We start from the raw sequence: 69,658 nt of genomic DNA on the forward strand, positions 1-69,658 counted from the left end.
ATTGTTTCGGGAATTTCAGCATTAGTTATACTTACATATCTGCAATTTATAAATTAATGAACTGGTAGGGCTCAAGATATTACATATATTATTTGACGGTTAATATTTTATAAAAATGATATATAGTTACAATGTGCGCTAATTATAAGACTTTGTAAATTTAAGTGTGGCTGATGGGCTGATGAACGAAACCTCTTCTTGAATTGTTTGGACTCATCTGTACAGTGAAAAGGAATTGGACATATCTATAAAATAAAACTAATTGGACGTATCTATAAAATAAAACTAATTGGACATATCTATAAAATAAAACTAATTGGACGTATCTATAAAGTGAAGGAAAAATGGTTCCTGAAAAAATAAGAAACGTTGCATTGGACACGATTGCATTCAATATAAAGATATAGCGGATAGTGTGTTCACTTACCCAAAGGCCTACAAGAAGGACACCCGCAGATAAGCCGGAAATGTCTGATCCTACTGTGAACCCAATAATGGCGGTGATAACACAAGCAACACCGAGGATAAGATGCAGGCATCCCGTCACCAACATAGCAACGTAGTGGTAACTAGGAATCATTTTGCGTTGCTAGTATTCTTGTTTTTGTGTTGAAGGAAACAAAATAAGCTGCAAACAGAAAGCAAAAGAGTTTTAAGTAAAGGAGTATTTATTATTGTCTATTATTATGAGCTTTGCCTCAACGTACATTGAGTGCATCATATGTAAAAAAATTTGTTTAAAAACTCAGAGCAGGTGCAGCAAATACTTCTTCGATCACCATAAAAATCACCTCGGGAAATCGACAAATCAAAAGATGAAGTCTATCGTATCATAAAGCGTCTGCACTAGAAATACTACACCCCAAGACTTATCTATGCCTTGAAGACTGTAGAGAAAATTGTAATGTGACTGCAGTCACGGAGGCAGGCTGGTAAGGGTGGCATGTGCGACGCTCAGAAATCGAAACCCGACCGATATGACATGATAAGATTGTACAGAAGTCCAGAAAAATATTGGTACCGTCGGTTTCAAGCCCAACATAAAGGGAACCAGTTAATGGTAACACGTTATGGTAATTAAACCCGGTTCTCCAACTTCCAACGTAGACCCCTACTACCCTGTCTCCTTCTCCAACATCAGGGGTCTACGTTCTAACCTTCCAGAGGTTGAAACCCAATTACAGGAGACTAAACCAGACCTTTTATTTTTAAGTGAAACTGGCATTGGACAGGCTATTTCCCTAGATGAGTTTGCAATTACAGGATACTCTAACTTAACTTCTAAATCTGACCCCCAAGATCGCCATGGGCATGGAATATGTGCCTATATTAAAGATAGCTTTCCATGTGGGAGGGGCATCTCCAGGGAAGATCCTAACTTACCCTATATGTGCTTCCGGGTTGCTTTAGCTCACACTACTGCATTTATATTTACTCTCTATCGCCCCCACAACAGCGGAGTTACTATCTTTCAAAGCATATCTGAGAAAATTGACCAAGTCCTTTCTACTTATCCTTCAGCTAACATTCACGTATGTGGAGACTTCAATGTTCACAACGTCGAATGGTTGACCCACTCTAACAAGACCGATGATGAGGGGAGGTTCTGTCATGATTTCTCCATTGCCTATGACCTCACTCAGATTGTTCAGGAACCTACCCGTGTGCCCGATAATGACGGCCAGTATGCGAGCCTACTAGACCTTTTTCTCACAACTTGCCCTGAACTATGTTCAGTTTCTGTTCTGTCGCCTCTTGGATCTTCCGACCACTCTGTTGTATCAATTAAGATAAAAATGAAATGTAATAAGTCCCCAGACGTACCACTTAATCGTACAGTATATCGATACACTAAGGCTGACTGGGATAGCTTCCGTACATTTATATCTGATCTACCTCTGCATTCCATGTTTAAAAAGGATGTGTCCTCTATAGTATTAGACCTAACTGAATGGTTAATTGTAGGTATTGACCATTTCATACCCTCTAAAAAGTTTCAGCAAAAACCTAACAGCCAGCCATGGTTCTCTCCAGAATGTGCTGCTGCCATTGCGCACAGAAATCACTTTTTCCACTGCTTCAAACGTAACAGATGTATGGAAACTAAAGCCGTTTTCAGGACTGCCAGCAACCATTGTAAGAAAGTAATAAAGAACGCAAGAGAGTTGTATGCTCAATCTGTTAAGTCGAAAGTAGCTGAGCAGCGGCTTGGTTCCCACCAATTTTGGCAAATAGCAAACAGTATCCTGAACAGAAGCGTGTGCTCCATCCCAACTATTATCAATGGACCTGAGGTAATCTCGTCAGCATCAGACAAAGCCAAACTCTTTGTCAAGAACTTTGCAGCTAATTCTACCCTTTGCGACCAAGACCGCCAACCCCCAATATTTCCTCCTGTATCAGAAAACACGCTATGTGATATACGTATATCTGTACGTGATGTTGCCAAGCTAATCAAAAACCTTGATTCCAGTAAAGCAACTGGCCCTGATGGAATTCCAATTATAGTACTCAAAAAACTTCAACCTGAACTAGCGCCCATACTTACAAAACTGTTTAAACGTTGTCTTAAGGAGAATAGTTTCCCATCTCCCTGGAAAATCTCATCAGTATGCCCTGTATTTAAGAATTCAGGTGATCGCTCATCCCCCTCTCAGTACAGGCCAATAAGTCTCCTGTGCGTCATGAGTAAGTTGCTAGAATCTGTGTTAAATACAGAAGTAATCAAACATCTCAACAAAAATAACCTTCTTAGTGACACTCAATATGGTTTCCGTTCTGCTAGATCTACAGCAGATGTCCTTACAGTTATATCGCATAGGATTAGCAAATCTCTCGACGGTGGCAATCTTTCTAGGGCAATTGCTCTTGACATATCTAAAGCCTTTGATAGGGTATGGCATAAAGGTTTACTTCATAAGATCGCTAGCTATGGTATAGCTGGAAAAGTCTTCTCAATTATTAAATCATTTCTTTCTGATAGGTTCATAAGAGTAGTAGTTGAGGGGCAAAAATCAGAAGCTCACAGTATTAATGCCGGTGTCCCTCAGGGATCCATCCTGGGCCCAACTCTTTTCCTGATCTACATTAATGATCTTCCAAATCATATCCTTACATCATTTGTAGACATTTATGCTGACGACACTACCATTTATGGTACCACATCTAATACAGTAAACGAGCAAGTACTCTCCAATTCTCTCTCCTCTGATCTTGAGCATGTAGTACAATGGGGAAAGGAGTGACTGGTTACTTTTAATGCATCTAAAACCAAGCTTCTCTCTTTACATCATCAACATTCTAATCCACATTTGTCATCAATTGAAATGAATGGCTCTCGTCTTCAGGAGGCCTCAAGTTTTGACAAGCTTCTGGGCTTGACCATTACTCCTGATCTTAAATGGAACACGTATATCAAATCTGTTGCCAAGGCCGCTGGAAAAATGGTGGGATCTTTCTATCGATCCAGTAGATATCTCACTGCTGATGCTATTCTCTATCTATATAAGAGCCAGGTACGTCCAAGGATGGAATACTGTTGCCACATCTGGGCAGGAGCTGCTAGAATGGACTTGTCCTGCCTTGATAGAGTTCAAAATAGACTTCGTAGCCTCGTAGGAGATGTCCTTTTCTCCTCCTTACAACCTCTATCTCACAGAAGAGATGTTGCGAATTTGTCTCTGATGTATCGTTATTTTCATGGAAAGTGTTCAACTGAGCTTCAATCTATGGTCCCCCCTCGCCAAACTTTCACAAGAAACACTCGTCTAGCTGTAAGCACTATCAGTAGTTTCCCCCACTCTTTATCTGTGCCTAAACCTAAACATAGATTCCATGAACAAAGCTTCTTTCTTAGAACTGCACGCCTGTGGAATTGTCTTCCGTTTTCCTGCTTTCCGGCTGACTACAATATGGTTGTGTTCAAGTCTAAAGTAAATAAATTCTTGATGAGCCGTTCCATATAAGTTATTAAATTTACCAAATTTTCATTACTAATGATTACTATATTGACCAACTTCTACTGTACACTCTTTAACCCTTATCCTTGAGTGGCCTCTGGGCCTTGATAATGTGGTGATGCCTTTGTAAAAAAAAAAAAAACGTAAAAAATGTTCGGCTCTCGTCAGCAATGTTGTTTCTGTCCGGGGATAATTTTTCCAGGTCCGCATTTATTTTTTATATAATGATGTTCATTTTATTTAACTATAGTTTATTCCTATCTCTGTGTATTTTATTTTATGCTTATATCAATTTTCTAATTTTTTTATTTTTTTTATTTAATGCTTTTTAGTAAATATGTACTCTTCTGTTTTTGTATGGTTTCCGGTCTGCCTCCCGTTAAATTTAGCTGGTGCAAGGGAGATAATTAATTTTTCTTATTAATTTCCCTTCCTTTTACTTGTTAAGGGGAGATAATCCATGTTTCAGTTGGTCCAAGGGAAGTAATTAATCTATCTTATTTTTTTTATTTTTTGTTTTAAGTATTTTAAATATTTTAAATAGTTGAGGGTAGGTGTGCAGGCGATTTAATTTCTAAGTCATTTATATATGTGTTTTGTTCTTTAAGGTAATTATAATATTCATCATTTTATACTTAATTTTCATACGTAATATTTATACTTACAATTTCCTAAATGTCCATTACACTTTACTAATTTATGCGTTAAGTGACTGCATCTAGAGTACTCTTGAAGAAATTCCTATTAGGTGGGGTCTTCGTTTATTGTTTGATCAGATATAGGTTTCTTGGACATGGATCTAATTTTATACATTATTTGAGTCCAAAACAATAAATGTTCATAATAGGGGTCAAAATGAAAAAAATTGACCTTTGAGGTCTCTACAAAATTACTCTGACAATTTCTGGTCTCCACATTTGAAATTTTACATAAAGAGTATTCAGAGATATGGCAAGCTTTTTAATCGTTTTGTGTCGAAAATTTAAGCTACCAATATATAAATGCATGTATGTATGTTTGCATGTCTGCTTAAAACTTTCGACAGAAGCGACGGATTTTCACAAGATTAGTATCGTTTTGAAGCCCGACCCTTCAGGCGAATAATACCGAAAAATTACTAAAAAACACTAATTTCTTCACGTTCAACTGGACACTTTTCTACAGGTAGGGGTCTCTTTTTTCGACGATATTTTCGAAAGTCATCCTCTCTTTTCGATTGGCTAGCCTTAATTTAAACCTACGTAACTTCCGGTTTGGCGGTGGTCGTAACAGCAAAGACGTCATGTTTTCCCCGTTCTTTTCCTCCATCGCGGTACGGGTTCGAGCCTGCCTTCCTACAACCACTTTTTCTTTGCTTAACACACACCTCCAAACACCCGGGAAACGCCGCCATATATATATATATATATATATATATATATATATATTATGTTGAATAGTGGAGTATATATTGGCACAGCAGATATCGGGGACCCATTTATACCGGAATGACATTTATATCGGAGGAGGGAATGCATTATTAATGATTAGGGGGGGGCAGACAATTAACACTTGAATGGTGTTGCACAATTTCATCTACATATGATAGACAAAAACATATTTTCCTTTCGGTTGTAATGACGATGACGAAGACAAGTTTACACATATAAATGATGATGCTTTATTCGACCAGCTGATTCATTGAGGACAGGAAATTTAAGCCATTATGATTAAATAGTCTTATCTTTCCTCGTCGTCATTCTCCGACTTTGACAGTTTAACACACTCAACCCCATCTCAATAAAGATTGATTCCACATATGTATATCCAAACACGCTTTGGCAAACAAAGAAATTCCTAAATGAATTATTCGCTATATAACCTATTTGTTAATCATTATTTCCAATTTGTATTGTCCATTTGTATAACTGAGTGCTGGACTGACCACAGATTGGTCAGGGCTATACTGATACTACACATTGCGCCACCCCAAGGAAACCGACCCAAAACTGTTAGGCCCTCCTACAATGTTGCCAGGCTTAACGACCCTTCCTATCAGGCACGATTCCAGCAAGTGCTAGATGAGAAACTCCAAGATCATGTGACCATTGAATGCAACACGAAGAAATGGGCCTCTTTCAAGAAATCAGTAAATGAGACTGCGAAGAAGTCCTTGGAGCAAAGACCAGAACCCATGAATACTGGTTCGATGAGAACGACAAAGGGATCAGAGAAGCCATACATACCAAAAACAAGGCTCACATAGAGCTAAATGACCCGTCATTCATCTCCAAGCATGAGAAGTTCAAGGCCCTCCAGGCCAAAGTTCAGACCGATCTCCGAGCAATGCAGGATAAGTGGTGGCAGAACAAAGCAGCTGAAGTCCAGCACATCTTTTTCACCTGTATGCTGTCCCATGCTGTCCAGGATTTGAAGGAGTATCTACATTCGTTAACGCTTGGATAGCTCCCTCTTCGCCTTACGGAAACTCACAGCAAAGACAAAAAGCTTGAAAACTCTCACCCAAGAGGTTCTCTTTGCCGATGACGGTGCACTAGTGGCCCATACAGAACAAGACGTGCAGCAGATGCTGGATCGCTTCTCTGGGGCATCCAAGCTCTTCGGCTTGACAATCAGTCTTGGAAAGACGGAGGTGCTCCATCAACCTGCACCATACTCCAACCCTCCTCCTCCTCCAGCCATCACCATTGACGACGCACCAATTGCCAACATTAATCACTTCAAATATCTGGGAAGCACCATATCTTGTGATGGCTCCTTGGACAGAGAGATTGACACCAGAATCAGCAAGGCAAGTCAGGTACTGGGAAGACTTCACAATCGAGTGCTCAATGAACACAACATCAACCTATCTACGAAGCTGAAGGTCTACAATGCTGTGGTCCTTACCTCTCTGCTCTATTGTTGTGATATATATATATATATATATATATATATATATATATATATAGAGAGAGAGAGAGAGAGAGAGATCAGGGACATAAGCTACAAGGGTACTATGTGGGGATGTCGATTCACGTTACACTTGAACTTCTGCATGTCAGTACAGTTGGGGAAGCAGGAACTCGGAAGAGGGAAGAGAATTCCAAAGTTTAGCAGTTCAGGGGAAGAAACTACTGGAGTATAAGGCTCTCTTACATCTAGGGATCTCTACTGTAAAGGGGTGGGATTTAGCTGCTTGTCGGGTGTGTCGGGGGTATTTACGTCGAGGGAGTACAAGTGCTTGCAGTTCGTCAGAGCATTCACCGTAAAAGTACTTGTAGAACAGGCAGAGGGATGCTACATTTCGTCGATAGGAAAGGGGCTGAAGTTTAGATGACAGTTCAGGACTTATTAGGTTGGCGCCTCTCTTGTGAACTGTGTCTAAGAGCGAGAAACTATTAGCAGATGCACCAACCCAAATATGACAACAATACTCCATACATAGGCGAATCGTGGCCTTAAAGATGTACAGGATACTTTGGGGCGTTAGTAACTTTCTAGCACAGTAGAAAGAACTTACCTTCTTCGCAGCGGTCCTGGAAATCCTCTCAATATAATTGTTCCAACTCATGCTTCCTGTGAACGTTAGGCAGACGAGTTTAAAAGATGTACTTTCAGATAAAGAGTCTTTGACCATTGCTATTGGTGAAAGAGAAGGTTTCTTGTAATTATTTAAGGAAACAAGTTTAGTCTTTGCAGTATTAAATGTGACCATCCAGTTTTGTCCCTATTCCACTACAGATTGGAGGTCATCCTCTAGTGTTTCTGCCATTTGTTTAGATATGTGTTCATTTGTTTTCCTGTCGTGTCTGTTATAGAGATTGGTGTCATCAGCATGTATACCCATCTCACATGGAATCTTGTCAGGGAGGTCATTTATGAATATTAGGAATAATAAAGGCCCAAGGATAGACCATTGATGCTCTCCCGCATTTATATGATATTGTTTAGATGTACGACCGTCGAGAACAATCTGGATATTTCTCTTATCTAAGAAGGATTTAAATATGTGGTCTTCCAGTATTACCGTATGATCTGATTTTCCTGAGAAGATCTTCATGCCATACCCTGTCAAAAGACTTAGATATATCTAGAGCTACCGCTCTACTCTCCCCTGCTTTTTCTAGTGAATGGTATATATGTTCAGAGATTACAGTGAGGATGTCTGCAGTGGAACGGGCTTGCCTAATTCCATATTGTTGGTCGGTCAGAAGTTTAGCATTTGTAAGGTTTGGACTAGAGCTTGGTTTATTATGGACTCAAATATTTTGGCAAAAAGTGGGAGGTCAATGAGGCGATAATTTACTGGGTCAGTTCTTTCGCCACAATTCTTGAAAACTGATACCACAGAAGCAGTTTTCCAGCAGGCAGGAAAGCAAAATTAATTAAAGCATTTGTTGCAGAGTTTGGAGAGAACTGGAGCTATATCGGCGGCGCATTTTTTTTAATAGCACAGCCGGGATGAGATGCATTTTAAGTGTCAAGCTTTCTTATGATATTGGATAGTGAGGGAATTGTTGATTGCCCATTATTTACTACACTGTTGTAGATTTTCCAGAAGTCACGGGTTCCTAATTTCTGTGCTTCGATGCATTTTTGGTGGTTTCAGTAAATTCTCTCTTAGCTGTCGCTATTTCTTTCTTATAGTTAATTCTGGCTTCTATATACTTCTCTCTGTTTGAACTGGACTTATGTCGGTTAAATCTGCGGTACGCATGCTGTCTTTGCGCAATGGCAGCTGCACAAGTAGAAGTAAACCATTGGGGAGAGTGGGGCTTGCTATAAAATTTTCGCGTGGGAACATGTGCTTCAATTGCCGTTTTGAACCATTCAGTGGTCTCATTTGCGCACTGTTCAGTAGGAAGTGAAATATATATATATATATATATATATATATATATATATATATATATATATATATATATATATATATATATATATATCAGACGCAAACCCAAACAAAACCAACTTTCCTTCTCCCTTTGAGGCTTGCATTTACGAATATCCCCAGGTTTAGAACTCATTGAGATTACTGTGGCATGGTAATATATTAAATTTTCTTGGAATAAAAAACAACAGTTTACCAAACTATTTCCTTTTTTTTTAAACATATCCTACAATATTTTTTACATTTTTTTGTTCTTTCTTTCTTTATTCTGAATTAACATCGGTCACCCCCTTTCTCTGTTGGTTTATTCTTTAAACAATTTTCTTTCAATTTTTCCATCTGTTTATCTTTGATAAAATACTATACTTACATACAAAAAGAATATCGGTTAAAATTTTTACTTTTCCAGATTTTCCAGTGCGTGTTCATATACATGTCTATAGTAAAATTTAAGCCTCATGTTTTTCCTACTGTCATCCATCCAAATTCCCGAGTTCGACAGACACATCCCCGAGTTCGACAGAAACATTCTCGAGTTCGACAAGATTCCTGAAGAAGGTCGGAGGTTACATCGACTGAAATGTTGTAAAAATCACACTCAAGATTAGAATAAATCCGATGAATAAAAATACAAATAACCAATCCTCATCTCAAAACTTCAGAAACGTCATAATAAAAAAAACACGTTTTAATATTTTGTCATCATTTAATAAAAGTACTTTTAAATAAATAATAGAGTTTCGCCTTGTGTAGTTATATTGTAGATATAAAAATAGGGGATATTTTTAAGAGTCGGCGAACTTCAAATTAATAAAAATCATATAAAAATATTTTATTATACAAATATAAGATTTATTAATTACGATTAATTTTTGGCATTTATAATTTAAATCCAATTTCAGGCCCTCGCAGCTCGTGCGGTGCTGAATTTTCACAAAAGCTACAAATTAAATAAGGTTCTATAACGTTGTAATGTTGTCTTCCAGGTAGTCTATTGTATCTGATTGATCAACGTAGACATGAAACCTTATATACCTTTAACGAAAACAATCTAATGTTATTAAATAGAGCGAGCGAAGTAACTAGTTTCAGGTTCAATGAGAAGTAACTGGTTTTCGGATTCAATGCTTTTCTCAGTAAAATTGATCGTATCATTTTCAATCTGCAGACGCTGCTCGAGTGTCACACACTTTATGGTGAATTGCCAAACAAAGTCTTACTAAATATAACCGATAGTTGCCAAATCTGCAATTAAAATGCGTAGTATAATTATGTATAATTACAACAAAATTTATTGTTTCACAAAGGAGTGCAGATAATCATTAAACTCCTTTCCTTGGCTCACCCTAAAGAAAATGCTATTAGCAAAATAGATATGATAATCACGAAATTTCCATTCATATAATTGCTCTATCTAACATATTGAGCTTTCTTTATCTGTCTGGGATCGTCTTATAAATATTTATACTAATTGTTATTTAGAGTTTATACTTACAGTATTATAGTACCTGTATTCTTACTGTACTTCAAGATTTAACTTACACACATGCATACATATATACATACATACATACATACATATATTTATATATACATGTATGTATTAACATATATATATTTATGTATATAAAGTAAATATATATCTATCTATCTATCTCTCTCGCTCTCTCTCTCTCTCTCTCTCTCTATATATATATATATATATATATATATATATATATACTAGCAAAAGTACCCATCGTTGACTGGATTCAAAAACAGCATACAGAAAATGGACTCTGATTTATTAAAGTATAATAGGTTATGAAAAGGTAGGGTTGTAAAGAGATATCTACGAATTTGGAGGCATCAAAACCAAAGTAAAATATGATGAAAGTAAAAATAAAATAGATAAACCCCATAATTCATTATACCATACCTGTTCACACTGAAACACTTATCACAATATTCTGTGGGTCTATATTAAAAAACCTTGTTAAACTTTGTGACATATTTCCATTCTATGGAGGTCAGGTGCGAACGACCACCCCATAATTTTATTATACCATATTTCTTTAAACTGAAACATAATTATCAAAGTATACTTACGCAGATAGATATGAAAAGTCTTTATTAAAGTCTGTGCCTATTTCCATTCTATGGAGGCCAGGCTCGAATGCAAACCCCACAATTTTACTATACCATCCCTAAGTTAAAACATTCTTATCAAAGTATTCTTATGTACATCTATATCAAAAGCACTTGTAAACGTTTTTTTTTTTTTAATTTTTAAATTTTTTATTTCCATACTTTGTGGACCAGGCGCGAACGCAGATCCCACAATTTTTATGGACCACCGTTCTGCCAGATCAAACATAACGATTACTGTGTCTCGATACATCTTCTATCCTTATATGTAATCAGTTTTTTAAAATATTCAACCATATATGAGCCTATTCGTGACCAGACACACACACGCAGACATTCAGCTTTATATTATATATATATATATATATATATATATATATATATATATATATATATATATATAAAGTAAATATGAATTATAAAAACGCATATTTGTTAAGGCAAATATTCTTATAAAATGGTGAAAATTGTTATGAATAATAAGTTCAATGAAGGTATATTGTAATATTCAGAACATGTATATATTGTAAATTTTATTTCAATTACTATAAAAATTTAATCAACAATCATGAGTTATTCTAATTAATAGGTAACCAGATTTTAAATATATTTTTAGAATATCTATCTATCTATTAATCTTATATATATATATATATATATATATATATATATATATATATATATATATATATATATATATATATAGTCTGGTACGCTTACCTAGATTTAGAGTTGTTCATTTTAGAAATTATAAATATTTAGAGTGGTTTATTTTGGATATTATAATTAAATCTTATATATATATATATATATATATATATATATATGCGTGTGTGTGTGTGTGTGTGTTTTAGAGGCGAAATTTAAATTTACAAATAAATATCCTTTAATTGAAGACTTGGATACTATCGGTGATTTTGAGTTCGGTTTAGTTTTGCAATTATTCAATTATTTGAAAACAAACCCGAGCAGCATTTACAAATTATCCAAATTCATTTTTAATGTCATTTTGATGCATTTCATGAACGAATAATTTCACCAAATAAACCCGATAACCGTCCACCTCGTTTGTGCGATTAAACCCATTTAAATTGTTTTCTCACGCACTATGTTAACTTCTATTTACCCTGGTAAATCAAACAATATACTACATGGAACACAAAATTCGAATTATTATTTCTGAAATAAATTCTTATTTAATGCGTAGCATGTGTGAAAAATTGGACATCTACATAGACTTTAAATTCGATTTAAATTATAAATACAAAGAATTAATCTTAATTAATAAACCACATATTTCCATAACAAATTATTTAATGTGTTTCATTAGAATTAAAATATCGCTGCCTTAAATTTCGAACCTTTTATGTAAGAGAAAATGTTCCAGTAAGGGAGAAAGTTTTACGGGCGGTTCTAAAAACAGGGAAGAAGTTGAACGATGGTTATGGGAGAAAGAACTGGTTAGTGGACGGTCTTAAAAAAGGGGTGGTTAGGAAAAGATTTATAAAGGCAGTAGGTTAAAATTTTGGTAAAGGCATTCAGTTGGGGAAAAAATTATAAAGGCTGTAGGTTCAAATTTTGGTAAAGGCATTCAGTTGTGAAAAAAATTATAAAGGCAGTAGGTTCAAATTTTGGTAAAGGCGTTCAGTTGTGAAAAAAAACTTATAAAGGCAGTAGGTTCAAATTTTGGTAAAGGCGTTCAGTTGTGAAAAAAAACTTATAAAGGCAGTAGGTTCAAATTTTGGTAAAGGCGTTCAGTTGGGAAAAGATTTAAGAAGGCAGTAGAAAACCATTCCGAAAATAAAGGATCAGTAGGGAAATGTCTCCAAAAGTGTTGTAAAAGACTGTACCAAACAGTCTTGCCATGGAGTTAAGTTTTATTATTGAGTCTTTGTTGTCTCGACATGTTGTTGGTAGGCAGGTGGATGGGAAGATACTGCCGCATAACCTGACGTTTCGTATTGCATTGTTCCGTTAACTGGTTGCGGGTATTCTCCTGTGTGGTTGGACATGGATTGGTACGGGATTGTGTTTTGGCCCGATACTGTACTGACGATCTGTTGAAGTGGTGCTTGAAGGATGGTTGTAGCAGCCTGAAAACATAAATGAGGAGGATAACACATTAATATCAAATATTAAAATCTAATATATTAACGGCTATATGTCTGTCTGTCGGCCCCTCTCTAACGGTCTGTTTTATGTCTCTATATTTTCAAACACTATCTCCTCCGGGGGCTCAAATGATTGGATCTTTTACGGGACGTTCTTTTATGGGTCTTTAGATGTTTAAAATAGTTTTAAGGGTTCAAAAATGGGGCAAAATTGAAAATAAAAATCGTTAAACATTTCGTACATTCATCTTAGTTTATTTTTAATTTTTTTAAATTTTTAATTGGCTTAAATTTTTAATTGGTTTAAATTTTAAATTGGTTTAAATTTTTAATTGCTTTAAATGCGTATCATGTTGGTATAGTGGCAACGTCATCAGCTTTTAATTATTTTAGCTTATGTCACATAAATATTTAACTCTATAATAATATATACGAAATACGGGTAAATTAAAATACCATATTTTAGCGGACTTTACGCACTAGCAAAGCCGCCCCCAACTTTATTAAATAACGTATTAATGCATTCGATCGCATTGACGATATCTGCTGTTTTTCTATCAATCTGAAAAGATGATTATTTTTTAGACCTAAAGAAAAATAGAAACACGCATTATGCCACTCAGGATTTCTACAAAGTTATGACGGCTTCGATCGGCAGCTGAAAGAAATAACCAGAAAAGGCCGCGTGTTCCTACACTTTTAAAAAGCTACGAAAAGAATAAACATTTACCCTAGCTGTAATCCTATGCCTTAACCTAACTTTGATCCTTAACCTAACCATACTCTAAGCCCTAACCCTAATCCTAAACCCTAAGCTTGAACGCTAAACTCTAACTTTGACCCTAAACTTAGCCCTTACTATAAACTTTAAACCTAACCCTGGCGCTAAACCTGACCTTAATCTTCTTCTACGCGATTAAAATTAAATTTTTATTTTTTAATTGGATTTTTTGGGGATGAGTAATTTTATATTTATTTATCTGCGGACTGCTATCCTTCATCTTATCCTCTTTTTTATTACATTTTCGCCCCAAACAAGGCACATTGCCATTTTAGTGTAGGGGGCTACTATCAGGAGCAATAACTACTGGGGTACTATGTAGAGATTTGGGCAGCAAGATGTCGGTTATACTGTGTGGGGCCGAGATTTAGCTGCCTGCCGGGTGTGTCGCGGGTGTTTACGTCGTGGGGGGCACACATTAACTGCGACAAGATAGGAATGCTGAGTTTCTCAACTTTAATTATAAGTAAATACTGCCTTCCATAGTTGTTGTCTCACCACGTTTTGGTTAACTAATCCTCTAGCATGCTTTGGGTAGGATTGAAACCACTATCTTTAGATAATGCTCACATGGAACTGAGAGCGTCAACGCCTTTATTTACTCCGCCACTTGCCCGTAGAAGGTCAGCGGATGAGTTTGCAGAAACGTGGTGAAACAACACCTATGAAGATTACGATTACAGTTCACAAATAAATATTTTTTTTATTGTTTCCAATTTATTAAAAAGCCGCCGCTTATTTTCGAATTAACTAAAAAAACCGAGAGTGCGTTCGTTCCACAACGTTGTTACTGGCCTTTTCCAGTTATTGACGTCACCCGATGGCAAACATCTTAGTATTTTTTTTCGAGGCCAGTACTTACAAGCAATCTCATAACGCAATCAATCCGCTGGATTAGACACAATTAACGATTAAGTTAGCTAGTGTTGATTCTGATAAGGGTCACGCGCGTACAGGATATTGAATGAGAAGGGTAAGATGAGGGAGGGGCAAAGGTACATCCTGGTAGACAAAACAGAGCTACGATGAAGAATGACGTCACGTTTTTAAATGAAAAAAAAAACTAATGTTCACAAATCATTCCATCTGGGAAACCGTGCGAACGAGATACCGCCAATAATGTAGAAGACTGATTATCTAAGTGAATATTGCGGATATCTGTCTGTCCGTCGAGCACACCCAAGTAAGTTAGTGGACATCGCGAGTCGTACAATGCATAAACACTGAAAAATAATGTCGCTGCTAAGTTTTTCATAACAAACTCACCGTTTATCATCAAACAGAACAAGACATGCCACTTGACTGAATTATTGTGATGTGCAACATTGATTCGAGTATGCTTGCCACAGCTACGGCTGTAACCGTCTGTATAACAGTCGGTTGTTTTATGTTTTTATCGGGAAAGACATTGTTTTATACGTCATGATTGAATTAGTGGTAGGAATATGGATTTCGTCCTGCAAGATTAATTGCAGATGTGCTCATGTGTTAAGCGCAAAATTCACAACCTTTTGCTATAATTACATTTTTGTGTATTTGCTTTTAATAGTTTCAAATGTAAATGATTGATGAAAAGATAAACATAATGGAAAGTACTAGTTGGGTTGTGGAATAATCGATGGATATATATATATATATATATATATATATATATATATATATATATATATAAAGGAGATTAGAACAATAGTCTAAAGAGTAGAGTGTATTCTAATGTAATAGTAAATTACTAATTTAATTAAAATACAGGAAAAGAAAAAGTGCTCGTTGTAATTTAGATATATAATAAGCTCGATAGATAAATATCCTAGGGCTAATTTAATATTCAGTAATGTGATTGATAATTTAAAAATCAAATTAGAATTAAATTAAAAATCCATTTCACAAGAACGTGCAACAACAAAGTCAATAATTTGTACGATCGTTTCGGAAAACAATGTTTTTATTGTGGTAGATATTAAGCCACGGACAATAATTTTTACATATAGTATTTAAAAAAAACAAAGTTTCCTCATCAGCAAATAGACTACATTATTTTTATTTTACATGAGCCTTGTAGGGGACATTTATTTTTTTCTTCTACAGTTACAGCCTGCTATATTTTGTATATTTGTATTTTGTAGCTTATTAATTTTTTATTGTTAGAACTAATTATTTTTTGATGAAGGTTTGGCATAGTAGAGTAAGACACTTTGATTGTATAAATATATATATATATATGTACATATATGTATATATATATATGCATATATATGTGTGTCTATGAATTTTATTAGAAATATATTACCATAATGTTATATTTAAACCAAATTCAGATTTATAATTTTATTTCATTTTATTTCTATCTTTAACCCATATTAATTAGCTTATCAAGTAAATACATACCTTTTATTTTAATTTTTTTCCAGATACATCTGCCTTACTTTTAATGCTAGGTTTATTTATGGTGTCTTTTACATATATTAAAAACCCTTCCCAATATTTTTGCTGATAAGGAAACTTTGTTTTTTTTTAAATACTACATGTAAAAATTATTGTCCGTGGCTTAATGTCTACCACAATAAAAACATTGTTTTTCGAAACGATCCTACAAATTATTGACTTTGTTGTTGTTCCTTCTTGTGAAACGGATTTTTTAAAATATTTTAATAATTCTAATTTGATTTTTAAATCATCAATCACATTACTGAATATATATATATATATATATATATTTATATGTATATATATTATATATATATTTATGTATATATATATATTATATATATTTATATATATATATTTATACATATGTATATATACATATGTGAGTGTATATGTGAATTATCATATATATATATATATATATATGTATACATATGTGAGTGTATACGTGAATGTATATATATATTTATACACTCACATATGTATATATATATATTTATATATATAAATATATATATATATATTTATATATATTTATACACTCACGTATGTATATATATATTTATATATATATATATTTATACACTCACATATATATATATTAGTTTGCTTTAATTATTTTCTAGCGTGTAATTTAATGCGATTTGTAGAAGGCAGTACGAAAACAAACTGAAGCAGATGAAAAAGTTTTATTAATACAACTACGAATATATGTGTGTATTTATATATCTCTTACACGCATTTTATTTATATTTGCGCTGTGATAATGTGTGTCAGATGGGATGATAGTATCTCTGTAATCTATAATATTCGAGATAGATCTCTTCATCCGATATGTCTTCGACTATAATTCAAATGCGCGTATGTAAACGCTAACAGTCTCGCAGAATATAATGTCCTAAAACGTATTATTTAGATATTTAATTTTAGTCTATTTTAATATAATCACATATTTTTTTAGTATGGATCTTTCATAGATTCGGCATTGTTTATTTACTTATTTATTAATTTTTTTGGGGGGATTTTTGCATTTTTAATATAATTATTGTGTATTACTATTTTCTACGTTCTTGCTGAAGAAACGGTGAAACAATAGAATTCAAATTTAATTTAATAATAAAGGGAGACAACTTATAAATCGAATCTAAGGAAAATAATTTCGGATGATTAATTAATTGATTGTCATACGGTATGTGTTTATAACCTAATCTCACAGCTGAAAGCTCATCCATACACATGCATGCACACATTCAGACACATACCCACTCGTATGTATACATTCACACAGCCATCTACTCGTATTTGATTTAATTATATATAAACAAATTTTTACTTTTCTATTTTTCATATAATGGTATATAATGGGACTGCGTGAGTTAATTCATGTCGACGATTAATCTCGGGGTACAATTTAGCAATCAGAGGAATAATTTGCCCGTAGAAATTACTCGTAAAAAAGTAATAATGATAGTATCGTTTAACAAATTCTGTCTGTGTTCGTTTACAATTTCACGTCAACTGATATCTGAGCTTGAAAATGAATGCCCTGGAAAAGTCACTTCTAATTACTGCTTAGTTTTAAAATATGCCAACGAAAAAATGATTTGCGTCGATTTTAAATTGTACTTCATTTTATCGTAAATTGAACGCATTAATAAGAAAAAATAAAAAATAAAATAGTAAGGTACAATTAGGATCCACATCTGGACTTATTAAACACAGGATCTCTACGCTTAAGCACTCCTTCAAAAATCTTTCCTTGAAAAACCAGACTTCTTTATCTAAACACGTTTGACGATTTAATGATAGAAGTATTCCCTTCAATTTAAAATGGGAAATAATAGGATCTTATAAAGCATATATGCACGGGGACAAATTCTGGACACTTTGTAGATATTATGCCCTTAATATTTTAAAATATAATGACACTAAATCTATTCTCTTAAAAGACGAAATTCTTACGGGATGCATTCATAAACGCTAGTTTAGCTTTGACAAATTTTAGCCACCATAAATCATAAAATTTTCTTATTACTAATCTATTTTGAACGTCTATAATCTATAACTTAATAACTATTTTTATCATGGATTTATTACAATTAGTATTATTATTTATATTATTTACTATTTTATTTTATTATCTATTTCATTTTGAATTTATATGTTTTTATTAATATTAATTTTTATAATTATTATAGTTACTGTTATAAATAATAGTATTATTTAATTACGGCCAAAAAGATGAATGGTATTACTATTACTGATTTTATTAATATTTCTATGTTTAAAACATTATATAAAAAATAACTAATTTTAGCAATTAGTGATTAGCTCCCTTTGAACAATAAAAGTTTCTTTATTTTTCTCTTTGAGTATCATTTTTCAAAAATGACAGTTATCTCCCTTTATAAATAAATTATTTAATTTAAATTCAAATATAGCGTTTTCAATATTACTTGGTAATATTACTTTTATTAGCTTTTCCTTTGAAGTTTGTATAATATCACCATTTAAACCATTCATAAACTACATTAAACAACATGCCAATGAATGGATTGACTAAAATACTTACGGGCTTTACAGGCGGGCGAATAAAAGGTATATATAGTTTTATTAGAAATATTAAAGATATCCCCTCTTAACCTTAATTTCCACTTGATTTTATTTTATTTCATTTTATTTCACTTTGTTTATCAACATGAGAATAAGTAACTGTTTTTCTTTATATTTTAAATATGTTCTGACTTACTTAAAAAAAAACGCTTGTTTTATTTTTGGTGTCTTTAAACACCTACCCACTCTTTTTGCTGATGAGGAGACTTGGTTTTATAAAATCAAATGATAAAATTATTGTCCAAGACTTATTGTCTGTCTCAATAAAAACGTCGTTTCGAAACGATCGTACAATTTATTGATTTTGTTTATTCTTTCTTTTTAAACCGATTTTTAATTTTTAATTTTTATTATAAATTATGAATCATTTTACTCAATATAAAATAGTTCTAGGTTATCTATGCCTATCCAGCTTATTATATATCTTAATTAAAACGAAAACTGTTTTCTGTCAATTGTATTAATGCATTTACTAATACATTAAATTAAACACCGCTCTTTAGACTGTTGTTCTAATCACCTTAATATATATATCTATAATATAAAGCTGAATGTCAGTGTGTGTGTGTGTGTGTGTGTGTGTGTGTGTGTGTGTGTGGTCACGAATAGGCTCCTATATGGTTGACGTTGACTGTTTAAAAAAAAAACTGATTACATATAATGATAGAAGATGTATCGAGACACAGAAATGGGTATGTTCGATCTGGCAAAACGGCGGTTCATTAAAATTGTGGGGTCTGCGTTCGCGCCTGGTCTACAAAGTATGGAAATAAAAATTAAAAAATTAAAAAAAACGTTTACAAGTGCTTTTGATATAGATGTACATTAGAATGCTTTGATAAGTATGTTTTAACTTAAATAGGGATAGTATAACAACATTGTAGGGTCTGCGTTCGCGCCTGGCCTCCATAGAATGGAAATAGGCACAAACTTTAATAAAGACTTTCATCATATTTTGCTTTGGTTTTGATACCCCCAATATTCAACCCAAAATTACAACCCTTGCTTTTCATAACCTATCATACTTTCATAAATAAGAGTCCATTTTCTGTAGGCTGTTTTTTTAACCCAGACGGGTACTTTTGATATATATATATATATATATATATATATATATATATATGATTATTTCCACAGTCAGACAATGTTGCAACTCACAAGAGCCTAGAAAGCCAACACACCAGAAGTCCAAGACTCGAGTTTTGCCCTTATTTGGGCTCATCAGTTAGACCCATCATAACTCGAGATGTGAAACACGATCCTCTTTCAGGCGAGCATTCTACTAACTAAGGAAATAAGCCACACACACAAGAATGTCTATTAACTTACACAGATCGAGCAACCCCCGTCATGGATCCGATAGTTGAATGAACCTCTCTCATACCGAACAAGAGATGTGGTTATCCAACCAGCTATAACCCAATTCGACATCTTACGAGTAGGAATTTTATACTCGTAAGAACGATGCCATCACGACACGCTAACCTAACAAGCGATCAGCAATAGTATCTGTAGAATGCGAAAGAATATATAATTATTTCCACACCCAAACTACGTCGCAGCTACTTGTGAGATGTCGGATTGGGTTATAGCTGGTTGGATGGCCACGTCCATTGATCTATGTAAGTTAATAGGTGTTTGTGTATGTGTGGTATGTTTGCTTAGTAGGTAGAGTGATCGTTTAGCATGCAAGGAGTTCAGGTTTCAAATCCCGAGTTCGGATGGGTCTAACTGATGAGACAAGATAAGGGCGAAACTAGAGTCTTGGACTTCCGGTTTGTTTGATTTCTTGGCTCTTGTAGCTGCGACGTTGTCTGGCTGTGGAAATAAGTATATATTCTTTCACATTCTGAAGAATATATATATGTGTGTGTGTGTGTGTGTGTGTGTGTGCGTGTGTATAGTACTCTCAGTTTGTTTAATTTAAGTAATAACAGAATGTAAAAAATTATAAAGAGAAAAACGTAAAAAATTACGTGAGTTGTGGTAGAACAACAGCAGCAAATTGAGGAAGAGACAATGGCCAGAATAAATTCCAGAACTGAAGTCGCTATTCCAAAGCCTGCGATAGTGAAGTAACTATCCTCGTTGGTAGTGGGATATTCCCTGTCAGCCTGTAAAAAAAAGTTAGAAAACGATTTAATCATCACAGGCCAATACATCTTGTGGTGCCTAAGGTTTATAAGCTGATCTAGGCTAATTTGAAAATCACTTGTTTTTTTTTTCTCATTAGTTCAAGTTGTTGAGATATTTCATATTTTATGATTTTGTTACATACTGTTTGAAACCCATTATCTCCCTTTAGTTACTCTTAACTAAAAAAAATACTTTCATCCTAATTTCCTCTTCCGGTTAATCTTTACTTTCATTTTTGCAACAACTAACGACACACCACACCTGTTTCTTATTTATCCGCTCACGTTCCCCACATCAATTGCATATTTTACTTATTTGATACTGGATAATGTGTGTGTTTAAATTTGTCATGCAACGTGACATTTCATGTGAAAGTTATTAACGAATTTATTCAGTCTCTCGATTTCTTCATTTTCTTACCCTCGTTTACTTTCTCATACCCACCATTATGTCTCTTTCAGTTTTTTTTAATCTTTAAATTAATATATCTGTGGATTATATACTAGTCTTCAGGGTCGTTATTTTTAGAATAGTTTGTCTGACTGTGAAGCGTGGGTACGTGCGACAACAGTACATTCGGCGTATTTCCATATACATTCTAGCTTCATAATTATAATTGCAGGTTCTTATTGTGATGTATTTTATGTATTATGACATCATAAGCTTTAAAGTAAAAGTCAAATTTGCTACACAATTAAGTACGTAGTAAGTAAAAGTGGACACTGAGTAGTAAATAGGCCTACTGTTTTGACATATTTTTGCTAATTTCTACGTCAAAATAAAGTTTATGCTCTTAATGTTAGGAATGCATTATAAGTCTTTATTTTACTTTTGTTGCAGATTTTTGGAGTAAATATTAAGCATGGCTACACCATATCCTTAGATAATATGCTTAAATAATGTAAACGTGTTTGCTATATTTGTGAGGGATATACGTTGCAATCAAACAGTAAAGGAATCAGTGAATTGATGAGTTTTGCTTATCTCCCTTACTTCCAAGTAATGCTGTGTTATCAAGATAATCAAGATAAGGGAGGAGTTCTCATTCTAGAAAATCACTAAAACATCAATTAATCGACGATCATGTCTATGCTGAGCATTTTTCACAACTTCAAGCTTTAATTGTGAATATTTTAGTGTGATTTCATGAATATGCCTTTACATAAAACTATTGTTTATTCGATTTGCCTATTTTTAGTGTAGCTATCGACTTCTTACTAATGGGGTATACCATAGCAGAAGAACTAGACTTGATAGAAAAAAGTGACAGCATTTCTGGAATCAGTGCCCTCAATTTAGATAAAAAAACAGTTGAAACAACAATGTCAATTTTATTTGTTGGCCAATGTTATCAAATTATCTAGATTTAAGTTCACTTCGAGTAAAGATTATATGAATACCCAAATTTGTGTGCGTATACATCGGTATTTTATTTTCAATATCTACTCATACTGTTCTATTTTTGTTTATCATTTAACCAGATTGGCACAAGGCGGTTGTTGCGTAGAATTCTTATCTGTGCAAACTTTACAACCGACTTTGAACGACATACAAACAAGATCACACTAAAAAGAATAAAAGAGTGTTCACATTTGTAGAAAATATTTAAATAAAATTTTACAATAAGTATTGCATCAGAGCCGAGCTCCACTCTTAAACAACGGGATTAGAATTGGTTGTGTGTTTTGTATAGTTTAAAGGGTGCACGCGAAGTTGTATATTTTTAGAAGATAAGAAAACTTTAAGTAAGTAGATACTTAATAGTCTACAGTGAATTTATTGTCGGGCTTAAATGGATCAATATAGATTTTAAACAAAATAAAAAAAAAACAAAAAAATTGTAGAAAATATGAAATGTTGCTTTGATTAATTCAGAAATAAATGTAAAAAAATAAATTATTAAGACATTTGGGTGGAATTTGTGAGTGAACTATTTACGATAATTTGATCGCCATATGAATCGTATTTTAAAAGTGCAATGATAACAGATATTTGTTAAACTGCCCCTCAAAATAAATGCAATTGATCAATATTTTCACTCTCATGATTTCCTCATTTTCCAGCCGACACATATGTCAGTCTCATTAACCCTTATCTTTGTCTTTTTCTTTTGTTTTGTTTTTGTTTTACGGCATATCAACCCTTTTCAGGTTATCTAATGCCGAATCCAGTAATTTTTAAGACATTTTTTTAATAGAATATATATTTTTGTTTTTTCAAGTCGGTTTCTATTTAACCCATAGTTGGGACCCTAACAAGTACTACCACTCCGGTTCAGAGTGGACCTGGGAGCAATGGCAATTAAAGGGTGGCTCCACACTCCCCAAAGCCCACAAGCAGGGGCCTCACGATCGGATATAGTTTAAGGTCATATACAGGACCACTTATTTTTGAGTCGTTCCTGATCTTGATAAGCTGTGTCAAAAGAGAACACAAAACAACAAAAAATACAATAATAATAATAATAATAATAATAATAATAATAATAATTCTGATTTCGCTTATGAACGTCTCTCTAGAAAGGGATGGGATTCATTTCCAGAGGATTTCCCTTAATCCCGGCTTCAAACCAAGAGCTTCAAAGATCAAGGGTTTTCCTAAGGTGGTACCTTTAATTGCAGAGGTTTGAAATCCGCCTAAAACATCGGGGATTCGTAGTTTTTTCAATTGTCCTTCCAGACGACTTGATACTACTCCTAGTGTACCAATTACGACCGGGATTCTTTGCGTTTTAACTCCGTGTATACACCTTATCTCCAAGGCCAATGGAGCATAATTGCTCCACTTCTCATTCTCCTTCTCTCTCACATTCTTGTCCCAGGGTACTGAGAAGTCTACAATCTGCCAGTTTTTTTAGACTTTGTCAATGACGACCAAATCCGGACGATTATGTTCCAATTGCTTGGTCGTTATGACACTTTTGTCCCACCATACCTCTACCTTGCCATCCTCACTTGTTCTCACTTCATCAGACACCTCCTCAAACCATTTTCCAGCACACTTCACCTCAACCCTCTTACACACCTCCCAATATATCCGGAGTTCCATGCGATCGTATCTTTTGCGGTACTCTCTGTGCCAGTCCACTACACCCTGCTGCTGAGGTGTTACCACAAATCCGGCATTCTACAGCAATTTCCTCTCATAGAACCACTTTTTTGAACAATCGTGTTCCTAATGCCTGCTTTTGTGCTGCACAAACAAAAGCTTCAGTACTCTTAGCAAGATACTTAGCTCTAAGCAATTGCCATGATCTTTCATCAGCCACTTCTGCTATATACTGGAAGAACCTTCCATGCATTTTCTCCTAGACAGTTCCTCTGCCCTTTCTCTATCGATACGTTTCACATAATCAGCCTTGGTCTCGCACACCTCCACTTCATTGGCCACAACCTTAATAATAATAATAATTGTGATAGCATCGGCTAGTGCTACACCAAATGATCGTGTGTTCTCAAGGAAAATGGAAGAAACGAAGAGATATATCACTACTCATGTTAAATATTGGAGTTTGGGGCAGACTTTTTGCCACCCAAACTCCGCGGAATACCAAGTTAGCTGCCTCCCCACGAGAGCAGAGTTATACACTACGTCGTTTTTAATGTGGGAAAAATCCAGTTCCCCCAAATAGGGGCATTATGGATAGCACCGCACATAAAAAGCGTCTCAGTCATGAAGAATGTCTCCTCCACTGACCGAGGACAGAAAAGGTTTAGTGTAGCATCAGAACATATGCTACGCTGTGATCTTAGCCTGAATACCAATGGTTGTTGTCAGAAAAAAATCAATGCTAAACGGCTGTTGTGATAATGAAGATTCATTCGAAATCGTTATCGAAAGAGGTTGAGGGCATTGGTAATCTGGGGAAACTTTGCTGTTATTATGATTTCAGGGAACACTACAGGTTGTTTATTGATAGCGATCGCTAGTAATAACATGTATGATAGCTCTTCGTGAGTGTATGATTTTTAAAAAAACATGAAGAAAAAAAAAAGAAAAGGAACTTGCTCTCATCCCAATAGCATTATTAACCGTAAAACGAAAAAGGAAAATGTAAGAAAATTTAAAAAAACAACTTTACCCCAGTAATTAGGATTCCTGTAAACAACCCGGATGACAGCAAACAGAAAAGACAAGCTGACAAGATGGCAGTCACCATGTAAGCGAACCTCTGCAAAAAAGAAATAGTTTTCGTTCAGATAAATTCCTATTATATATTAAGGTAGTACATTGTAAAGTGCACACGGAACAAAGATTTGTAGATAAAAACCAAAGAATCGTATAACAAGTGTTGAGAATGCTGACGACGTTCTTCGGTGGGTGAATAGACGGGTGGAACGATTAAAGTGCGGCACTAAAGAAAACAACACCCCAACTTTATTTCAAAATTTTATTGTAAAAATAAATCAATGTAACTTGATTATGTAGTAAAACTGACATCTACATCTATTCAATGTAGCCGCCTTCAGCCTCAACCACGGGTCCCGAACTGGGAGCATGCCTTTTTCACAAGCGCCAGCGGCCATGAGACCCAAAGATCGGGACTTGAGTTTCACAATTATTTTGTGATTACCTGTTGAATATAACCGAACCCAGGATTAAAAACCAGCGGGATTCGCCTTCTCTGCAAGTGACTCAGGGTTCGAATAATAATTTCACGAACTGCACCTGTCCACCAGCTACCGCGCTTGCGCTATTTAATCCAATTAGGTTATTTTCGTTTGGAGACATATAAAATCTCACGTCTGCGCTAAGAGGTAATGAACAGATGCAACACTTTGTCAACAGCCAATGGTCGACCACTACGCTCATCATCTGCAAAACTCTCGTCGCCGCCACGAAATTTCTTAAACCACCATTGTACTGTGCGTTAAGTTGTGGTTCTGGGCCAAACGTTTAGTTTATATCACAAGTTGCTTCAACAGCTTTTCGGCCTAGCTTGAATTTAAATAAAAAATTATGCGAATTTTCTTTTTTTTTTTCAATGATACCTTCAACGTTCTGAAAGGAAACCCTAATGGTGTTAAAACGATTGTAATTAAAACGATTAGATAGAGCGAAACACGCCTTTTCTGCTATATCCAAGCTTCAGCTGCATATCGAGTGTTTATTATATCGAAAAGTTATAGAATCCTTAAATACTTCTTTGATCCCATATATATATATATATATATATATATATATATATATATATATATATATATATATATTAGTGAGGGGAGGATTCCAATATTTTCCCCGATTCCGATACAATTACCGATTTCGATTCTTTATAAATCTCTGATTATTTAACTATAAGATTGTTATTTTCCCCGATTTTCGTAAAAACACATGTTAAATATGCAGACATTTTCCTAAACGTCAAAAAACATTTGTTGGGGGGGGATGACCTACCGATTTACCTTTACTGATAATTTAAAATCAATAAATATTTATTATTTTATCATTATTACCAGCAATTGAAGATTTCGACTTAAAATAAATCAAATAAATAAAAACAATTAAAAGAATCGTTTTGGTATCGGGAAATATGCATAAATTTTTCCGATTCTATTAAGCCCATGATGATATTCCTGATAGCTTCCCAATTAAACTTTTTTATAATACCTCATTGTTTTGAGCAATGGCTCTTCAGTTTTGAGTAGAGACTTTAAGGCGATTTCTACTATTACCACAGCGTATAAACATTCTCGCTGTGAACATTTGTCACATAATCATCCTGAACTGTTGTTAGAAATAGATCTAGAAGTGAGACATGTGGGTCTTGCCGGAAATGTAACAGTCTGTGATAGGGATGGGATATAGAGAAACTATGTGTTGTGCTACAGTAGAGAATCCAAGCCAATTACTGTGGTGGACATTGAAGCCAGTTACTGTGGTGGACATAGAAGTGTAAGCCATTTTTAGTTTCAGATGGTTCGCTGTTACACACAAGTCCTGGGAGGTGACTTGTTTGTAGTAGGCAGTTCCAGAGAACAAAACATTCTTACCGTGTCGAGACGGAAAAGAACATGTGAAATTGCTCCAGAAAAGGTTTACTATTTATGAAGCAATTCTGGTTTCTGATTGGTTGGTAGCAGAACGTGAATTAATTTGATTCGTCAGTTCTTAGCAGCATCGTTTATAAATAGAATCGTCCGACTGTGTGGGATCATCCCCCATTACAGAACAAAAATATTGCAACAGTCACCAAATACATGTACTTGTGCGCTAGTATCGAGGGAACGTGCTGTATCTATGCTGTGAGATACTTTTTTATATAGTACAATCTTGGATCGAGGGAGATATAAGTAGTAAATGTTATGTTGCATTAAAGTCTGAAGCACATAAAGGGCTGGTCGTCTGATTCTAGTATTGTTTCTCAAGAGAGGGATGTTTTGAATATAGACTCCAAGTCCGTGCATATGTCTGTCTGAGTCCTTATGGTAGAATGGGAGATAATCAATCATGTCAATGTGGCTTGAAGAGTGTGCGTAAGTTTCACTTAGTGTGGGTGTTTACTAGAAGAAATGATTCAACATCATTTCAATGTGTTCTAAGCCTGGGGATATTCGTAAATGCAACCTCAAAGGGAGGAGGCAAGTTGGTTTCGTTTGAGTTTGCGCCTGATGTATATATATATATATATATATATATATATATATATATATATATATATATATATAAATCTGTACCCGGCCACGCGCTGCTGTGGCTCAGTTTGTTTAAATGTAACACAAAAACGAAAACGACAAAATATATGTCTTATGTTTGTGTTCTCAATATTTTTGAATACACTATACTTTGAGGTGCCCCTTTTTCTGTGCAGATGTAGAGACTGTCTGATTTTCCGATTGTAGTATACATAACATACACTTGTCTATGTGAGAAGACATCATGGTGTAGATGTAAGTCACACAAATGTAAAAATTGTCCCTGAACAGTGTTAATGGTTATTGCAAACGCAAAGCAAATGGTGAAGCGCAATATTTTAACTTAAAATGATATATCTGTTTAAATCATACAATGTACGTTCACTGCCTGTTCTTCTTGACGATTGACAGAAGGGAAAACATAAGGGTTAAATTTTACTGTAGACGTGTATGTGAGCACGTACTGGAAAATCTCGGAAAGTAAAACAATTTAGCCGATTTTCTTTTTGGATGTAATATAGTGTTTTATCAAAGATAAACCGATGGAAAAATTAAAAGGAAAACTGTTTAAAAAATAAATAACAAAATAAATGGGAAACCAATAACAATTCAGAATAAATAAAGATTAAAAGAATGTAAAAATGTAGGATAAGTTTTCAAAGAAAAGAAATTGTTTGGTAAACTGTTGTTTTTGTTTTATTCCAAGAAAATATAATATATTACTTTCAAATATAATTAATGAGAATATGCGTCACCAGTTTGGTGCTTTGTCTCTATTGTTGCTAATTCACAAATCGAAATATTGTCACAGTAATGAAAATAGTTAAAACGGAAAACGATGAGGGAGAAATTAATGATTAAATGAAATAGTTTTTGAAGAAATTAGAAATTTTAGCTATTTCCCTTGTGTTTACGTCACATGTCACGTGACCAAACAAACATGGCCGCAATCATTTTTTATGTAATCATTGAAGATCGAAATAATGTTGACACGGCAAATTGGTATATTACATTGGTTATTGTTGTGATTGATAAACAGTATTAGGAGTTATCATGTTTGTTTGTTTTTTTAAATTACATATATACTTTTAAGCTGGCCGATTTCACTACAATAATGAAGAAGCGGCCTGATTATCGGCGGACGAGTACAATGAAAAACCTCATATATGTTTTTGGTACTCTTGCATAATATCACCCAGATCCTCGGGATTTTTCGTCAATTAATATTCGGGCTTGACCGACAGTCACCGGAGAAGCCGAGCAAAGTAACAGATGGAGACGAATTTTAAAACAAATAAACTGAAAAAAAAATAGAAATGCAATTAATATAAAATAACAAAAACCTACTGAACATTTCTTGAATATTTTTTCCCAGAAAAGTGGCATTTTGTATTGTCTACTTACTTTGTTCGCAATTGTGAACGTTTTCTCCAAGAAAACTTACATTTTTTATGGAAAATTGTCATAAACGTTTCTCTTTGCAAATAGATTTTTTTTTATTATGAGAAATAAGATTGTTAGGTGAATGTACAATTTTTTTTTGTTTTCAAGAAAATGTACAAAGTATCATTTGTCACATCCCCATTTATTATGCAAAAAATGTCGATTTTCAGGTCAAATTCTGGAAGAGTACCATTCTTTCTAATTTCGTATTTTTTAGTAGATTATCACCAATTGCTAACTAACAAATTTAATAAAAATGCAAAAACTTCAATAATTAAATATTTTTAAGTGGAAACACGAAATCAAATTATTCCCCGTATGGTTGAGAGAGATTCTTTTCGAATTTTTTTTTTGGGGGGGGCGTTGACGAGATATCCCCTTAAATTCCACAGTTTTCACGTTTTTAAACTTTTTTCCTGTTATTACAGACTTAAGTTACAGGTCATAAAAAATTGAAAGAACATTTTTATAACTTCACGTGAGGGTTTAGTATTCAATAAATTTCGTATTCAATTAAGTTCAACTTTATAATATATATATATATATATATATATATATATATATATATATATTCGTTTTCGTATTCAATTAAGTACAACTTTATAATATATATATACACATATATATATATATTTGTTTATTGTTATATAAACATGCTCACATCCCGCTGCTACAAATAGCCACTTGTTTCAATCAAACAACAGATATCATCAGGCAGCGACTTGACTATTCAAAAGTTCGATGAATAATGGATTTTTATTTTAGGTAGGAACTCTTTAAAAGTTGGAGTTAAAGAGTTCCTACCTAAAATAAAAATCCATTATTCATCGAACTTTGAATAGTCAAGTCGCTGCCTGATGATATCTGTTGTTTGATTGAAACAAGTGGCTATTTGTAGCAGCGGGGTGTGAGCATGTTTATATAACAATAAACAAGTATTATCAGCTCTTTTTATTGAGCACTATCTAACAACCTCGTTGAATTCATTAGTCCATTACTTTTGAATATAAAAACCCGAGTATATATATATATATATATACACACACACATATATATATATATATATATATATATATATATATATATATATATATATATATATATATATATATATATAAGAGAAACAGTTATGATTTTCCGTACAGGAATACTGGTACAATCTAAGGGAGATTTTTTTAAAAGATTTTAAGACATTCCCGATATTAGAACATTACAGAACATCTAAGCAGGTTGCTGTGAGAGGAGGCGGCGGGCGTATTTAATTGAGCAGGGAAGGGAATCAACGTTGTAAGTATTCAAATCTAAATAAACTCAATATTTGTGCTTAGCTTTTATGAAAGAACAGAAGTCGAGTTTATTGTCATTATTAATTAAATCAATGATTAAGGTAGAGACTTAATCTTGGGAATGTGAGAAAGACTGGAAGTGCTCATATTTTAATTTTATAAGGATATTAATAACTCACAAGTTGTCGGATTTTATCAGCTGTCAGTCTTTCCCAATCAGACGAGACTCCAGGACCCCTAATCAATAATATCTGAAAGTAAAGAAAGTGATTAGCCATTACTGAATTTCATATGAAACATGTTTCCACAACGACACAAAAACATTCATTTAGGAGTCTTAAATAGTATATATATATATGTATATATATATATATATATATATATACATATATATATATGTGTGTTTGTGTGTGTGTGTGTAAAATAAAAAATACAATTAAATTTACCGAAATAATCCAAGATGGTAAAACTAAAGTATATTATAAATATTAAAGAATTAAAATTTATAAATTAATTTCAACCAGATGTAAAATTTCAATAAAACTAAATAGGAGATAGAGCTTATAATAAGAGCAAATAGTTAATAAAACATGTTAAAAACAATTTAAAAAAGAGTTAAAAACATATTTACTCTGAAAAGGAAACATTTAATAAGTGGATAGTCCTTAATCCGCAGAGTTTTGAAGAAATACTTTCCTTCTCATCAGAGGGTAGGAATTAGCAAAATGCGGGATCGGAGTTTGCATACGGAAGTATTTGATGAAACTGCAAGTAAGTCAGAGATCTTACTTGATAACAAAAAGTGAAGCAGAGGGAATATGGTGTAGAAAAAGGTGATTTCACGTGAATGGATAGTCTGGTGAAAGGTAAATTATCAAATGACGGTAAAATCCAAAAAATAAATTTCCATTCGCACAAGTAAAATCCAAGGAAATCACATAATTGGAAGATGGACCAAAATAATCCAAAAAGCCAAATCCATGGAATAATTGCCAAATATGTACAAGGAAAATAGGGAAAAATTCCAATAAACAAGAAAAATAAGATATGCGTTTGACACGGCTGCCGAGACAAAAAATAATTAAGAAAAATCAGTGCAGAAAAAGAGAAAAAATCAATGAAGAAGAAAAAATTCAGTGAAGAAAAAGAAATAAAATTGAATGGTGATAGAATTAGATATAAAGTAGAAAAGCAAATGTCAAAATTATCCAGAAAAAATAACGTTAAAAGGCGCGAAAAATATAGGGCAAAAAAAGACGCCAGCTGAAATGTACAGATTATTACTTAAGAAAATGTCAGCAAGAGTTATTAAAAGGCAATAAAGGAAAAAAAAATTAATCAATAAATAAATAAGAAATAAAATATAAAATAAACATAAAAAATTTAAGGGGAAGAGGATGGCCGATATCTGCAAATTCCGGATAAAGCAAGTGAATATGCGAGTAAATGCATATAGTAAAATATAAGTAAATATACATACATGGTATGAATGTGTGGGTAGATTGATATATTAGATAGGTAGGAATATTTAAAGACTAAAACGGTAATTTCAGATAAAAAACCGACCAAGCAAAGAAGTAAAGAATTAAATTAAAGAATTATTAAGTTATAAAGTATTAAGAAAGTATGCAGAAAAAAACGATAATGTTAAAAAAAATTATATATCTATCTGAAAGGTTAAAGTAATCACTATGTAATTTCAAAATTACCATAATTAAATTTGGACTTATGTTTACAGAAAGAGATCAGTTCGTTTTTAGAATTTATTATATTGTTACTCTGAGGGGAAGTAATTATAGTTATAGCTTCGTTTGCGTAAAGGCGACAGGACTTAGAACCTGGAGCATAAAACTTAACTTTTTATGATAGTCCATTTGATTGAGAAGAGGGTATTATTAGAGTTAAGTTTTTTAATTGAAGTGGTTAGAGAAGTTCCTTGGTTATTATTAGAATTATGGTTGTTAAAAGAAGAAATGTGGTTTGATATTCTTTTCTTAATTAATGTTGAAGTAGCGCCGATATATGTATTTACTTTATTAAAAGGTCGAGGTCTGATATTAATATTAATTTGCTGATTTGTATTAGTTGAATAGTTTGAATTTTGTTCATTGTGTTCAACAAAAGGTGGGGCAATGATTGTACGAGGACTATTTTGGAGGGGATAATGAGTGTTGTTAGTGTTAGGATGGCTGTAAGGAGAAATATTATTATTCTCATTATTATTATTATTCTCATTATTATTATTATTATTATTATTATTATTATTATTATTATTATTATTGCTAGTTGTATGATTGTAGATGGAGGAGCTGCTCGAATGGTATATTGGATTAGTAACAATATCAGATGGAGGATGGGAAGAAGGATAACTTGAAGACGAAGTATTAGTGTCTGTTATGGGAGGATTGCGTTGGAGCTCAGTAATTGTGCATGAATATATAACATCTTTATGAATGTAATCATTATTGAGTGGACAAAGATGTTTGTTACTGCAATTACAGTTAGTTTTGGGTTTAATTGGGACAGGGATTTTTTCGGCAGATTTAATGTTTTTGTTATTTGATGTTAAGATTCTTTGTGCTAAATTAGGCATTGTTGAATAAGAAATCCTGATTGAGTTTTTATTGAAAATAGAACTATATTTGTGTGGGTATTTGAAAGAGTTTTGTACAATGTTGAAGAATTCCGTAGGTATATTAGTTTTGACATTTACGCTAAATGGAGGATTAAACCAACTATTTTTCTTTCTCCCGATGCAACTGGGTGGGTTAGAGGTATTACAATTAGTATTTTGGTTTGGATTATATATGTAGACTGATTCATTGTTATTGATAGCGGCCGATCTTGTTATTTGAACTGGTTTCTTACGAGTCATATTGTGTATGTATATATATATATATATATATATATATATATGTATATATATATATATAGAGAGAGAGAGAGAGAAAGAGACGGACAGACATACAGACAGAGTAAATGGCAAAAGCTATATTCCAAAATTCATGATGTTAACCATCTTATAATTTATTCCTTTAATTCAATTAACTTATACAATTCTAGAACGTATCTGTTTCGTAACGCAAAATCAACCACTTAATTATTATTTCAATCTGAGAATCTATTATGCCCTTAACTCATCAGAAGAAATAGCAACACTCAATCCGTCAAAAGGAACTGATATGTGTTTGAACATGATTATATATATATATATATATACACACATATATATGTATGTATATATATATATATATATATATATATATATATAAGGAACCAAATAGAATTAAAATTAAAATAAATATTCAAAATAAGAAGAGAAAAATAAATATTAAAAAATAAGAAGAGAAATTGGGTGATTGGGTAAGAGAACTACATAAGAATAAAATAGAATTTGACTGATAAAGCTTAAGAATATTAACCTAGAAAATAAAAAAGACGTAATCTATATTTACTTGAGTCATACCACGTAGAGAATTCTGAAGAGGAAATTTTAAATAAAAAGTTTGATGTTATACAAAGCTTTCTACATAGAACTAAATTCCATTCATCGCGTCCCAGACCTGATTAAAAGAAGATGTTTAAATAAAAAAATATATGTTGAAAGTGAAATGTAAATGTTGTAAGAAAATATTCAATTTAATACGAAGATTTTAGGAAATCCATAGACCATTAAATTAACTGACAAAAATAAACTAATGATAACCTAAACACTGACAATAGAATTCAATTTAACTTTAGTAATCGGTATAAGAAATTAAAAAAAACACCTGCGAAATTTCAATGACACAGGAGAAATCAAGCATTAAGTGATTGTAAAATATTGAAACAAACAGATTATGATGGATTAAAATAGACTAACTAAGAATAGATTTTTTTAAATATATATTATAATATATAATTATATTAATTAATATATTTATTAATTATATATTTTTATAATATTTATAATAGTATATATTTTTATATTTTTTACTATTTATATATGTATATTATATATATATATATATTAAAATGTCTATATATATAATATATAAATATATATATTTTTTAAATAAATATAAATTTGTAAGTAAACTAAGTGAGAAATTGAAATTAGACTGATATAAAGGGAATAATATTCGAACATAATATTTAAACTCAAGCAAAAGGGATTAATGAATAGAATAGAAAAGTCCAAATACATTAGAATTTCAATAAAATTATGACTTGCTTCATATGAGGAAAATCGAGTTGTGTCCCTTACATCATAAAGATATCCTGAATGATGCGGAATAGTAAAGATTAGACGATAAAAAAAAGTGTTTATTAAGATAAGATTTGAAAAGATAGATTTAACATTTAAATTATTTACATAACTAGTATGGGATGAAGATAAATTTTAATATTATTTATATTAACATTTAATTTTTTTCTCAGGAAATATCATGGAAACGAAACAATCGACAAATATATCGTAACAAGTAAATAAAAATTCATAGGAAACTGAGGCTAATTGAGATAAGAATAATTGAACATATAAATAGAGAATAAAATTTGAATGTGTAAATTAGGATTTGAGGAATAAATCATTACAATATATAAATCTGTGAGTATAAAATAGTTATAAAGATTGGAAAAAACATAAAAAGAAAAAATTAATATAAGATTAAGAAATTGGTGAAGTATCTATTAAAAGAAACGATATACGAAAATGGGGTTCTTAATAAAGTCGAAGGAAACAAAAATTAATAAACAAAATACAAAATAAAATTGATGGGTAAGAGGTGAGTCCGGCTACTTGATAGCTTTAAACTTGGTTTAAAACTTTATTAATATATCCATAAATGTATAACAAATGAATTTTAATGTCTGAAGAGTAGCTTTTCTTGAATATTTTTAAATGTCATAATATTTAAATACACTATATCTTCGTATGTTATATTTCGTGTTCTTGATTTTGCAAATATACTATATGCATGTTCGAGTAGGAAAAGCAATAATCATGGAGTATAATTGATTAAGTTGATATTGATTTTAATTTTATTGGTATATGAATATTACTGAAATTTTAATATATAAATTTTTTAAATTAAAAATATGAAGTATATATATATATATATATATATATATATATATATATATATATATATATATATATGGGAAGAAGTACCTAAAAGAAAATCGATACGCATGCAAGTAAAATGCAATCTAATATTTTGATATTAGCTTGACGAACAAAAAAAATATATATATATATGTTGTAAGAAAGCTAGTAAATACATGTTAATACAAAAGCCCTGTTAGAAGAAACACTTTACAATAGGTTTATTAATATGCGCTGATGAGAGTGCCTAGTTGTGCAAAGTTATAATTTATAACCTGTTATATACATATATTCCAAATCTGGCCGAAACAATTATACACAAGTAATTACCAATAATATATATACACACACACACACACACATATATATATATATATATATATATATATATATATATATATATATATATTGATAAATGAACCTTCTAAAGAGCATGCCACTTATGAAGTGGTAACATTTAAGAAATATATATACGCATATATGCGTGTGTACGTGCGGATGTTTGGGTGTGTGTGTGCGCGCACATTCTTTTGGTTGGGGAGAGTGATCCGCTGTATCAATTACTAAACGTAGAAATAACTCACAAGTTGCCGGGTTTTAACATCTTCAATCATATGTACGCCAGTTGCAACGCCAAGACCCCCAACCAACAAAATCTGTGAAAATAAAATGGGAATAGCGATTATACATCACATAAAAGAATTTGCATACACATTGCGCTGCACAAAAACATTTATTAATACTTTCATTGGAAACTATCAATCCTGGCTTGATGCAGTTGCTAGTCTAACCAAACTGATGCGCTGTGATACAGCGAAACAGTATTGCATGTAGATTACTATATATGCTCCCTATCTTAAGTTGAGCATATTTGGGAAGGAAAAGCAAACTGTCGCTAGCGTAAAAGGCAATGGTCTATGTGTAAACAAATGGAGCTTATGCATAAAACATCTTTGGATAAAGGTAGTGATGAACCAACCAAGGGCAATTAATTGATTCAATCAAATATATATTACAATTCCAAATAAAACAAAGAGATTATTAGTCGTCTTTTATGGGGTTTGCAAAAAACAGTTGTCTCGTAAGGTATTTTTTTTTTACAAAAGTCACCATTTATGAAGGCCCAGAGACCACTTGAGGATAAAAGTTAATAAGTGAACAGTGGTCAATGGGACAATGACGTAGTGATTGTTAGTAGTGGAAATTTGGTAAATTGGATTACTTAAGAGGTCAGCTCATCATGAACTTGTTTACGTTGGACTTGAAGACGACCATATTATAGTCAGCTGGAAAGCAGGCAAATAAATGAGAGTTCCACAGGTGTGCAGTTCTGAGAAAAAAGCTTTGTTCATGGAATCTACGTTTAGGTTTAGGCACGGATAAAGAGTGGGGGGAATTGATAGTGTTTTCAGTCAGGCGAGTGCCATGAAAATAACGTTAAAGCAGAGACAGACTCGCCAGGTTCTTCTGTGAGAAAGAGGTGGTAAGGGAAGAGAAAAAGGCACCTCCCAACTAGGCTACGAAGTCAATTTTAAACTCTGTCAAGGCAGGATAAGATCTTTCTCGCAGTTCCTATATAGATATGGCAACAGTACGCCATGTTTGGACGTACCCGGCTCTTATATAGGTAGAGAATTGCATCAGTAGTGAGATATCTACTGGATCGATAGAAAGATCCCACCATTTTTCCAGCGACCTTGACAACAACGAAAATCAGTTCAGCAGAGGTGATGTGCTTTTTCCTTTACTAGTTAGGAGTTCTTTCGTGAGCGTTTATACAGAACGTTTCCTCTGACGTAAAGTGTGCAAAAAACAACATAAATTATAATAAACTCATTTATGCAAATTGCCAAACATCATATTCAGAATATTTCAAACACTATTGTTTGTTGAATAGTACTTTTCTCCACCAGAAAGAAATTCATATCTGCACATTTTTGGTTTGCTTAAACGGTATTTTTTCTATCAAAAAGGAATTTCGTATAAGCACATTGTATTGTTTCGGGAATTTCAGCATTAGTTATACTTACATAACTGCAATTTATAAACTAATGAACTGGTAGGGCTCAAGATATTACATATATTATTTGACGGTTAATATTTTATAAAAATGATATATAGTTACAATGTGCGCTAATTATAAGACTTTGTAAATTTAAGTGTGGCTTATGGGCTGATGAACGAAACCTCTTCTTGAATTGTTTGGACTCATCTGTACAGTGAAAAGTAATTGGACATATCTATAAAATAAAACTAATTGGACGTATCTATAAAGTGAAGGAAAAATGGTTCCTGAAAAAATAAGAAACGTTGCATTGGACACGATTGCATTCAATATAAAGATATAGCGGATAGTGTGTTCACTTACCCAAAGGCCTACAAGAAGGGCACCCGCAGATAAGCCGGAAATGTCTGATCCTACTGTGAACCCAATAATGGCAGTGATAACACAAGCAACACCGAGGATAAGATGCAGGCATCCCGTCACCAACATAGCAACGTAGTGGTAACTAGGAATCATTTTGCGTTGCTAGTATTCTTGTTTTTGTGTTGAAGGAAACAAAATAAGCTGCAAACAGAAAGCAAAAGAGTTTTAAGTAAAGGAGTATTTATTATTGTCTATTATTATGAGCTTTGCCTCAATGTACATTGAGTGCATCATATGTAAAAAAATTTTTTTAAAAACTCAGAGCAGGTGCAGCAAATACTTCTTCGATCACCATAAAAATCACCTCGGGAAATCGACAAATCAAAAGATGAAGTCTATCGTATCATAAAGCGTCTGCACTAGAAATACTACACCCCAAGACTTATCTATGCCTTGAAGACTGTAGAGAAAATTGTAATGTGACTGCAGTCACGGAGGCAGGCTGGTAAGGGTGGCATGTGCGACGCTCAGAAATCGAAACCCGACCGATATGACATGATAAGATTGTACAGAAGTCCAGAAAAATATTGGTACCGTCGGTTTCAAGCCCAACATAAAGGGAACCAGTTAATGGTAACACGTTATGGTAATTAAACCCGGTTCTCCAACTTCCAACGTAGACCCCTACTACCTTGTCTCCTTCTCCAACATCAGGGGTCTACGTTCTAACCTTCCAGAGGTTGAAACCCAATTACAGGAGACTAAACCAGACCTTTTATTTTTAAGTGAAACTGGCATTGGACAGGCTATTTCCCTAGATGAGTTTGCAATTACAGGATACTCTAACTTAACTTCTAAATCTGACCCCCAAGATCGCCATGGGCATGGAATATGTGCCTATATTAAAGATAGCTTTCCATGTGGGAGGGACATCTCCAGGGAAGATCCTAACTTACCCTATATGTGCTTCCGGGTTGCTTTAGCTCACACTACTGCATTTATATTTACTCTCTATCGCCCCCACAACAGCGGAGTTACTATCTTTCAAAGCATATCTGAGAAAATTGACCAAGTCCTTTCTACTTATCCTTCAGCTAACATTCACGTATGTGGAGACTTCAATGTTCACAACGTCGAATGGTTGACCCACTCAAACAAGACCGATGATGAGGGGAGGTTCTGTCATGATTTCTCCATTGCCTATGACCTCACTCAGATTGTTCAGGAACCTACCCGTGTGCCCGATAATGACGGCCAGTATGCGAGCCTACTAGACCTTTTTCTCACAACTTGCCCTGAACTATGTTCAGTTTCTGTTCTGTCGCCTCTTGGATCTTCCGACCACTCTGTTGTATCAATTAAGATAAAAATGAAATGTAATAAGTCCCCAGACGTACCGCTTCATCGTACAGTATATCGATACACTAAGGCTGACTGGGATAGCTTCCGTACATTTATATCTGATCTACCTCTGCATTCCATGTTTAAAAAGGATGTGTCCTCTATAGTATTAGACCTAACTGAATGGTTAATTGTAGGTATTGACCATTTCATACCCTCTAAAAAGTTTCAGCAAAAACCTAACAGCCAGCCATGGTTCTCTCCAGAATGTGCTGCTGCCATTGCGCACAGAAATCACTTTTTCCACTGCTTCAAACGTAATAGATGTATGGAAACTAAAGCCGTTTTCAGGACTGCCAGCAACCATTGTAAGAAAGTAATAAAGAACGCAAGAGAGTTGTATGCTCAATCTGTTAAGTCCAAAGTAGCTGAGCAGCGGCTTGGTTCCCACCAGTTTTGGCAAATAGCAAACAGAATCCTGAACAGAAGCGTGTGCTCCATCCCAACTATTATCAATGGACCTGAGGTAATCTCGTCAGCATCAGACAAAGCCAAACTCTTTGTCAAGAACTTTGCAGCTAATTCTACCCTTTGCGACCAAGACCGCCAACCCTCAATATTTCCTCCTGTATCAGAAAACACGCTATGTGATATACGCATATCTGTACGTGATGTTGCCAAGCTAATAAAAAACCTTGATTCCAGTAAAGCAACTGGCCCTGATGGTATTCCAATTATAGTACTCAAAAAACTTCAACCTGAACTAGCGCCCATACTTACAAAACTGTTTAAACGTTGTCTTAAGGAGAATAGTTTCCCATCTCCCTGGAAAATCTCATCAGTATGCCCTGTATTTAAGAATTCAGGTGATCGCTCATCCCCCTCTCAGTACAGGCCAATAAGTCTCCTGTGCGTCATGAGTAAGTTGCTAGAATCTGTGTTAAATACAGAAGTAATCAAACATCTCAACAAAAATAACCTTCTTAGTGACACTCAATATGGTTTCCGTTCTGCTAGATCTACAGCAGATGTCCTTACAGTTATATCGCATAGGATTAGCAAATCTCTCGACGGTGGCAATCTTTCTAGGGCAATTGCTCTTGACATATCTAAAGCCTTTGATAGGGTATGGCATAAAGGTTTACTTCATAAGATCGCTAGCTATGGTATAGCTGGAAAAGTCTTCTCAATTATTAAATCATTTCTTTCTGATAGGTTCATAAGAGTAGTAGTTGAGGGGCAAAAATCAGAAGCTCACAGTATTAATGCCGGTGTCCCTTAGGGATCCATCCTCGGCCCAACTCTTTTCCTGATTTACATTAATGATCTTCCAAATCATATCCTTACATCATTTGTAGACATTTATGCTGACGACACTACCATTTATGGTACCACATCTAAGACAGTAAACGAACAAGTACTCTCCAATTCTCTCTCCTCTGATCTTGAGCATGTAGTACAATGGGGAAAGGAGTGGCTGGTTACTTTTAATGCATCTAAAACCAAGCTTCTCTCTTTACATCATCAACATTCTAATCCACATTTGTCATCAATTGAAATGAATGGCTCTCGTCTTCAGGAGGCCTCAAGTTTTGACAAGCTTCTGGGCTTGACCATTACTCCTGATCTTAAATGGAACACGTATATCAAATCTGTTGCCAAGGCCGCTGGAAAAATGGTGGGATCTTTCTATCGATCCAGTAGATATCTCACTGCTGATGCTATTCTCTATCTATATAAGAGCCAGGTACGTCCAAGGATGGAATACTGTTGCCACATCTGGGCAGGAGCTGCTAGAAAGGACTTGCCCTGCCTTGATAGAGTTCAAAATAGACTTCGTAGCCTCGTAGGAGATGTCCTTTTCTCCTCCTTACAACCTCTATCTCACAGAAGAGATGTTGCGAGTTTGTCTCTGATGTATCGTTATTTTCATGGAAAGTGTTCAACTGAGCTTCAATCTATGGTCCCCCCTCGCCAAACTTTCACAAGAAACACTCGTCTAGCTGTAAGCACTATCAGTAGTTTCCCCCACTCTTTATCTGTGCCTAAACCTAAACATAGATTCCATGAACAAAGCTTCTTTCTTAGAACTGCACGCCTGTGGAATTGTCTTCCGTTTTCCTGCTTTCCGGCTGACTACAATATGGTTGTGTTCAAGTCTAAAGTAAATAAATTCTTGATGAGCCGTTCCATATAAGTTATTAAATTTACCAAATTTTCATTACTAATGATTACTATATTGACCAACTTCTACTGTACACTCTTTAACCCTTATCCTTGAGTGGCCTCTGGGCCTTGATAATGTGGTGATGCCTTTGTAAAAAAAAAAAAAAAAAAAAAAAAAAAACTAAAAAATGTTCGGCTCTCGTCAGCAATGTTGTTTCTGTCCGGGGATAATTTTTCCAGGTCCGCATTTATTTTTTATATAATGATGTTCATTTTATTTAACTATAGTTTATTCCTATCTCTGTGTATTTTATTTTATGCTTATATCAATTTTCTAATTTTTTTATTTTTTTTATTTAATGCTTTTTAGTAAATATGTACTCTTCTGTTTTTGCATGGTTTCCGGTCTGCCTCCCGTTAAATTTAGCTGGTGCAAGGGAGATAATTAATTTTTCTTATTAATTTCCCTTCCTTTTACTCGTTAAGGGGAGATAATCCATGTTTCAGTTGGTCCAAGGGAAGTAATTAATCTATCTTATTTTTTTTTATTTTTTGTTTTAAGTATTTTAAATATTTTAAATAGTTGAGGGTAGGTGTGCAGGCGATTTAATTTCTAAGTCATTTATATATGTGTTTTGTTCTTTAAGGTAATTATAATATTCATCATTTTATACTTAATTTTCATACGTAATATTTATACTTACAATTTCCTAAATGTCCATTACACTTTACTAATTTATGCGTTAAGTGACTGCATCTAGAGTACTCTTGAAGAAATTCCTATTAGGTGGGGTCTTCGTTTATTGTTTGATCAGACCGGAAACCATGCAAAAACAGAACAGCAGATATTTACTAAAAAGCATAAAATAAAAAATAAACAATTAGAAAATTCATATTAGAATAAAATAAAATGTACAGAGATAGGAATGAGCTATAGTTAAATGAAAATGAACATCATTATATAAAAAATAAATGCGGGGCTGGAAATTTTTTCCCCGGACAGAAACAACATGGCTGACGAGAGCCGAACATCGTTTCGTGTTACCATTACCTGGTTCCTTTATGTTGGGCTTGAAACCACGGTATCAATGTTTTTCTGAACTTCTGTACAATTAAATATATATATATATATATATATATATATATATATATATATATATATATACATATACACGCATGATAATTGTTCTAAAGTAATGCCTCCTTTTTATTTCTGCCCGAATGAATCAGAGGGAATTGCAAATTGCATTATTATGATGATTGAACTAATATATTCATATCAAGACTATGATAAAGACTCTATGCACCTTTCTGCATTACACTATATATAATACGCTCCTCCTTTATCTAGAATTCGAACCTCTCCCCAACATCATCTATTATTTTTATTTTTTTATATATTTAATTCCTAACGTATCCAACACTCGACGTCGCATCCCGACTATGTTACCTAGCATCTTCTCTACTCTTCTGATGTGAAGCATTAGGCTTCGAAATGCCTTGGTATAAAGATTCCCTTCTATTCCCCAACTAATCGATTGTATTTCCTTATTGAATAAATGAACCAATCTATATCCACCAATATATAGTTCTGTGACTTCATTTCCCACTCCTATTGTTTTCATATATAAGTTCCAAATATACTTGTCGAGCTTTATAATATCCAGATAAGTCTCCTCATAGAATTGAGCTCGCTCTCTTCCTCTAACGCTCTAAGCTATATATATATATATATATATATATATATATATATATATATATATATATATATATATACACATATATATATATATATATATATTAAAATGCCGTTATATTTTTCTTTTTAATTACACTTGATATGGGTTCCTGATGAACTTTAAGAATTGAAACTCATGCAACATTTTTATTACTTAACTTTTGTATAGGCCATATATCTGGAAAGGGTCTTTGGTTATTTGTAACTGGCTTACCGAAACACACTCATGAATGTGCAACGGCATATTAATAATTATGTAAAACAAATAAAACGTAGGTGTGTATATATATATATATATATATATATATATATATATATATATATATATATATATATATATACATACTCGGGTTTTTTATTCAAAAGTAATGGACTAATGAATTCAACGAGGTTGTTAGATAGTGTTCAATAAAAAGAGCTGATAATACTTTTTTATTGTTATACAAACATGCTCACATCCTGCTGCTACAAATAGCCACTTGTTTTAATCAAACAACAGATATCATCAGGCAGCGACTTGACTATTCAAAAGTTCAATGAATAATGGATTTTTTATTTTAGGTAGGAACTCTTTAAAAGTTGGAGTTAAAAAACTTAAAACACAGAACTTTAATTATAAGATATAAAGAGGGAGGGGGAAATTTAAATAAAGTTAAAAGATTATAATGGAGAGAGAGTGATTAAAAAGAGAAAAAAGGAATAGAGAAAGAAAACAGAGAGAAAAAATATACATATAATATGGAGAAGAAAAAGAAAAAAGATATAAATGGTTATTATAAAGAGAATAAGGACTAGAAGGGAAAAGAAAGAATGATGAGATATAGTTAAAGAGAGAAAGAGAGAAAGTAAGAATTTGACAGTATATAGAAACAGAAAACGAAAAAAATCTGCGTGTCAACCAATTTATGAAGAATTATACAATTCAGTAATGAGACCACATTATTACAAATGCAAACAGAAAATACAATCTAAGCGTTAGAAATGAACATGTCAAAAAAGACAGCGAATGTATCCAACTGACATATTTATCAGCTAACATACGTCCACGAGTAATATCAACGCAGTTCAAGCATACGTCTACAATTAATTAAGCCCTTTATACTAAATGATATAAGTTTAAAGTTTTCGCGTTTTTATTAAATGAATATATAAGTAAAAGAAAGAAATAATAATGATAAAACAATATTAAAATTATTATTATTATTAATAATAATAATAATAGTAATAATAAAAATAATAGTAATAATAATAATAGTAATAATAATAATAATAATAATAATAACAGAAACAGAATAAAATTAATATTTATTATCTTTTTAATATAACATATTTAGCCATAAGAGGGGATTAAATAAATTAAATAGGACTAATAAATTATAAATAATAATCTACAAATATTTATGTATATAAAAAGAATACAATACATATATATACATACACATACACACGCATACACACATACATATACACACATACACACATATATATACATATATATACATATACACACACACATATATATATATATATACATACATGCATATAATTAAAGGTGTAACTCTATACTATTAAGTTGAAAGTTTAAGCTAGTTAAATATAAATATAAAGTCATATTAAATCACAAATTAATACATTCAAGACAGTATTACTAAAAACATAGATACAAGTACACTTACATATAAATATATAAATATATTCAGGCAAAAGAAGTAGTTAAATCAACAGAATACTCAAAAGTAGCGACACACAGGTAGATAGTAACAAAATTAAAAATAATAAAATACATATGTATATCCCCACAGAGAACCAACATACATACAAATATACATATATATATATAATTTTATGTATACACATACATACAAAACAATACACAAACATATGCACACAGTCATATACTAATATACAACAACGCACACATACATATATATATGCACGCATAAATATGTATAATTCACATAAACCATATACATAGAAATACATATGAATACAAATTATTTGGCAAGAGTACAGATAGATGCATACACACATAAAAGCATACAAATGGATTGAATAAACATGGAAGGGTATACAAAATAATATAGAAATATATAAATCTAAGTACACACGGTCATAAAGTAAATACATAGACACATACATATACACATAGACACACAGGTATATAAGATAGGGGAAGTAAAGAATGAAATTAGGCGAGGAGAAAGTATATTAATAGTATGTTAATAAATTATAGAAATCAGTGACAATTTTAAATTTATATAAATTTTATATCTAAACTAAATTACTTAAAATATGGTTTTTATAATGTTTGCAATTAACTGAATTTTCGTGCTTCTTATTTAATAATTTATCTCTTTCTCTAAAAGTAAGTATAAATAATTTCTCATAAAAACATAGGTAGTAAGGTGAGTTTAAAGATGAACAGGTTTTAACTTTCTTTAAAATTTTCCAATTCACTATTGGGGAGTAACCTTGCTCTACTAGTTCATAGTAATATTTAGACAAGGAAGTTCTATTTTTGTACTCATTATTTTCAAAAGAGCACTCGTGACCGGTAAATCTTTCTCTCTTTCTCTCTTTAACTATATCTCATCATTCTTTCTTTTCCCTTCTAGTCCTTATTCTCTTTATAATAACCATTTATATCTTTTTTCTTTTTCTTCTCCATATTATATGTATATTTTTCTCTCTATTTTCTTTCTCTATTTTTTTCTCTTCTTACTCACTCTCTCTCCATTATAATCTTTTAACTTTATTTAAATTGCCCCTCCCTCTTTACATCTTATAATTAAAGTTCTGTATTTTAAGTTTTTTAACTCCAACTTTTAAAGAGTTCCTACCTAAAATAAAAATCCATTATTCATTGAACTTTTGAATAGTCAAGTCGCTGCCTGATGATATCTGTTGTTTGATTGAAACAAGTGGCTATTTGTAGCAGCAGGATGTGACCACGTTTATATAACAATAAACAAGTATATATATATAATCTTTGAAGTTTTTAACATTTGAAACTATACAAAAATTATTTTTTATCATTTGTTAAAAATAAAAAAAACATCTAGTCAGTAAGTCATTTAATCACCTGCAATCACTGCATCAACTCTCACATTTACTATAATACCAATGTTATATATATATATATATATATATATATATATATATATATATATATATATATTGTACTCATGCAGTTTCCTCTAGGTTAAATGAAACTTTGGTAATTATATATAATCCCGATTTTACGAACATAAACGAGATCTCAAACATGATCCCCCTAACGCATGAATTATAGACACAAACACATATTTACTTTACAAACCTCACAATTAAATTCTCTATTGTACGCCGCAAATGCTTCGAAAGTTCTATAATCCTTCTCCCATCACGATCTACGTAAATCGTTAACGCAGTTCTTATTCTTCAAGCAAACATCTGGCAAAAACCACACACAAACAATTTAAATATACTTTCTATTTCATAAAATAATTCAATTACCGTTAAAGTACAATTATTCGTTTCATTTTTTTACCTAATGCTTTTCTGATTTTAACGTTTTTATAGCACACGCTGCGTAATTCTTTTTTATTTTTAAAATAAAAATGGGCGTCCTTAAAACATCTTTTTCATATGATTTTGCCGTTATTTCAATAAATTTAAATTCCCCATTTCGAATTAAACCGGTAAACTTTTCGCTTTTAATTATTCTGCGGCATTTAATTTGTTTTATCTTTGTCAGGTATCGTGTCTTTACAGCATTTCATTTTAGCATATATCGTGAATTTATCATCTTATATCTATCTATTTATCTATATCTAAAGCTATATTTATCTATATGTTTTTTTTTTATCATTTTTCATTTATTAAATACTTAAGTTTTTCTTTTTCAATATATATTAAATATTTTTACGTGCATAAACTTGTCCATGTACACGTATTTCCGGGAATCACCTTTCGTGATCGTGGCTAAACCTTTAACAAGGGCTGAATTCGTAACTGCCTAATCTGCAACTTGATGTTTTACCGCTGAGCTATGACGCCCTGTCAAATTTTAATGCATGAATTTATCGCTTTTAAATATAAGGTCTGTTAGCATTTTTATTTGCAATTCTGCTGTATTCCATTATGTACACAGACACATAGAAACGCTCACATACACACACACACAAACACACACACACACACACACACACACATATATATATATATATATATATATATATAGTTTAAAATACTTGAGTAAAATATGTAAAATAAAGGATACAGTTTTAATTATCGGAAATAAAAACAAATAAAACCTATCGCAGACTTAACATTTTCATAAGCCGACTTCTAAAACGTCTACAAATATAAAAGAGAATTTAACTATATCAGAATGAAAAAAGAAAACAAAAACTTAACTAAAATTGTTAAACAGAAAACAGGGATCATCATCTGCCTACCGTGTATTTGTTAAAAAACAGGACAACTGAAAAATAAATGGCACTTTGGTGGAAAATACCGCTTTCCCTTTATATATATATATATATATATATATATATATATATATATATATATATATATATATGTATATATATATAAATAAAAGTTACAATAAGTTTACTAAGGTAATCAAAATGGTAAACTTAAAATATATTATAAATATTAAAGAGTTAATATTTACAAGTAAAATAAACTCAGCCAGATATAAAAAGCTCAATAAAACCGAAAAAGAAATAGAGCTTATAATATGTATATATATAATTTTCTATTTATTTATTTATTTATTTATTATTTAATAATAATTTATGTATATATTATAATTTTCTATTTATTTATTTATTTATTTTTATTTTTTAGTTTATATATATTTTTTTATTTATTTATTATTATTATTTTTTATTTTTTTAATATATATATGTATGTGTGTGTTTGTGTATATGTATATGTATGTATATATATATATGTATATATATATATATATATATATATGTATGTATATTTATAACAGACACCCCATTTCTTGAACTTGCCCATTTATTTGTTCTTCTGATCAGTTTTCTTAATTAATTTCTGAGACTTTCACGTGCATATCTAAGCTGACCTAATTATTAACGCTAACTTTCGCGCTTTTTGTCTGGGTCAGTTGGACCTTGCTTGTCAAATTTAAATTGTCACCGTTTTTTCGGGTTTTTTATAAGCCTTAATTTTTTTGATTCATCCAGCCTTGACAGACGTGTTTCAAATATTATCTCTAGTACTTTTCTTTTAATGATTTGGAATGCATTCCATTTGCACTTTTTTCCAAGGAACTTTGCCTTTTGGATGATGTTGGACCATTTGGAATTTACCCAGTGGATTGAAATTTTAGATTCGACCGTTTTGGAATTTACCATTTTTGGATTTTTACCCTTCACCGGACTATCCATTCATGTGAAATCTTTTTATTATTTTTCTTTTGCCTCCTGTTCCCCTTACCTCACCCTTTTTTTAACCAAGTAAGATCTTTGACTTACTTGTAGTTTCATTAAATACTTTTATATGCAAAATCCGATCCTGCATTTTGCTACTTCCTGCCCTCTGATGAGAAGGAGAGTATTTCTTCGAAACTCCGCGGATTAAGGACTATCCACTTATCTTGTGCTTCCTTTTTTAAAATTAAATATGTTTTAAACTCTTTTTCAAGATGTCTTTTAACATATTTTATTAATCATTTGTTTATATATATATATATATGCATATATATATATATATATACATCAAACTAACTACGAAAATCGCCATTTTTAGACATTTGAAAATAATTTCTGACGAGGACGCATCATGGACCGTCTGAAACGCGCGTAAACGATTTCAATGACTTAAAAACATTATTACAATGATCCAAACATAATTCTCAATCAAAAACAAAGACACGGAATAATAAAATAATGTTAAAAAATACACATTGTTGGTGACTACTCCCTTATTTAAATATACATCTTTCTTTCGTTGGTATTTATTAACCCATTTTATATAAATATACATCTATATATATATATATATATATATAGAGAGAGAGAGAGAGAGAGAGAAAGAGAGAGAAAGAGTGTGTAGTTCAGTGTTATTTGAGAAATAACAAAAGTGCTCAATTATTTAAGCAAGAGCGTACACATTTTTATCCAATTGTCACTATACACTATTTTGAATATGCGTCGGTAACTTTAATCATGAAAACTCTGGAGACTCAGCCCGCAAAGTTACAAATACATAATGATCCCGATTTATCAGTCCACATCTCAATAGTTTGACACAAATGTAATTTCCCGCATACTAATCTAAGCTTAAACAAAATGTAGGAATTTGTAGATATTTATCGAATTCCTACTTTTTTTCAAAAAGTTGAGGAAACCTACAAAACATTAGAGATTATTCTACAATTACAAATAGTGCGCGTTTCAATTTAGATAGTATAAAGTATATATAGCAATAAAACGAAACCTAATCATATTTGTAAGAAATAAGTTTTGCATAAGTGCTAGCGTCGCTCACCCTAGGCAGCCTGAATCGATTTCCACTGAAGAAGGAAGTTTCTATGAAATATCAAATTCACAAGCGGCCCCCAAGGCATATTTATATCCCGGCCAGGGAAGATAATGACGTTATTTTTTTAATTTATTTTTTTTATTCATTTATTTTTATTTTTTTTTTTTGCAGTTCTTGTAGGGGGGTTTCGACGCTTTCCTACATACAGAGCCTGATATTGACAAAGCTCAGTGTCGCTTAACTTCTGTGATCTATTGAGAATGAGTGTGGTGACGTAATTGTGCCGCATAAATAATATGAATTGATGATGCTTTAACGTGTAGGTAGCGATTAGTAAGAAGAAACAATGGTTGTCGTCATTTCAAATATGAGAACAAGCTCTTTCATTAATTAACAAAAGAAGATAATATATGGTACACGTGCTTTCACTAACGATGTACCGAGTTCTCGCAGAGTTACAGCCTGTGGCGATAACAGTACGACATATTGTGGCCATCAATAATGTCTCTTCGTCGTAGGCCTAAAACTTCACATATGCCTTCCACAAAATCAAGAAGGGTAACACGTGAATTCATTTAAACGACATCCGACCTCATTATTATCTCGAGTATATAAACAATCTTATCTCGAGTTGATGAGTCTAGAAATAATCTAAAGTGTAACTAATGACACGTATTAAAAGGCCAAGGAGGCCAAAACAATATGGCGTTAATACAATTAAAAAACAAACACATTTAGAAATCATGACATCAGGATAATATTTCAGGTTACTTCCGTTCATTGATGCTGTACAGATGTAAGACTCAAAATCACTTGAAACCTATTATTATTATTATTATTATTATTATTATTATTATTATTATTATTATTATTATTATTATTATTAATATTATTATTATTATTAGTGTTATTATTATTGTTATTATTATTGTTGTTATTATTATTATTATTGTTATTGTTATTGTTATTGTTATTATTATTGTTATTGTTGTTATTATTATTATTATTTATATAATTATAATTATTATTATTCATTTTATTATTATTATTTTTATTATTATTATCATTATTCTTAATTATGTTTATTAAATTTATTATTATTTTTATTAATATTATTATTATTATTATTATTATTATAATTATTGTTGTTGTTTTTATTATTATTACAATGTTTATTATGTTTATTATTATTGTTATCTTATTAATATTATTTATATTATTGTTGTTATTTTTATTATTATTATTATTTTTATTATTGTTATTGTTATTATTATTATTTATTATTATTATGTGCATTATTTCTTTTTATTATTTTTATTATAATTATTATTTTAATATTATTGTTATTTTTATTATTATTATTTTTATTTTATTATTACTATTTTTATAATTATTTTTATTTTTATTTTTATTAATATGATTATTATTTTATCAATATTACTATTTTTATTATTACTTTTAATATATTATTATTATTATTATTATTATTATTATATTATTATTATTATTATTATTATTTTTATCATGATTATTATTATTTTTTTTATTTTATTATTATTATTATTATTTTTTTTATTATGATTTTTCTTTATTATTTTCATATTTTTCTTTTTTATTTTTTGAATTATTATTACTTTTTTGTTTTTTATTATTTTTATTATTATTCTCATTACTATTTTTATTATTATTATTATTATTATTATTATTATTATTATTATTATTATTATTAATTTTTAATAATAGTCCCAACCTTTGGATATCTTTAGTTGGATTTTTTCTTTACCATCAGGTCAATTTCTTTGACTTTTAACATTCAAGCTGTATCAACTCTATCGTCGTTCCTTACAGGCAAACCTTTTGCAAAATGTGTAGATACATTGCCTTCTCCATCTGATTAAGCCATTTATTGTGGCTTTTTATTTTGGTTTCAAGCGTTTCAATTACAATGGTAACTTACTTACAGTTGTTGGAATTGTATTATTATTTTTGTTGCTTAATAGAAATCTCAACTTTCTAACGTTTTTTTAAAATTTATTTGTTTCCCAGCTTTTATTATTATGAGTGTTGTTGTTGTTGTTATTATTATTATTATTATTATTATTATTAGAATTATTATTATTATTATTATTATCATCATCATCATTATTATTATTATTATCATCATCATCATTATTATTATTATTATCATTATTATTATTATTATCATCATTATTATTGTTATTATTATTATTGTTATTATTATTATCATTATTATTATGAGTGTTGTTGTTATTATTATTATTATGTTTATTATTATCATCATCATTATTATTATTATCATCATCATTATTATTATTATTATTATTATTATATTCGCATTATTAGTATTATTATTAGTAGAACTTTATGTATCCACATAAAATGTCATAAGGAAATATGTTGGTGTGAAAAGAAAGTGAAATGAGGAAGAATACAAGTTGGCTGTGGAATGTAAACTGAGAGCTGAATTAGATGGTCATACAAGAGGAAGTGGAAATGTACTGGGAAGAAGGAGATATGTTTGAAATGACAGAAAATAAGCTGATGAATCAGATAAAGACAATATTTTTTAAAAAAATGAGTTGAAATAGAATCGATCTAGTTGAGGATAGTAAACAACCAATCGCACAGTGCATTAGCTGATTCTGTCAAAACACTTCCAAAAAAGGGTCTCAAGAATGCTTAGAGTTAGAAGAAGAAATCGATTTTCAGAATTTACTTTAACAACCACACTATTTACTTTAACAGTGCCTAATGCTGATATTAAACAGCCACACTGTTTAATTTCGTTTATAATGTATATGGAACTAAACGGTGCAATTGTGTCAGACACCAAAACGTTCGAAACCAATTATTATTATTACTAGCGGGACCTGTGAAAATTTCACATGGGACTCATTCATACATAGGAAATATTTTGATGTTAGCATTTTGTAAATGTTCAGCTTTTATTGTAGCTCTTTTGTTAAAACTGCGAAAAGTATTTATCTAAGCTAGCAGTGGCACCCAGCGAAGCCAGATCGCAAATTACGCTTAAATATGATATTTTAATTCTTACATATTTTATATATATTATTATAGAGTAATGTTCTATCGATTTATATATGTTAGAAAGTTGCGATTTGAGATACTTCTATAATCGCCTATAATTGAAACCGAAACATAAAGAAGTCTTGATAAAATTATTTAGACAAAAATAGATTACTTGAATGCCATCAGTTATAATCGAAACCGAAACCAAAACATATAATTAATTCTTGGTAAAATTATTTATTACAAGAAATGGAAGTCTATAACAATTAAACGACAGTCACTCGGATGTAAGCGTGACACACAAAATAAATAACATGCACGCTATCTTATTAATATGTTATTATTATTATTATTATTATTATTATTATTGTTGTTGTTGTTATTATCATCATTCTTCTTCTTCGTTTTCTTCTTCTTCTTCTTCTTCTTCTTATTATTATTATTATTCTATTTTATTTTCTTGTTCTTCCATTGTTATAATGATTTTATTATTGGCTCACATGGAACCTTCACACAAGTCATCAAAGATCTGATTGAAAAACCTGTGGTGTTCCCTGGAAGCTGAGTGACAACAAGTCTCCCCCGACGACCAGCACTTTCCACCTCCTTCGATAGCATTTTCAAATAACGTTGCGTTATCGCAACAGCTTCTCACTACCGATTTCTCGCTGGCAGCGGCCATTGTTATTGTCATTATTATTATTATTATTATTATTATTATTATTATTATATTGTATTATTGTTATATTAGTGTTATGATTTTATTTTTAATATTATCATTAGTATTGTTAGTATTTCATTAGTATTATCATTACTACCAGTATTATCAATAGAAGTAGTGCATGTATTCACATAAAATTCCAAATAATAAGTAATGCATCGATTTTCAGTATTTACTTCAACACTGCGTAATGCCAATCTGAAGAAAGACACAAAATAAACTTTGGATTTGTTTGAATGAAGTTGGCAAAATAAAACGTAGTTTGATATTTACGTGAACATCAGTGTTTACAATGGAAAAATATTTTCTTTCTGTGATGTGTGCACGCGTTTAAACGCTAGGCAACATATATGTATATATGTGTGTGCATATATATGTGTATATATATATATTTATATATATATGTATATATATATATATATATAAGTAATAGATTAATATATATATGTATATAGTGGAAATGATAATTAATAAAAACTGAAGAAAGTGCTCAATAACGTTCTAGAGCAAATATGCGTTTTATTTTTTATTACCGTATCTTTCTGTTAAGTTACATTATAATTTCAGCTACTTGGTCGTTTTTTAATAAAAAACAAAACGCATATATATATATATATATATATATATATATATATATTGTATTTTAATCATCCTTGGGTATATTCCGTAGCACTGAAACAATGAAAACCCAACTCGCAGGGTTAAAGATACCAAATCTAACCGAGTCGTCAGACCCGTGATCCACAATTGATTATTGTCCGTCCGATAAGTAAAGAATATTCTAAGGTTAAACTAAAAGTTGGCATTAATATACATTTAAAGAATAATATACAGAGTTTTGTTTTAAGCTCGTAAAGACTCGCCAGACTAATGTGTGGAATTGATGTTACCGTTGCTTAAAAAAAGGGATACTTTGATGTAAAACCCGAAATCTGCTGTATGCAGTAGCAATTACACCGACTGCAATTAACAGTTATACTAAAAAATGTGGTTTGTTCTGTACAACCACTATAAACAAATTGTCTGTGTGGATTTTCGAACAATTGAGCGTATACGTCGAAATCGACTGGAGAGTCCATCATATATGCATACATATAGATCAGCAAACGTTAATAAAACATGTTAAAATTACTTTAACAAGAGTTAAAAACATATTTCATTTCCAAAAAGGAAACACAAAAGAAGTGGATTGTCCTTAATCCGCGAAGTTTCGATATATATATATATATATATATATATATATATATATATATATATATATATATATATATATATATATATATATATTAGAAAAGTTTTGGGGGGAGTACAAAATTTATATCACAGAGAAACGTATTATTTTAGACTCTAGCCATCCTCATCAGAGTCAAACGATGGCAGTTTAGTTTTTTGGGTTTTTTTTTAATAGCAGGAAGAAATTAAAAATAGAGTGAAAATGAGAAGGAAATATTAACAATTGCCATAAAACATAGTCCTTCCTCCCTGTACATATTTTTTACGGCAATTGTAAATATATCGTTTTCATTTTCACCCTATTTTTAATTGCATCCCGCTATTTTTTTTTTAAATCAAAATACCATCGTCAGGCCCTGACGAGGATGGCGAAAGACGTCTAGTTCTAAAAGATATATATATATATATATATATATATATATATATATATATATATATATATATATATATATATATATTCTAATATATATATATATATATATATATATATATATATTCTAATATATATATATATATATATATGTATATATATATATATATATATATATATATTAAATACTGGAATGCCGTAGGATTACCGACTGCATATACTCTAAGTATAAAGTCCAAATGCAATTGAATTCATTCAGGAATATACCAATTATTATATTTGAAGGAAAAATATTTATCATAAATAAGAATAATGCATGATTTATCTATATGGCAATTATTAGTGATGCGTCTATTCTATAAGTAGTAACGAGAAGAAAAAAAAGGGTTTACCGTAGTGTTGCCGCAAGTAGGAGTTGTCGTTACCACGAATATAAACACACTCTTTCACCGAATGACAACAAGATAAGATATACACTGTAAATGTTATTTCACAGATGACTCACCGGTTTGTGCAGAGTAATGGCCCGTGGCGATCACGCTGTACAATGTATCATATCTATTAATATTTTTTTTTCTTCTACTTTATATGTCTCTTCGTCGCAGGAAAAAAATACATACCGATAACTTAAAATATATCTACCACAAAATCAAAGAAAATGACAAGGGAATAATATGCCTTAAAACTCGCCCTAAACTTGTTATTGCTATTGCACTAATATATATATATATATATATATATATATATATATATATATATATATATATATATATATATATAAAGGAGCAAACCGTATTATGTGTTCATCAACGTTTCATCTTTATTACGAGACATCCTCTGGATGAATTATTGTCCGTCCTATTATTGTGGAAATAAAGACGAAACTTTGATGAACACATAATACGGTTTGTCCCTTTTTATTTCTCTATTTTTTCGGAAAACTATTTCCATTATTTTCATCACACACACACAAACATATATATATATATATATATATATATATATATATATATATATATATATATATGTAAATCTGAACGTCTGTGTGTGTCTGGTCACGAATAGGCTCCTATATGGTTAACTGTTATAGAAAACTGATGACATATAATGATAGAACATATATCGGGACACAGGAATGGGTATGTTTGATAATGATGATGACATAATGATGATTCATTAAAATTGTGGGGTCTGCGTACGCGCTTGTCCATAAAGTATGGAAATGAAATAATTAAAAAAAAAAAAACGTTTACAGGTGTTTTTGATAAAGATGTGTATAATAATAATACTTTTATAGGTATGTTTTAACTTAAATAGGGATGGTATAATAAAATTGTGGGGTCTGCGTTCGCGCCTGGCCTCCATAGAATGGAAATGGGCACATACCTTAACAAAGACTTTTCATATCCATCTGCGTAAGTATATTTTGATTTATGTTTCAGTTTGAAGAAATATGGTATATTAAATTCATGGGATGTTCGTTCGCGCCTGGCCTCCATAGAATGGAGATATGTCACAAAGTTTAACAAGGTTTTTAATATAGATCCACAGAATATTGTGAAAAGTTTTTCAGTGTGAACAGGTATGGTATAATAACTTATGGGTTTCATTTATTTTATTTTTACTTTCATCATATTTTGCTTTGGTTTTGATACCCCCAAATTCGAAGCTATCTCTTTACAACCCTTCCTTTTCATAACCTATCATACTTTCATAAATCAGAGTCCATTTTCTGTAGGCTGTTTTTGAACCCATTCAACGACGGGTACTTTTGCTAATATATATATATATATATATATATATATATATATGTGTGTGTGTATATATATATGGGGGAAAATGGATGGTCACATTCAATGCTGCAAGGACTAAGTTTCTTTCTTTCAATAACAACCAGAAACCTTCTCTATCACCAATAGCAGTGGCCAAGAACAAATTGTCTGAAAGTACTTCCTTTAAACTCCTAGGCCTAACGTTTACAGGGAACATGAACTGGAATAGACACATTGAGAGCATTGCCAAAGCTGCTGCAAAGAAGGTGGGCTCTCTCTACCGTGTTAGAAAGCTACTTAAAATATCTTGTACCCTTATAAGGACACCATTCTCCCATGTATAGTGTACTGTTGTCACATCTGGGCTGGTGCATCTGCTGTTTATATCTCACTCCTGAACAGGTTTCAAAAGAGAGTCGCCAACCTGATAGGTCCTGAACTGTTATCTAGGCTTCAACCACTGTCCCATCGACGAAATGTTGCACCCCTCTGCCTATTCTACAAGTACTTTAATGGTGAATGCTCTGACGAACTACAAGCACCTGTACCTACTCGGCGTGACTACCCCCGACAAACCCGACAAGCAACTAAGTCCCACCTCTTTACAGTAGAAATCTCTATGTGAAGAAAGCCTTTTACTTCAATATATATATATATATGATATATTATTATTATTATTATTATTATTATTATTATTATTATTATTTGAGAGTAAACAGTTACATATGGTCTCTAACAATTGCCATCTGTTTCAATTTTCTTTTCAATTTCTCTCTAATCGTTCTCATTTTTCTTTTTGGCGTCGAGAGGTTCTAGGTCGCCTGAGGAAGTCTCTTTGACTGAAACAGATTGCTATTTGTAGCGACCATATGTAACTGTTTACCCTGAAATAATAATAAAAAATATTTTGCTGTTTATTGAGCACTGTTTGACAACCTCCTTGTCTTCATTAGTCCCGACTTTTGAATACCTCAAACCTATATATATATATATATATATATATATATATATATATATATATATATATATATATATATATGTGTGTGTGTGTGTGTGTGTGTGTGTGTGTGTGTGTGTGTGTGTGTGTGTGTGTGTGTTTCAGAATATCAGAAAAAAGATCGGTATGATGTGTTTCCAACCCAGCACAGTCGTTGGTTCTTTTAAGTTGGACTCTCTACAACCATTGAGCATATATCACACCGGAAATGCTGCCCTCTTCTGTTGGGTTTGAAACACACAGTTCGATTTTTATCTTTGGATTTCAATCCAAAGAAAATAATCCAACTGATCCAAATCCAACGGATCCAAATGCAACTGATCAAAAAATAAAACAAAAGATAAATGTTGGTAAGAAGGAATGGAAAAAAAAGTGAACATATTGCTTACTAGAAGATGTACCCGGCGTTGTTTGGTATTAAACGGAATGTTAAATTCCTTTTGAATATGAACTAAAGGAAAAGGGAAAGAAACTGAGACATGTGCATACGAGCAATACGATTGTTTTCTTTAATGGTCACGTCTTGTAAATAAAAAAATTCCTTGAACTGAGATCGAAACCTAATATCTAAAGAAAGAGAGAGAGAGAGAGAGAGAGAGAGAGAGGGGGGGAATCAAGTGCGATTAACACTGAACCAACTTTACGCGATCTTCAGAAAGTGTTTTCAAACCTCGTCAAACTCTTAACCAACAAGAAAAATCAGGTACCAATTTTTTTGTATTTTGACGCCTTTGCATCCCTTTTTCCGTATGGAAACTAATTATAAATTTTTCTATGTTTTTAATACCCTATATACCAAATTCCAAACCTGTAGATTAAAAATCAATGGAGTATATAGGTTGAGAATCGTCCTCACGCACACCTTCTCACTTTTATTGATATACTTTTATAGATATACTGATTATAGATATACTGATTATAGGATATGTTGGCACCCTTTTAAATAAATCCCTTTGAATTTTGAGACAGGAGAAAACCTTACTATCTATAACGAAACATTTTATTGCTATCAATCTTAGCCTTAGAAAATCTTCAATTAAATTGTTTATTATTTAACTTGTAAGGAAACCCGAGGTTGCCCGAAATTGAATGACAATCAACAAAGGTTACGCCCTATCATACTTTCGTTCACTGAACTCGGTCAAGTCGACAATTTTTCAATCCAATCGATTGATCGCCTGCCCTTGTTGGGAACCCATCGCGGTGCACCGGGAAGAAGCTCCACATGCCTCCCTGCAATTACTTAGTCCACAATATATTGTAGTCTACATTCCACTGTAGAGAATCTACTTTTGATTTTATAAAAAAAAAGAAAAAATTATTTACAATCGCTGTAATTAAACTTTAAAATGCTCCTGTCGTATCTAAAACACCTACTGTTGATTTTATATGCCTAGTATTAAGGGGCGTGCGGATAATGGCTTGAATTTAAGTTTAAAATGCAAAAGTCAAGTATCATGCTGCAATTGTGCTTTAAACGGAAACATTCATTTCGGACGCGCCACTGTCACATCAAATAACCTATTATTGATTTTACGGTTTGTGTGGTAATAAAACTTCTCAAATGCACTTGTAATGTTAGGTTGTGTAAGGTGTTTACTTGTGTTAATTGAGCCTGTATCTTTCTTTCATCGGACTAATTCGATAATCGATTATACCACGATACTTCTATGCGAAGAAACTTTTCTTATGAAGGTTACACTTAGTTCTTAGGTAATTTATTGAGAGTGACGCGTTTTTTGTTGTTGCGAATGTTTTACATCGGGAAAAATAGAATGGCTGAGCACACGCTATGAAAGTAAAGATAGAGTAGAGAAAGACTAGCAGTGCCTTAAAATAGGAATGTTAGTCACCTTGATTATCACTGATGTGATATATATATATATATATATATATATATATATATATATATTCGAGGTAGAAAAATATTAAAAAATTAAGAATAATTGAATTTCAACAAGGGTCGTTGATGGTGCTCAATCAAAGAGAGCAAATTACATATATATTTTTTTTACTTTATGCAAATGGAATCATACCTTGCTACGGTGTGCAAACCTTTTCAATCGTAGTTGATTTCATGAGGCAAGAAAAATTAAAATACAAAAATTTTAAAGGTTCCAGACCTTTTCAAATTTCGAGGAGAGAAAATATGGCATGACTGGCATGCAGCAAAGAAGAACTGTAGCTTATTTTCTCTCCTCAAAGTTTGAAAAGGACTGGAACTTTTTAAATGTTTGTATTTTAATTTTTCTTGGTTAATGAAATCAAATATGATTGAAACGGTCTGTACATCGTAACAAGATATGACTGTATATGCATAAAGAATGATATATATATATATCTATATAATACTAAAAGTCTATGGGTCTTGTATGTTTGCAATCAGATTTCCGGTTTTCAACATCCGGTTGCGCATGCGTAAATAGCAACGTTTTCAATCCGTTATTCCAATTCCGGAATTTTTATATCGCGTTTAATACAAACAATTTCATTTAATTTGATCAAATAGTTTTTTTTTTTTTTAACGGCTAAAAACATTCAACTTCGTAAAGTCTGTCGCAGTTTCAAAAAAACTTCTCCCTTTTAAAAAACAACACTCATTAATAGAAACAGCGGCGGTGAAAGAAAACACCTCTCACTTTCCCTCTAATAGATTTCAACACTCCTACTCCCTCTGTTTTCGTTACGTACGCGAGAAATCTTTAATTCATGTAATTATAAATAAATACTTTTATAAAATCAACCGTAGTTTTTTTTGTTTTTTTTTAACGGCTAAAAACATTCGGTTATCTTTCAGATGCAAGGTTCATTGTTTACTTGCGGTTTTAACGATGTAAGATTCCGTTGTACGGAAGACCAAATCGGCCAAAATGTCTATGATGTTTTTATTGGCGCTTTTCTTCGTATTTGTAATAACATTTTTTTGCACCATTTACAAGTTCTTTTTACAAATAATTTTTTTAATACTGTAATAGTAAAATAAAGATACATTTATTAATTATACGGAAAAAGTATCTCGTAATGTTTTCACACGAGATTTTTTTCCTGTTGATTTCTCTTTTTTTTTTAATATTAAAATTGATTTAAAGTGATTTTCAAGCCTTTAACATGACGGAGTTTATAATGAAAACCAAATTACCGTTAAAATTAAAATAATCTTTATTAGAAATTTGTAACAAAATAACAAAATTATAAAACTATTAGATTAAAATTGAGAACTTTTAATTAAACAACGTGAACATTTTATAATGAGTGTTTTCATGAAATGTATTTTTAATAATAAAAAAAGTGAACTTTTTTTTACTTAAACTTCATAAAAAAAACGTATCCAATATAGAATTTTACTAAAATAATTTTACTATTAGAGTATTAAAAAAATTATTTGTAAAAAAAAACTTGTAAATGGTGCAAAAATATTAAAAAATACGAAGAAAAGCGCCAATAAAAACATCGTAGACGTATATTATCATTTAAACAGTATACTGAATGTTTGCTTAAATTAAATGAAAAAAGTTACATTTTATTTTCATTTTCTATTTAAAAAGCCATTATTAACATGTGGAGAGTGTTTTTTTTATTATTCTGTACTTTCAACTAACAATTTCATTTAAAAGATGATATATCAAAATTTGAATTTAACTATAATAAGGATTATGATACCTGTTCAGTGCATATTTACCTATAAGTATGACCAACCACTTATAATTCAGTAACTGTAATTTAAAAAAAATAACAATTATAATAAACAGAACGACTCATAGAAATCTATCTATATTCTTTTTTCATTTTAATATACTTTCATAGAAATGCTTCTGTTATGTAAAAAAAAACTATTTTCTTTATGCCACAAGTGTCACGCTCATACATGAATTCCAGAGCTAATATAACGTACTGACCCAACGGGTCACGGGTGGTCTAGTATATATATATATATATATGATGAAAATAATGAAAATAGTATTCCGACAAAAATAGAGAAAATAAAAAGGAACAAACCGTATTATGTGTTCATCAACGTTTCGTCTTTATTATGAATGTCTCGAAATAAAGACGAAACGTTGATGAACACATAATACGGTTTGTTCCTTTTTTATTCTCTCTCTCTCTCTCTCTCTCTCTCTCTCTCTATATATATATATATATTATATATATATATATATAGTAATATATGTTATATATATATATATATATTAGTAATGTTCGATGAGGCAGGTTGTTTTTCTGTGGGTTAGCAGTCAGTTGGGCTAATAGACATTTTCGGGTGAGCAGGATCCTTGGACTCTTAGATAAAAGGTTCTGTTAATGTAACTTATATTTCGGTTTGGTCAGAGAAAAATCTTGTTTTTAATTTCTGCTATACAAGGGAAATTTGTCATTGTCTTTACCTTCAAAGAAAAAAAAACCTTCCGTTAATAGTCATTATTTATTTATTTATTTTTTTTTTAGTTGTGTGTTGTTTTTTAGCTTTTTGTTTCCAGTGAGTTTTTGTCTTTGTTGCTGCAGTACAAACTGAATCGAAGAACAACTTTGGACCAGCAAAAAAAGGGGGGGGGGGGGCAATCACAGCCTGTGCAGTAACTGTACGTGTTCATACATTATGAATAGTGCTTACCGTAAAACGTGCCATATGACGACACTGATATTTTGAAACAAAGGAACACGAACCCATCGTGATCGCTGCAGAGGTGACGGCGCATTCGACACTACAAACTCTAATGTCTCTTGGTTGAATGAGTGAAGTGGCATATCACCTCCCCTGCAAGTAAAAGCGATGATTGGCCCTAAGTCATCTGAAGATGGATTGGGTACCTTGAGGCAATCACAGTCCCGGGCAAAGACCTCAGTAGAAAACTATTTTAATTCTAAAAAGAACTCTATGTAGAGGTTTTACAAGAAAATGTGGACATCACACCAACTGTAAAAAACTAATGCTGATGTCCTAAAGCACATTAGACCTTGCCGACAAAGATAAAAAAAACACTATAGCTGTTCATGTCACTCTTCACAGTATTGCACCAGATCTGTTCGCATTTTTATGCTAGACTTATGCGCAATTTTACTTCATCGTGTTCAAGGTGTTGTCAGGAGGTTTAAATAAAATAAAATACGCATCCAGTGCGCTTGAAAACCAAATCACAACATAATATTAGGAAAATAAACAAATATTTTACTTGTTTTAAATTTACAACATAAACATATTTCAGCGCTATACTCCATCCTCAGTATGTTGTTTTCTTCTTCTTCTTTTCTTTTCTTCTTTCTTTTCATGTTGTAAAGTTGGAGAAAGAAAAGTCTGTTTGTAAAGATCCGCGCGTTGTATCTCAGCGGTTGTATTTTGAAATGTTGGAACAGTGCGTAGGCAACGCAAGAATAACATCAAGGGTGTGGGTTCCATATAGAAACGTTAATGTAATTTGAATAAAATAAAATACGCAACTTTACAACATGGCAAGAAAAAGGAAAAGAAAAAAGAAAAAAGGAAAAAAGAAAAAAAGAAGAAAACACCATAATGAGGATGGGGTGTAGCTCCGAAATATATTTATATTGTAAATTTACAACGAGTAAAATATTTGTTTATTTTTCCTAATATTACGTTCTGATTTGGCTTTCAAGTGCACTTGATGCGTATTTGATTTTTTAAAAATTAACTCACACCCTTGATATAAATGCTTCCTTTTATCTTAGCCTTGACATTCTTAATTAATTCTTTGCGCTAGAGAAAGAGAGTATCCCACGCCTTTCTCTCCTGACCGAGACACTTAAATATGCGTGCTCACCATATGTAAGTCAGTCGAGAAAAAAAGAGAGACTGTTGTAAAAATGGGATTATGGGAAATCTATTGCCTAAGCCTTACGGCATAGGCTCCATCACCCAGCAAAAATATCTGCGTTACTCCACCGAAAGTAGCACCTGACAAATAATGCCATAATCCTTAGCTAACTCCTTTATTTCATGCTATATATGCTCTATTAAATATTTTTTAATTATTTTCATTTACTGGAATACCTTAAATTTGCTAGTTTACGTAGAAAGGAGCAATTTATACTCCAAATTCAGTTCAAGCAAAAAACATTTTCGCTGAGGAAATCTAGGTTAGAAATGAGGATAACGTGTCACGGAAGTGACGTAAGCAAGTAGAAGGAAGGCTTGCGTGTCTCGAAAACAACGTTATTTAATCTCTAAGCTATAGATAGCCAACCTTTTTAATCCATGCGTCAGTATTTTTTATAATCCATTTTGATGTGCTATACAAACATAAATTTCATTTCTGTATTTCAAAATGTGTCGTAATATGGATATATTTTAAATTTATAATATATATATATATATATATATATATATATATATATATATATATATATATATATATATGTATGTATAATATAAGAATTACAGCCAAGTTCACCGAAATGATCCAAGATGGCAAAACTAAAGTAAATTATAAATATTAAAGAATTAATATTTATAAAGTAATCTCAACCAGATGTAAAAGCTCATGTAACGTAATCCCTGACTGAGGAGCGTTAGAACTACGCTGAGGTAGCTTCGTATTCCCGGGTGACGCCAGATAACCCAAGGATTTAAGATAGAGACGATAAATATATATATTTTATTTCATGTCAAAATAGATATTGTTTGAAAACCAGAGAAATGTATTTTTACGGCTAAAAGTTGACAACAGGAAATTTCACTTAGAACCTTGTCTGGCCTTAAATGAACACAGGGTCGTATGTCAGAATTGACACATGGCCTGGAGAATGAGTACTTTAGATTTCAGCGTGGGAATTGTACCCACGCAAAACCCTAAAAGCTTTCGATTTCGCGCCGAAATCTTATTGGCTAGGGAGAATTTCCACTCCATCCACATACCTTACTATATAAACGACTGTCGAGTTGAGTCGCAGAGTGAGTGCAGAGTTTCAAAGCAGATTGCTTGTGTAATTCGGGGAGAACAGGTTGTATAAACATGCCGTTCCCTGGAGAGGGGACCCATCCCCACCTCATCCATCCGTCGGTTGCTGTCTGTGAAGAGAGTTGAGACTTTGAAAAGAACTTACAAAATATGAATGAGAATTGTAAAAACATTTTGTACATAATTTTGTGAAAATTAACCTTCTGTAGATAGACTACAATTGTTTGTCTTTCTTCCTGCCTGCTACTTCGATATTCGCTTTCAGCATACCATTCATGTAACAACATCCGAGGAGTCTAGACGACACGTGCCGAGAATCCAGAAAATAAGAGCCCTTAACCACCTTCTCGAGGAGGCGTTACATTCGATAACAAATAAAAGATAGATCTTCTTGCTTCGACAGTCGAAATTTCTTCCATTCCTTTTTTACGAACATTTTATCTTTCTTTTAATAATATATTGGAAGTCTTTCCATTTTCCGTGTACCTATTTGTGAATTATTCCACCGATTTCTGCCTTTTGGATTACTTTGGATCATCTTCCAATTACGCGATTCATTTGGATTTTACTGGTGCGAATGGAAATTTAACTAACTTTCTTGGATTCTGCATCTTTTGATTTTGCCGTCATTGGATATTTTACCTTTCACCAGACTTCCCGTTCACGTGAAATCACTTTTTATTCACCATATTCCCTCTGCTTCACTTTTTGTTATCAAGTAAGATCTATAACTTACTTGTAGTTTCATTTAATACTTTTGCAAGCATTTTGCTAAATCCTACCCTCTGATGAGAAGGAAAGTATTTCTTCGAAACTTCACCGATTAAGGACTATCGACTTATTTAGTGTTTCGTTTTAAAATTAAATATGTTTTGAACTCTTTTTGAAAGTGTTTTTGAACATGTGTTATTAACTACTTGTTCTTATATATATATATATATATATATATATATATATATATATATATATATATATATATATATATATAACAGTAATCTACGTACATGCATATTTCGGGACCCTAGCCCTCGTCAGCGTATCTTTACTGTTATAAGGACCCGAATCCTGGACCCTATGTATTTCAGTCCAGCATCTTATCCATTACGGTATGATGCCATAGACGATTTACTGTTTAGTTTTTATCGTTTATATATAGTTACGTAGATTTTGTTGTTGATTTTTTAAACGATATTAAGATTAGCGCCTTCATCTTGAAGATCGGATGCTTTTTTAGAAATTACCCATTTTTATTTTAGACATAAACAAATAATATTTTTATATATCGCTGACGAGGGGTAGGGCCACGAAACATGCATGTACGTAGATTACTATTTTAAAAATAAATAAATAAAAATATTCTTTGTTTATGTCCAAAATAAAATGGGCAATTTCTAAAAAACATCTGATCTTCAAGGTGAAGACGCTAATCTTAATATCGTTTAAAAAAATCAACAACAAAAACTACGTAAATACACACACACACACACACATATATATATATATATATATATATATATATATATATATAGGAAATTTATTACTGTGAGTCCAGAATGAGTTTACAAATTGTTTCAGCTAGAGGAAAATCCTCAAAGAGGAAAAATCCAACTAGCATCGTCAGAATTCATAGAGTCCATCTATGAATTCTGACGATGCTAGTTGGATTTTTCCTCTTTGAGGATTTTCCTCTAGCTGAAACAATTTGTAAACTCATTCTGGACTCACAGTAATAAATTTCCTATATACTGCTCTGACTACACATTGAGCACTCTAGTCCGGTTTTTTCACCACTGGTAAATAAAATATATATATATATATATTTGAAAAAAAATGAATCGTCATATAATTGACATATAATCGATATTGCGCAATAAATAAAAACACATGACAATTGTAACATTTTAAAAGTAATCTTGACCTCTACACATTTATTGTTTGGGGCTCAAATCAAACTAAAAAAGTTTGTTTCATGTCCAAGTAACCAACATCTAAAATTTCAAGCATTTAGACCCAAAATTGGAGGAGGAGTTTGGTAGAGTCTTCACAGATCAAATCAGTGAACGTTGGCCCCCTCGACAGCCAAATTTATGGCCGAAAACCGATTAAAAATTTTTCGAAAACCTCAGTACCCCTTATGTCAAATCTTGAGTTTGTAGACTGAAAATTGACAGAGTAGTTTGGTAGGGAAATGTACACACGCAGACAAATGTTTATAGATATGTCATTTTTTACAACACTTCTTTAAACTATATACTGTTTTTTTTTTTTTAGATATGTAGGTTTCCTTGTTTTTACCTATTTACCTGTCTGGTACCAAAGTAACTTATGCTATCATAAAAAACCTTGACACCTCAAAAGCATGTGGACCCGATCTTATACCAGCTGTGCTATTAAAAACGTGCTCAGCCGAAGTAGCTCCAGTTCTCTCCAAACTCTACAACAAATGCCTTAATGAAGCTTGCTTTCCGGGATGTTGGAAAACTGCTTCTGTTGTACCAGTATTCAAGAATTCTGGCGAAAGGACAGACCCATCAAATTATCGCCCCATTAGCCTCCTCCCACTTTTTGCCAAAATATTTGAGACCATAATTTACCATGCTCTAGTCCATCATCTTACAGATGTTAAACTACTGACTGACAAACAATATGTATTTAGACAAGCCCGTTCCACAGCAGACATCCTAACTGTGATCTCTGAACGTATATACCATTGACTGGACAAAGCGGGGGAGGGCAGAGCGGTAGCTCTAGATATATCTAAGGCTTTTGACAGGGTATGGCATGAGGGTCTCCTCAGTAAAATCAGATCATACGGTATCATTGGTAGAATACTTAACATAATTAAATCCTTCTTAGATAAGAGAAAAATCCAGGTTGTCCTCGACGGTCGTACATCTAAACAATATGATATAAATGCGGGGGTGCCCCAGGGTTCTATCCTTGGACCTCTATTGTTCCTGATATTCATAAATGACCTCCCCGACAACATTGCCTCTGAGATGGGTATATATGCTGATGACGCTACACTCTATGGCAGGCACGACAGGAAGACGAATGAACACATTTCTAAAGAAATGGCAGAAACACTAGAGGAAGACCTCCGATCTGTAGTGGAATGGGGACAAAAGTGGTTGGTCGCGTTCAATGCTGCCAAGACTAAACTAGTTTCATTCAATAATTACAAGAAACCCTCTCTACCACCCATAGCAATGGTCAACGACTCTTTATCTGAGACTCCATCTTTCAAACTCCTTGGCCTAACGTTCACAGGAAACATGAGTTGGAACAATTACATTGAAGGCGTTGCCAGGGCCGCTGCAAGAAAGGTGGGCTCTCTCTACCGTGCTAGAAAACTACTAACACCCGAAAGTATCCTGTACCTCTATAAGACCACCATTCGCCCATGTATGGAGTATTGCTGCCACATCTGGGCTGGTGCATCTGCTACTAGTCTCTCGCTCCTTGACAAGGTTCAAAAGAGAGTCGCGAACCTGATAGGCCCTGAACTGGCATCTAAGATCAGCCTCTGTCCCATCGACGAAATGTTGCATCCCTCTGCCTTTTCTACAAGTATTTTAGTGGTGAATGCTCTGACGAACTGCAATCACTTGTGCCCCCACGACGTGAGCACCCTCGACAAACCCGACAGGCTGCTAAATCCCACACCCCACACTGTAGGGATCCCTAGATGTAAAAGATCTTTTTACTTCAATAGTTTCTTCCCCAGAACCGCTAGACTCTGGAATTCCATTCCAGATCCCTGCTTCCCCAACAGCACTGACGTGCAGAAGTTCAAGTGTAACGTGAACCGACACGTTGCTGCCCAAATCCCTACATAGTATCCCCAGTAGTTGTTGCCCCTGATAGTAGCCCCCTACACCAAAGTGGCAATTTGCCTTGTTTGGGGTGAAAATGTAATTAAAAAAAAAAAAGCTATACATATTTATTCTCATAAAATCTATATGCTAATTAATATGTCGCAGATTAGATCTTTAATCCTATTATTATTAAATGCATTTCATATATTATTAACATTTCAGTTTTTATACAAACCTTCTAAATCCGGTTGATCATTTGAATTCTCTTAGAATGTATTAATAAAATCATATGATCATATGTTAAATATTATGCATGCCTTAAATGTAACATTTCGCTAAGCTGTGTTTTCGTTAAACCAGTAATATCGAGAGTTAAATTCGTAATCGAATGAAAAAAAAAATCACGTTAAAACCGGACAATAGCAGTGACTTAGGCTTGACATTTTTGCGCCGGGCATCACTAACTAACCTAACCACTTTCGTCGTCACGCTTTGTAACCTGCAGCTAAACAGAAATATCCAATGCAGGAAGTCAATGAATACATTTCACAGTTGAAAACTTCATTTCACTTCAGAGGCAAAGAAAATATTGGCGACTTTCGTCATTATTTAACATTTCTTGTCTTCAACGATCAGATCGAAAGGACGAAAAAAAAAAAAAAAAGGCTGATTTAAGGTAAGGTAGTAATGTGTATATTGATTTTGCCCACGTCTTTCTTTTGTTGTGAACCCATTTTTCTTTTTATCTCTTTCTTTTCAAGATACCTTTTCATAGTACTAGCAGAGAAACCTGACGTTGCCCGAGATTGGATAATGGATGTTTCACACTCCCATATTTTTATTGTCACTAAATTCGATAAAATAATCAATTTTTTAATCAAATCGATTGCTTGAGAAGCTATCGGGCTGCACATGGCGAAAGCTTCTCATATATAGTAAAATAAGTCACTGTGACAGTGAGTATTGTGAGTAAGGCCAACATTGCACTGTAGAGAACCTTCTGTTGATTTTCTAAAAATTTCCATATAATAATGGCTTGCATTAAAGTTTTAAATGCGAACATACAAGTATAATGCTTTGATTATGCTCCAAACAAAAATATTCAGTTCGGACGCGCCCTTGTCATATAAAAAAAAACTGCTATTGAATTTATATGTCGGGTGTTCGGTTTGTGTGGTAATAAAACTTTTCAAATACACT

General features: G+C 32.1%; 3 protein-coding genes across 4 annotated transcripts in view; 1 reads left to right on the forward strand and 2 right to left on the reverse strand.

Annotated features, from left to right (window-relative positions):
* Positions 1-629, reverse strand: part of LOC145256281 (uncharacterized) — a 25,282-nt gene extending 24,653 nt beyond the window's left edge. The window contains exon 1 of the mRNA XM_080114965.1: positions 428-629. Coding sequence (XP_079971091.1) covers positions 428-580 — 153 coding nt within the window. The 5' untranslated portion in view covers positions 581-629. The remainder of the gene's footprint in view (positions 1-427) is intronic.
* An 11,500-nt stretch (positions 630-12,129) lies between these two features.
* Positions 12,130-55,486, reverse strand: LOC145256283 (uncharacterized). The gene is made up of 7 exons (XM_080114966.1): positions 55,350-55,486; positions 37,837-38,037; positions 36,053-36,124; positions 30,562-30,633; positions 25,103-25,192; positions 20,862-20,999; positions 12,130-13,049 (listed from the first exon to the last, which is right to left on the reverse strand). The coding sequence occupies exons 2-7, from the start codon at positions 37,987-37,989 to the stop codon at positions 12,837-12,839; spliced, it is 738 nt and encodes a 245-aa protein (XP_079971092.1). The 5' UTR covers positions 37,990-38,037; positions 55,350-55,486; the 3' UTR covers positions 12,130-12,836.
* Positions 55,487-68,726: 13,240 nt separating this feature from the next.
* The window catches only part of LOC145256287 (uncharacterized), a 68,724-nt gene continuing 67,792 nt past the window's right edge, over positions 68,727-69,658 (forward strand). Inside the window, exon 1 of one of the 2 annotated variants that reach the window (XM_080114991.1) lies at positions 68,727-69,134. The gene's annotated coding sequence lies outside the window, so the exon portion shown is untranslated. The remainder of the gene's footprint in view (positions 69,135-69,658) is intronic. The other variant, XM_080114992.1, reaches the window with a different exon arrangement.

Source organism: Euprymna scolopes, chromosome 32, assembly GCF_053919585.1.
Source record: "Euprymna scolopes isolate OS-2025 chromosome 32, ASM5391958v1, whole genome shotgun sequence".
Classification (NCBI taxonomy): domain Eukaryota; kingdom Metazoa; phylum Mollusca; class Cephalopoda; order Sepiida; family Sepiolidae; genus Euprymna; species Euprymna scolopes.

Coding starts and splice junctions, on each gene's coding strand:
- LOC145256283 (XM_080114966.1), bottom strand. CDS start 37,989: ATGATTCCTAGTTACCACTACGTTGCTATGTTGGTGACGGGATGCCTG. Junction 30,634..36,052: donor ATGTTAAAACCCGGCAACTT/GTGAGTTATTTC, acceptor CTTTACTTTCAG/ATATTATTGATTAGGGGTCC. Junction 13,050..20,861: donor GTTGTTCTACCACAACTCAC/GTAATTTTTTAC, acceptor TTATGTTTTCAG/GCTGCTACAACCATCCTTCA.